Source organism: Salarias fasciatus, chromosome 19 (assembly GCF_902148845.1).
Source record: "Salarias fasciatus chromosome 19, fSalaFa1.1, whole genome shotgun sequence".
NCBI classification, from domain to species: Eukaryota; Metazoa; Chordata; class Actinopteri; order Blenniiformes; family Blenniidae; genus Salarias; species Salarias fasciatus.
Genome location: NC_043763.1, coordinates 560,952 through 632,075, shown reverse-complemented (window position 1 = coordinate 632,075; position 71,124 = coordinate 560,952). Strand labels below are relative to the sequence as shown.

Genomic DNA, 71,124 nt, shown 5'->3' with positions numbered 1-71,124 from the left:
GCTGTAGAGTCACTATAGAGGAGCTGTAGAGCCGCTATAGAGGAGCTGTAGATCAGAGTGAAGAGTGAAGAACACTCTCTCTGAATCAATCAGCAATAGAAGAAAGACTGACTGATCAACACTTCAGGCACGTTTGTTTCTTTCAACTTCTGCAACAAAAAAATAACGAAAAGGAAAAAATAAATAAAATCAAACTGCTCAGAGAAAATTGTTGGCAATCAAGAAATCCAATAAGTTCTTATTTTCAAAGAAGTTAACAGTGTTTATGCACACATTAAAAGTCATGTTGTCTTGGTTTTAGGCGTTCCGAAGGATAATAAAAGCGTCAGAACTCTGCTGTCATCAGCTGTTTTCAAGCAGAGAGCAGATCCTGTGTTTCCTGCCACGCTGTTGTTTCACCCAGTGGAACATAGAGAAATAAAAGTGGATTGAATGGATCCTGAAGGTCTACATCTGAACACATGCTGTGCACATGCAGGGACACTGGTCCCTATTCACTGATCACTGATTGATTGTGTTTTGTGTGTGTGTGTGTGTGTGTGTGTGTGTGTGTGTGCTGGTGTGTGTGCTGCTCCACAGTAAACATTACATAACTGACTGCTGTTGACAGACCACTAAATGACAATTCATTAATGACAATCAGAGCTGCTGTTTGCACAGGTGGCAGGAGTGACCATGGCACTGCAACACCGCTGAGGCAACACCGCTGTGAGGGAACACTGCTACTGAGGGAACACTGCTGCTGAGGGAACACCGCTGCTTAGGGAACACTGCTACTGAGGTAACACTGCTGCTGAGGGAACACCGCTGCTTAGGGAACACTGCTACTGAGGGAACACTGCTGCTGAGGGAACACTGCTGCTGAGGGAACACCGCTGCTGAGGGAACACCGCTGTGAGGGAACACTGCTACTGAGGGAACACTGCTGCTGAGGGAACACCGCTGCTTAGGGAACACCGCTACTGAGGGAACACTGCTGCTGAGGGAACACCGCTGCTTAGGGAACACCGCTACTGAGGGAACACTGCTACTGAGGTAACACTGCTGCTGAGGGAACACCGCTGCTTAGGGAACACTGCTACTGAGGGAACACTGCTGCTGAGGGAACACTGCTGCTGAGGGAACACCGCTGCTGAGGGAACACCGCTGCTGAGGGATCACTGCTACTGAGGGAACACTGCTGCTGAGGGAACACCGCTGCTTAGGGAACACTGCTACTGAGGGAACACTGCTGCTGAGGGAACACCGCTGCTGAGGGAACACCGCTGCTGAGGGAGCACTGCTGCTGAGGGAACACCGCTGCTGAGGGAACACCGCTACTGAGGGAACACTGCTACTGAGGGAACACTGCTGCTGAGGGAACACCGCTGTGAGGGAACACCGCTGCTGAGGGAACACCGCTGCTGAGGGAACACCGCTGTGAGGGAACACCGCTGTGAGGGAGCACCACTGCTGTGTCTTACCACACGGGGGCAGACCATGCATCGATGTCTAAAGCTGCGTTCACACCGCCAAGTGCTTTCCGCGATTTTGTGTCAAAGACAATTGAAAACAAATGGGAACGCGCATTCCAGCCGCGATGAGACGTGTTTTCGCTTCGCGTCGGGGCGTTGGATTTTGCATCCGACACTGAAGTTGGGAAATCTGAACTTTGACGCGTCGCGATTTTGTGGCAAACCAATCAGAGAGCGTCTCCATGGTGACGTAGGTCAGGGAGCAGGGACCGGAGAAAGCGACACTCATCCTGGCGCAGCTCCTGGAGCAAATAGTGAAACTCGCAAAACTCCGTCTGTGGATAATATCGTGTTCGTCCTGTCCGCCCACGGCGTCGTTGTCTGGCTTTATGAAGCAGATAAAGCCAAGCCACCCGCTCAACAGGGTTAGCCATGATGCTAAGCTAACACAGGAAATACGACCGGCCGGCCGGCTTCCCACCAGACGCGACGCGTTCGGTGTGAATTTGGCCCCGCGTTGTTCAGCGTCGTACCTCAGAATTGACACGCGCTCAGCTTCTCGCGTTGACGTGATTTTTGACGCAAAATTGCGTTAGGTGTGAACGCAGCATAATTAATCATGCAGAAGAAGCCCAAGGCTCCGTGTTCACTCAAAGCTGCATCTTTATTGCAAAAGAACCAAACACAACATGGCATCAGGAGTGGCTCACTTTGAAGTCAGCTTCTAGCTTCTATGGACGAGCAAGCACGAGTGTCTTCCGGCGCTTCAGCAGCGAGAGCAGCAGCAGCCGTGTCGGCAGGCCCCGTCATGGCGGCAGCAGCCCCTGAAGTAACCTTCTCCATCAAACCACCAGAGCCCTTCCACTTTGCAAGACCACACGAATGGGAAAGGTGGATCAGATGTTTTGAGTGTTGTAGAGAGGCCAACCCGAACGACTCCTCAGATGCAAATCAAGGAAACACACTGGTTTAATGGGAGATGACGCTCATGACATGCTAACTAACAAGTGTGCAGCATTAGCAATGCAAAGACACTAAAACATATTTTGTCCCAAGAAAAAATGTGATTTATGAACGGACAAAGTTCAGCAAGAGAGTGCAGCAGTCGTGTGAACCAGTGGACCTGTTCAGCACAGCTCTATTGGCATTAGTGATGGGAATTCTGGCTCTTTTTAGGGAACCGGCTCTCTCAGTTCGGCTCACTAAAAAGAGCCGGCTCTTTTGGCTCCCAAACAGCTCTTCAGATTTTTTTTGTTGCTTTAATCGATATATTACCAATAATAATGTAACGTTATGCACAAAATGAATTAATAATTTATAAAAAAAATATATTATACTACTATATTATGATAGCCTTTATTTTTTCACTCTGCAGTGAACTTTCAACTAATTTAACCTTTTAACTTTTTTATACTAAGCAACTTTAAAGTCAAGCAACACAGAATTCCTGAAAAACACATGACACAACAAAATGTAAATTACAAATATTTACTTTTCAGTGCAACAACAAATAAACTATGAAATACAAGAATAAACTTTTAGCTTTTTTATACTTAACAGATTTAAAGTGAAACACAGGATCCCTGAAAAACACACGAAATATAAATTTAAATGGTAAATGGTAAGTGGACTATACTTGTATAGCGCTTTTTACCCTGCATGACAGAGCCCAAAGCGCTTCACACTGCAACATCACATTAACCTGTTCACACCATACTCGGTGGTGGTAAGCTACTATTGTAGCCACAGCTGCTCTGGGGCAGACTGATTTACAGATCTACAAAAAAATAAATTCTCAAATACAAACAATTTTAGCTTTTTATACACTCAACAAATTTAAAGTCAAACAACAACACAGAATCCCTGAAAAAAAATTAAAAACAACAAAATAAAAATTACAAATATTAACTCTTCAATGCTATAAATAAACTATAAAATACAAGAACTTTTATCTATTTACAATTCAACTTTTGACCAATTTAGACTGAAACAACACAGAACCCCTGAAAAACACGCAAAAAAAAAAAAAAAATTAAAATAACAGAAGAAAACAAAAAGAAAAAAATCAGCATTCTCTACTGAAGATTGGCATTTAGAAACGCCAAGTGCCTCAGCTTTGAGCGACTGATTCGGCTTCTTCCATCGGTGATTATCTGACCTGTTTAGAGAAGATTCTCTCAGAGGGGACTATATGACATTTTGGTCTTGCAGACAATGCTCTCTGCTTTTGGAGCCATCAATATAATTAAAATGAGTCCAAATTTGGCTCCTTTTCCTGATATGACTAATTTCTTTTTTACTTTCTTTCTTTTTGTCCCCCATGTTGCTCTCTCTCTCCTCTCTTGACCTGTTCCTGTGCTCACTGTGCTGCTCTGTGTGTGTGTGTGTGTGCTCGGCTGCAGCCCCTCCCCCCTCTGCTCAGCACACAAGCAGGCAGACAGAGAGAAAAAGCATCTCGAAGGGAGCCGGCTCCTGATTGGTAAGGTAAGGTAAGGTAAGGTAAGGTACTTTATTGGTCATTATACAGTGAATGTACAACGAAATTTGTTTCTCTGCATTTAACCCATCCATCGATGCCACTGAGCCGGCTCCCGTCGTTCACTTCAAAGAGCCGGCTCATAGAGCCGTTACGTTCGCGAACGACACATCACTACTATGCATTGGCATTGGCAACTTTATTTATTGAACATTTTGCAACAAAACCTGACATACAACACAACAAAATACACACAGTAGCCCAATTTGGAATAACTCCGCTGCATGTCACCAACCATCCCACGACCCACCCCAACCATAAGGCCAACCCGACAAACATACACACACACATGGAGGTGGAGAGGAGAAAAAAAAAAAGGGGGGGGGGGGGGGACAAGATAAAAAGAATAAAAAAATAAAATATAAATAAAATAATATATGTGTGTGTGTGTAGTATATAAAATAAATAATATAAATTAATTAATCATGATTAATCACAAATAATCGCAATTTCCAACTATGTCTGAAATATGCCCTTTCTTCCTGTATTGCATTAACAAAAAAACGACAGGATGTGATTATATATATTTAAAACGTGATGTGTTTGATATGTAAGGCTTCAAATAAAATAAATATTCAAAAAACTAAAACATGCACACCATAACATAATGTCTGTGTGTGTCTGCAGTCCCTCTAAAGTTGACTTTTGGCAGGAGTTAGAATTTTCAGGTCTGTAACAAATGTAGTAGCACAAGAAAAGTAAAACTAAGAGATACCACTTTTTTTCTTGCACAACTGTCCTTCAGTCCAGCCTTTTCCAGCCACTGGTATGTTTTTCCAATGTCAGCCACTTCTTCAATGTGTCGGTGGTCCATGCCATGCAGGGCTTCGTCTGTCCATGATGGCTCCTCTGGCTCCTCCTTACTGGGCTTTTGATGTCTGAGGCATTCACCTAGCAGATCATCACTGGGAGCCATCTTCTTGGTATACTCATGGAGGCTCTTGGTTTCCTCCTGGATAGTGGCTCTGACACTCACTAGTCCTCGGCCTCCCTCCTTTCTCTTGGTGTACAGCCTCAGTATGCTGGACTTAGGGTGGAACCCTCCGTGCATTGTAAGGAGCTTTCTTGTCTTGATATCAGTGGCTTGCATTTCTTCCAGTGGCCAGGATATTATGCCAGCAGGGTATCTGATTACTGGTAGGGCGTAGGTGTTTATGGCCTGGATCTTATTTTTGCCATTCAGCTGGCTCTTCAGGACCTGTCTTACTCTCTGTAGGTATTTGGCTGTGGCTGACTTTCCAGCTGCCTCCTCATGGTTACCATTTACCTGTGGGATCCCCAGGTACTTGTAGCTGTCCTGCACATCTGTTATGTTCCCTTCAGGCAATTCAACTCCTTCAGTTGTGATCACCTTCCCTCTTCTAGATACCATTCTTCCACACTTATCCAGTCCGAATGACATCCCGATGTCATTGCTGTATATCCTGGTGAGGTGGATCAGGGAGTCGATGTCACGCTCATTCTTGGCATACAGTTTGATGTCGTCCATGTAGAGGAGGTGGCTGACAGTTGCTCCGCTCTTGAACCGGTATCCAAAGCCGCTCTTGGTAATGATCTGGCTGAGGGGGTTCAGGCCTATGCAGAATAGCAGGGGGGACAGGGCATCACCTTGGTATATGCTGCATTTGATGCTCACCTGTGCCACTGGCTTTGAGCTGGCCTCTAGACTGGTCTTCCACAGCCCCATTGAGTTCTGAACGAAGCTCCTTAGAGTCCTGTTGATGTTGTACAGTTTCCAGCACTCCAGTATCCACGTGTGGCATTGAGTCAGAGGCTTTCTTGTAATCAATCCAGGCAGAGCACAGGTTGGTGCTGCGGGCCTTGCAGTCTTGGGCGATTGCCTTGTCAACCAGTAGCTGGTGTTTGGCCCCCCTGCTGTTATTGCCAATCCCTTTCTGTGCTTTACTCGTGTACTGATCCATGTGCCTACTTATCTTGGCCGCTATGATGCCTGATAGGAGTTTCCATGTGGTGCTGAGGCAGGTTCTAGGCCGGTAGTTTGATGGTATTGTTCCCTTCTGGGTGTCCTTCATGATGAGGACTGTCCGACCTTGGGTTAGCCACTCTGGGGGGGTCCCTGATATTAGCAGCTGGTTCATTTGTGCTGCAAGGCGTTCATTGCAAGGTGTTCATGGAGTACAGTTAGCTTCTTAAGCCAGTAAGTGGCCCCGGGGGTCTCCAAACCTTGGTGTGCGGGTTCCCTTGGTCTGGCAGGGTTGGAGGTCAGGCACTGGAGCCTCAGTATTAATGACCTTTGACTTCTCCCGGTGTGGGCAGCCCCACTGGTGGTGTTTCCTAAGACGCTCAGTGCCAGGCCATGTCTCCACTTCTGTGCGAATTAAAATGGTAGAATGTCTGTTTGTATGTGTGTATGTGCACCTGGCTGTCTGTGTCTGTCTCTATGTGTGCGTGTGTGTGTGTGTGTGTGTGTGTGTGTGTGTGTGTGCATGATGATCGATGGTGCAGTTTTTTTTTTCTTTTTTTGCTTTTATGATTGTTTTTACTGTTCAGCTCTTTGCGTTGTTTTATTAATATGAAAAGTGCTCTACAAATAAAGTTTGACTGATAAAGTTTGATTGGAAGGTGTGGATCTTGTCGGGCCCTGGAGCTGTCCAGCTCTTCATTTTGGCCACTCTTGCCTGTACATCTGCTGTTGTAATTACTACTGGGTGTAGTTCTGGGAGGTTGCTGTGCTCTGCCTGCAGGCCTGCCAGCCATTGGGCACTGGTGTTGTGTGACACATCTTTCTCCCAGACACTCTTCCAGTATTGCTCAGTCTCAGCCCTGGGTGGGTCTGCTGTGGTCTTACTACCCTGCCACTGAGATTAGACCTTAGCTGGATTGTTGGAGAACACCCTGTTTATCCTCCTGGTCTCCACTTCTCTGGTGTATCTCTTTAGGCAGGTAGCTAGGGCTGTGAGTCTTTGCTTAACAGTCTCCAGTGGCTCAGTTATTGACAGCTTTCTGTATTTCTTGGGCAGTTCTTTCTTGAGATTCACCCCTCTGCTTAGTTCTGTGAGGAAGCTGACTTCTCTCCGTGTTGCCATGATTTTTGCCTCTAGCCTTCTTTTCCATGGAGGTTCTTGGTCACTCCGGCTACTCATGCTGTTCATCTTGTAGCCAAGCATCTCTAGGACGACTGTCACTGTTGCATATATCAGCTGATTGGTCGCAGTGATGGTGCTGGTAGGGATAGTTATCAGTGCTGTGTTCACATCTTCCAGTAGAGATTCTGATGGTACTTTATCATTACTTAGCCTTGGCAGCCAGGAGGGTGTTGAGTTCCTCCAGGACGTCATGATCTTCTCTCTCAGGTCAGCTGCTCTCGTGTTCAGCTCTGTTATTGGGGCTTGGTACCCAATCTCGTAGGACCTGTCGTCCTGGCTCCCCCTGAATGTAGCATCTTGTACCGTGGCTGAGGTGCTGGGTCTTGGTACCCATTCCTGTTGCACCTCATCAACCTCCAACTGTGACAGTAAGTTCCTCTTGCGGATATTCGAGCACTGACTTAGTAGCTGTTTCTTAGTCAGCTTGGATGTTGGGTTTCGAAGTAACCGTTGTTCCCACATTGTCTGCATGTATCCCCTTTCGCTGGGATTACTGCTGTAGTAGCATTCCATTAAAAGGAACCCCGACTATAATGATAAATTTGCTCTATGTGGTTCAGCTTGCTGTCAGTAACATATCTATGAATAATTTAAAAAAATATATATATTCAGTTAACTATATTTTAACAAAGTTTATTTCGCACGGAGGCCGCCATTGTTGTGCACGTTGCAAAGCATTCTGGGTAGTGACGTCACAAAGTTGTTTCACCTCTCAGCAGTGTTTTTAGGAGTGATCTGCTCACAGCTTTGTAAGCATGAGTGTTCAACCCTTTCAATTCGAACCAACACGAAACCAAATACAGAGCGAGGACGAAAATGAAAGTAACAGAGGAGATGACGATAAAAATGGTCGCTATCAAGAGGAAGAGAGAGTCGGTCACAGCCGCTGGTGCCTTTGTGGATGCTGCCTCCCAGTGGCGACCGAGAGAGAGAGCGTCTGCTGCAAAGAGCTCAATTTTCTTTCTGTCGCTGTTCATGGTACTTATTTACTTTACATCGTCACGATTAACATAATTAACACAAAAATGACAAACGGAGATGGTTGCTCTCTCTACTTTACCATAGATCTCCCCTGTATCACAGCGCATCCAAACTTTCAGGCTGTCTGCAGAAACCCGGACGTCTTGTGGGCCCCGGCCAGCAGGGCCGGGGTGGGGCTGAAATTCAGCCCGGGAGCGTCGTGTGGAGACGCGTTTTATCTGAGGAGCGGGCGGGGGGGGTAGGTCCGGTCATACTTCGGTTTGCGGAGCGGGAGCAAATATATAACATACCGGAGAGCGGCCACGCACACGGCCGGGAGAGCACACACAAATCTTCTGTTATCATTTAAAATCTGGCACGGCGGCCTGATAACAGACAGTGTTCTTACCATATTTAACAGTCCAGAACACTCCACATCACGGCCATGTCCGGATTCTCCTCCTCCTCCCTGTTTCAGCTGAGCGTCACTTGCTGGTGTTATTCGGACTCGTTTTGAGTCATCATCGCGTTCCCCTTCCTTCTTTTTAAAAAATGACAGTAAATGTAACTGTCTTTTAGACATGTTTGATTCGCCCTTTGCTTACTCTCTTCATGAATAATCTCAGATGCAACAACTTTCTGTCAGAGGCGGGTTTGATTCACTGCGTCAGCAGATCTGCGGCTCTTTTAAATGACTTATTTTTTTAACCTTTAATTGTATTAAACAATCTGAAATTAGTAACACTTGTTCTGTGAATTAATGTTAGAATATTATTATTTTATGCAGTTAACGTGATTTCTGAGCACAGGTATGGGGAGCTGAACTCTCCCACAGGCATCTTCCCACTCTTTTCTTAATGTTCTCTCCTTAGGAGAGCTGTGGATGCTCACCACACTTCCTTTGTTTCCCTTGTTTTCAAAATTACATCCAAAAGTGACGCAATGTGGCATTTTGTTCAGTTGTAGCTGACGAGAGAAGTACTTTGTGAGTAATTTGTGGCTTTGCTCGGTGAACAGACAACTACCTGACGTCATCACTCCCAGAATGCATTGCGCGGCCAAAACATGGCCGCCACCATGTAAGCAATAATCCTATAAACGAGTGGCATTTTATAACTTATGCATTATGTTTATACTTTTCTAACAGCGTATTTTAAGTGTAGACATCAGCGACAACATTTGTAGAGCTAATAGACATTTTAATCGGGGTTCGCTTTAACACTCTGTTCTCCGACCTGCTCCACGTGGTAGGACTCTTTCATTTATGGTTTTGCTCATTCTGAGGTGTGGACATGTATGTGTTAAGTGCCTTGTCCAAGAGCCCAACTGGAGTACCATACGCCATAACATATAATAAAACGGGAGCTAACCTCTGATCACCTTCCAAGTGTAGCCCTTGTTTACTCACAGAATTAATTGAGCGGGCTTTGGGTTCGTTTTCAGCGTACACACGTACTTTCAAATATTTCAGCTTTATTTTCTCTCAAATGAATTGGATCTAAACAGTAGGTTTAAAATTGGCACTAAATACTAATATTGACCCCACTAATCAATTAACAAGAAGTAACGTCAAACACAAGGTAAAGTGAACAATGAATAACAAATTTAATTAGAAAATTCGGAAAAATAATATAAAATAAATAAAACACTTAGTAGTTTAGTTCACAATAAGCACAGTAAACAGCTTCCCCAAACAGATGAATCCCCCCACTCCAGGCAGTTCAAATGCAAGGGCAAATACTGGCCTATAAACAAGTTCTAAGCCGGCACAAATAACCTACGATGCAGGCCTGTGACGATGCTCGTGGGCGTTGAGACCAAAAACCACGAAGAGGTCGCTTCACTCAGAGAGCTAAAACAAAATTAATTACAGTACCTTGTGAAAGCGTATCCAAAAGATTAGGCTGAGAAAGGGGCAAATCCAGGCTCACGAAACAGCACAGCACGATGATGATGACTCTCCAGGTCCTCCGTCAGGCACATCCGGGTTCAGGAAACAGCAGTCACAATGGCAATGGTCCTCACGGTCCTCCGTCTCGTTGTCTAGCCGGCAACGATCCTCCACAAACTCCCTGGTCCCACCAAGTCGGCGAAAACGGTAGCTCACGGTCTCTTCAGATTAGCTTAACTGTGTTAGTAAGCCTCCGTGCTAACTAGCATGTCCTAAAGCAGCCAAACACCGTCCTGCAGCTTCGTGCTGAAACTACACGGGGTTCTTCCACCTTAGTCCATCCGTCTCAAAAGCGGCCTTGTCCAGCCTTAGCAAAAGCCCACTTCATCCCACAATTGTCCAAAAAGTAAGCTAGCACATCCACCGTACTGCAGCTGTCCCTCGTGCAGGCTGAACGGGACTCTTCCTGTTTTGCCCTGTGGTGCCTTCACTGACCGTTTCAAAATCGGACAAAACACATTTCACAGATACTACAATATAAATGAAATATTATTTAACAACATAAATTTTTTAACCTTGTAAATATATTTATTAAACACTTTACCATGAACTTGACGTTTATGAAACAAATGAATTTGTGCTTTTTATTTAATTTGTACTTTACAGTGTTTCACTACATATTTATACGGGTTACACCCTCCCCCCACTAAATGTCTGGTGTCCCCAACAGACTACCAAGAAACTAAATTAACTTGGGAAGAAGTATGACCCTTAACACATAGTTTTAGTCTTTGCCAATGGTAATTACAACACCTCGATGAATGATAGTAATAGGCTGATCTTTAGCTTTACCCGGCTCATCGTAAGTTAACCGAACCACAGGCTTAACCTGTCTCTTAGATCTCAGCTTAGGAGTTTCGGCCAAGGGTTTACGAGGTGTTCGTGGTTTTGGGGTTGTGGCAGACCGTGAAGCTCTCGGATCCGGTTCTTGTTCTGGGGCAGAATCTTCATTTTCTTCTTGATCACGACCTGACACTTCTTGTGCAACCACCACGGGGTTTGTCTCAGTTTCACTTTCTTGAGATGATTCTCTATCTTCCATTTGTGTTTCCTCATTGTCACTGTTATTGTCTGAATTATCACTGTCACTGTCATTTTCCTGATTATCGTCAACACTCTCTTGTAATGCTTCTTGAGATCTGAGAGCATGACTTAACTCCTCTCTCACTCTTTCACGAGTAGAGTAGCGTCTTTGGGGCTCATAGTACTCGTACTCAGATGATGAGTCAGAATCTTGTGACAGTTCGGGTTCAGCAACAACTGTTGACTGCTTTGGTTTCTTAGTTTTTACTTTCTGCTTGAAAGGACAGTCTTTATCTTCTTCAGAGACAGGCAATTGCACATGCTGGCCAATAGGGAGAATGTGATCCCTGTGGATAGTTTTGAGACCACCACTTCCACTCTCTTTCCTCAGTTGATAAACTGGAAGATTTGGCATTTTCCCAACAACTTGGTAAGGTATGGGATTCCATCTTGTTTGAAGTTTGTGTTTTCCTTTTAGCCCCCAGTTCTTTAGTAAGACTCTGTCTCCAACTTCCAAAGACTGGAAACTAACTCTCTTGTCATAGGCAGTTTTGTTCTTTTGATGAACTTTGTCCGCTGTCTCAGATGCCAATTTGTATGCTTGGTGGAGATCTTCTTTGAGCTTTGACACATAGCGGGAGTGACTACCCACAGCTTTGTCTGGTGTTGTCTCAAAGCATAGGTCCACGGGCAGCCTGGCTTCACGACCAAACATCAGAAAATATGGTGAATAACCAGTTGCGTCACATTTCGTGCTGTTATAAGCATGGACTAAATATGGGACTTGCTGACTCCACTGACGTTTCTTTTCTGTGCTTAGAGTACCCAACATTGAAAGTAATGTTCGATTGAATCTCTCTGGTTGTGGGTCTCCTTGCGGATGATAAGGGGTAGTCCTCGACTTCCTTATCCCCATTATTTTCAACAAGTCTTTGATCAGTCGACTTTCGAAATCTCGTCCCTGGTCGGAATGAATACGAGCAGGAAGACCGTAATGGACGAAGAACTTTTCAACTAGTGTCTTGGCCACTGTTTGAGATGTCTGATTCTTGGTGGGAAACGCTTGAGCATAGCGGGTAAAATGATCAGTGACCACTAAAACATTGCTCATGCCTCTGGAATCAGTCTCCATTGAGAGAAAATCGATGCAAATGAGTTCCATGGGACCACTGCTGGAGATCTGGTGAAGCGGCGCTGCTCGTTGGGCAGGAGTCTTACGCGTTATGCATTCACCACAGCTTTTGATGTGCTGCTCAATGTCTTGTGACATTTTTGGCCAGTAGAACCTCTTACGGAGTAAATCCAGGGTTCTCTCTGTGCCGAGGTGTCCTGAGTCGTTGTGCACAGACCGTAACACAACACCATGATATAGCTTTGGCAGGACTAACTGAGTGACTTCATCACCTGATTGACGTTTGGTGATGCGATAGAGCAGATTGTCTCTCAGCAGGGTCAGTTTGTCTTTCTCTCTTTTTATCAAAGATAGCTCAGGATTTGCATCTGACCAATGGTTCTGTTGGACAGCTTTGATGGCGGGACCAATGACAGGGTCCTCTCTCTGTGCTTGAGCGAGATCAGCTTTTGAGACATGTTCTAAGGACTGTAACTCCATTGTTAGTGGAAATGCATAGATGTCTGGGATGCATTCCGGTGAAGCTCCAGTTTGATCAACACATCTCATTTGACAATCTGGTGTTTCAGACACTTGAATTCTTTTGCAGATTGACTTAACAGCCACTTCAGGGACTGTTTCCCATTCAGTGTCTTCAAAGTTTCTGGAGAGGATGTCTGCATCAATGTTATGTTTGCCAGGTCTGTAATGAACATCGAAGTCATACAGGGACAACGACGCTAACCATCTGTGCCCCACTGCGTTGAGCTTTGCAGTTGACAGCACGTATGTCAAAGGGTTGTTGTCAGTACGTACTGTAAAACGAGCACCATACAGATAGTCATGGAAGCGATCTACCACAGCCCATTTTAAAGACAGAAACTCAAGCTGGTGTATTGGGTACCTTTTCTCAGATGGGCTTAGCTTCCTGCTAGCAAAGGCAACTGGCTTTAAGTCCTCATTATGTGACTGGTAGAGAACTGCCCCAAGCCCTTTAAAACTAGCGTCCACATGAAGTTCGTAGGGTTTGGTAGGATCTGCGAAGGCTAGTACTGGTGCATGGGTTAAACAGTGGATGATCTGATGGAAGGCTTTAGTGCATGCATCATCCCATCTCTCTCCAAAGGGCTCTGAATCTTTCAGATATGTCTTGTCAGGATCTGCGCTTTTCTTTCGACTCTTTTGTGTTGGAGCATAGCCTTTTGTTAGTTCAGTAAGGGGTCTCACGATTGCAGCGTAGTTGGCAATAAATCTCCGATAGTACCCGCAGAAGCCTAAAAACGATCTCAGAGACTTTAGGTCATGGGGCTGAGGCCAAGTGGTAACTGCCTCAGTCTTCTGGGGATCGGGAGAGACACCCTGCGCAGACACAATATGTCCCAGGTATTTAACCTGCGGCTGACAAAATTGACATTTGTCCAGAGAGATTTTTAGTCCTGCTTCTCCAAGACGATCCAGGACTTTTAGGAGTCTCTCTTCATGCTCCTCCAGCGACTTTCCGAAGACAATCAGGTCGTCCAAGTAGACCAGGACTTGGAGGAGATTCATATCTCCGACTGTCTTCTCCATTAATCGCTGGAAAGTCGCGGGCGCTCCTGTTATTCCCTGCGGCATTCTTTCGAATTGGAAGAAGCCGAGCGGGCAGATGAATGCCGTCTTCTCTTTGTCTTCTTCTGCCATGGGAATCTGATAATATCCACTACGCAAGTCGAGCACAGTGAACCATTTGCTTCCAGACAGAGAATCGAGTGCTTCATCAATGCAGGGAGTTGTGTACTGATCGGGCACAGTTCTGCTGTTCAGAAGCCTGTAGTCTATGCACATCCGTATTGTTCCGTTTTTCTTTCGAACTATAACAATCGGTGAGGCATAGGGACTTCGGGACTCTTTAATGATGCCGGCACAGAGCAACTCCTGCAGATGTTTCCTGACATCTTCGATATCTGCCGGTGCCAGACGACGCGATCTTTGTCGAAAAGGTCTTGAGTCATGGAGACGAATAGTGTGTTCAACATCTTTGGCAAGGCCAACGTCCCACTCATTGACTGAGAAGACATGGGAGCGTCGAGCCAGTTTTTGCCTGAGTCGTTCTTTCCATTCTCTGGGCACAGGTGAGTCGCCAAAGTTAATCTGGTTGCTGTCAAACTCTGAGGTTGCTGGTTTTTGGAGTGGCATAGAAATGACACTTTCAGTGCGATACATGTGACCAACGACCGTCCCCACTGGAATGACAGTCTCTCTGGCGGATTGATTCTGTACCAGAATTCTGAAACTGTTTACTTGTACGGCGTTCGCAGGCACTACCATGGGTTGCAGTAGGACATCACCTGGCAGAGGAGTAACTGGAGAAGAATCAACCATTAAAATCTCTGTGCCAACAGTCTGTTTGAAATCAACTTCACAGGTTATTTGCATGTCTTTGCCTGGAGGTATGGACAATGGATTTGGACCTTGCCATATTACACAGCCAACTTCATCATCTTGAGAGCTCCAAGTGGTTGAGTCTTTGAGTATAGGTTGCTGGTCTCTGTGAACTTGGATGCCCAATGTTTTGGTTATGTCCCGCCCCACCTTTTTACATTCTTGCACCAAGTTGCGGACATGGCTTGTGTTAGTCCCGACAATGACAGGCATCTGTTCTTCTTTGGGACTTGGACAGATCAGGGCAAGAACTGGTACAGTGTGACAGGTACCAGTAACTTCAGCAGGATACTCAACATCGACCACAACATAGCCACGATAGGGGTAACTGACATTGGACTCACTCAAACCCCAAAGGTCGAGACCAGTGACTGGATGTACAGGAACAGAGGGCAGATGGGCTTTGTACCAGGACTCAAATATTATGGTGACTTGTGATCCACTGTCGAATAGGGCATCACAAGGTTGACCGTTCACTTTTAGTGGCACAATACTGGGTGGCCCTATAAGTCCTTCTGGAATTCCAACTGGGGTGGGTGAAGTCAGAAGACCTTGTTTGACATTGCAGTTGTTGTCAGTGGCGGAGCTTGTTGGGGTACTTGGACTTTCTTTCATTATCTTGACTGTTTGAATGAGCTTTCTAATAACTTTGCTCTGATTCTCTGGATTGCGACATTTTGCCACAAAATGTCCTTTCTCACCACAGCGATAACAGAATTGTTCATCCACTGACTGTCTGTCTCGATTGGGAGACTTTGTTTTTGGTGTGGCCCCCACTGCTGTTACAGTAGCTGGTTTTGCGGAATGTTCTGCAGTATTATCTCTTTGAGCTACTTTTTGATGAAGCCTCTTTACTTGTTTCTTTAGGGCGGCAAGTTCTTGTGTGTCACTGTGTTCACTAGACTGCATTGTGGACACTGGCGGTAAACTTTTCTCATTGGTACCAGCGGGCTTAGGCATGCATGATGCTAGTTTGAGCTTGAGCTCTTTAACTTCAGCCTTCAGATTTTGTATTTCTGCTTGATCCGCTCCTGACTGTTTTGTCTGTACTTGGTGGACTGACGTATTGAGTTTTCGTCTTGAAGCCTCATACTCCTCCTCTGTGCGGATTTCACTTAAGAGTTGGAGGAATGTTGGAGGTGAAGATTTTCTCTCTCTCAGGCGCAGCTGGATTAACATGAGGTCAGAAGCGACAGCCCCTCTCAAGAGTTGTTCTAGACGAGCTTTATCCTTCCCCGAAGCTGGAAAACCTCCTCTTTGAATGACTTTAGTGAGAGCTCTCTCCAGTCGCCTTAGAAAATCAGACAGTTTTTCGCTTGGCTGTTGTTGCATTAGCCGGAAGGCGAAATAAAGATCATCTCCAGATTCAGCACTGCCAAATGCACTTTCCAATGCCTCCAAGTACTCAGCGGGACTGGCCTCAGAATCTGAATCACGGACAGACTTAGCCATCTCCAGGGCGGGCCCCTTCAAACTTTCCATCAGCCGACGCCTTTTCTCTTTATCAGAACAGTCACTTTCCTCTACCATAAGCCATGCCTGTTCAAGCCAGTGCTCAAATGTTTCTTCATTGGGAGGGACAGGCAAGTTCCCTGAGAACAGTCTCAAACGCCGATAACCACCTTCAGTTTGTGGTTTATGCATTTTCTCCAATAAATCGCCAACTGCTAGCAAGATAGACTCAGTGGAGTTAGCAGGAGGATGAGAACTCTGAGGTGGGCGAGTTGTGGGAAGCAAGCCTTGTAAATCTTCCAAAGTTTTGCCCTCAGCATTCAAAAGCGTTCTCAACTTCATAGTAAAATCATCAGTAGTTATAGGTTCACTGAGTGTGATGATCTGCCAACTCTCCCCACTATTCAGATTGAGCACTTCTTTGGGTGCATTGTCTTTAGGCACATCTTCTTTGCATTCACAAAGCACCATAAGGCGGCTCAGAGAAGTGTGAAACAGGCGACCTCTGACACGAACTCGTCCCAGACATTTTATTGTCTGTAATGTCTCCTCTATGTCTGCTACTTCCACATCTTCGGGTACCAGAACCATAAGAGCTTTAGCTTCCTCCAAGCCTTCGCCCCGACACCACCTCTTCAGCTCTGCAGCAAGCTCGATGCGGTCTGCCATCATGTTTTGGAGTCAAATTGATCAAAACTGAAAAGTTGGTTACTTTAAATCAACTTTAAGATTTAGTATAGCGCCACCTAGTGGACCCAATTCATCCCAGCGGTGCCTCCATTTTATGTAGCCCTTGTTTACTCACAGAATTAATTGAGCGGGCTTTGGGTTCGTTTTCAGCGTACACACGTACTTTCAAATATTTCAGCTTTATTTTCTCTCAAATGAATTGGATCTAAACAGTAGGTTTAAAATTGGCACTAAATACTAATATTGACCCCACTAATCAATTAACAAGAAGTAACGTCAAACACAAGGTAAAGTGAACAATGAATAACAAATTTAATTAGAAAATTCGGAAAAATAATATAAAATAAATAAAACACTTAGTAGTTTAGTTCACAATAAGCACAGTAAACAGCTTCCCCAAACAGATGAATCCCCCCACTCCAGGCAGTTCAAATGCAAGGGCAAATACTGGCCTATAAACAAGTTCTAAGCCGGCACAAATAACCTACGATGCAGGCCTGTGACGATGCTCGTGGGCGTTGAGACCAAAAACCACGAAGAGGTCGCTTCACTCAGAGAGCTAAAACAAAATTAATTACAGTACCTTGTGAAAGCGTATCCAAAAGATTAGGCTGAGAAAGGGGCAAATCCAGGCTCACGAAACAGCACAGCACGATGATGATGACTCTCCAGGTCCTCCGTCAGGCACATCCGGGTTCAGGAAACAGCAGTCACAATGGCAATGGTCCTCACGGTCCTCCGTCTCGTTGTCTAGCCGGCAACGATCCTCCACAAACTCCCTGGTCCCACCAAGTCGGCGAAAACGGTAGCTCACGGTCTCTTCAGATTAGCTTAACTGTGTTAGTAAGCCTCCGTGCTAACTAGCATGTCCTAAAGCAGCCAAACACCGTCCTGCAGCTTCGTGCTGAAACTACACGGGGTTCTTCCACCTTAGTCCATCCGTCTCAAAAGCGGCCTTGTCCAGCCTTAGCAAAAGCCCACTTCATCCCACAATTGTCCAAAAAGTAAGCTAGCACATCCACCGTACTGCAGCTGTCCCTCGTGCAGGCTGAACGGGACTCTTCCTGTTTTGCCCTGTGGTGCCTTCACTGACCGTTTCAAAATCGGACAAAACACATTTCACAGATACTACAATATAAATGAAATATTATTTAACAACATAAATTTTTTAACCTTGTAAATATATTTATTAAACACTTTACCATGAACTTGACGTTTATGAAACAAATGAATTTGTGCTTTTTATTTAATTTGTACTTTACAGTGTTTCACTACATATTTATACGGGTTACACAAGGCATAAGGAATATTATAGGAACATTTATTATTATAATTTTTTTTAATAATTCATTTTTTTGTGCTAATTGGCTTATTATTTTCACATAACCAAATGTTATGGCTCCAGATTGAGTCCATATAAGTGTACATGTAAATAAATGTTTGAAATTGTTCATGTTGCAATTGTGTTTCTTTTTAAGTCCTCAGTACAGGTGTGAAAGGGCGACATGAGGTCTGCCTTGACAGTATGGAAACCTGCAAAATCCAGAAAGTAGCAGGCTTGTTTTAAACTGAAAGATGCAATGCCTTCTAATGGAGATTTAAAAAAATACTGAGTTGGGTGAGTTTGGTTTTAAAAACCATGATTTGGAGTCAGCTCTCACCTGCTGCCATTGAGTGGGACGCTACACCTTTCTAATTAGCTAAAGTGTCATTTGCTTCTGAAGAATAGTTTGAGAAACAGTTTTTTTTTTTCAAAACAATGATTATCAGAAGTAAACAGAAAAACACAGGAGAGCCGCGAAAACACATAACTCTGAACAACAGCAGCGTTCCAGAGGAGCTATTCAAGAGAGACGTTCTCAGGTGTTTCCGGTCAGTGACAAACCGTGAAACCACTCAGAGTAGTCTGAAGCTTCCCACAGAGGAGGTGGTAAATGTTCCTGTCCCATCGCTCAGCCTCACACAGCCGACATGGAGCCAGACCTGATCCAGCAGGAACTCCTCCACAAACCTGTCCTGAGGAGGGTGAGCGACGGGCTTTCACCTGGAGCTCACCTGCCGTCTGGCCATGCTGACACACACACACACACACACACACACTCTCTCTCTCTCTCTCTCTCTCTCTCTCTCTCTCTCTCTCTCTCTATCAATAAAAACGGTGGTTAATGTCACTTACAAAGTCGGCTGCGGTCTGGTTCCAGCTCCTGGGGGTCCAGGTGGGAACCTGACTGGTGTGAATCCTCCTTCCTCAGCCCACTGAGGAGGACAAATCCACCGGGGAGACACACAACCAGGATCTGTTCACACACACCAGCGTGTGAAAAACTCTGCCCGTGAACAAAAATGTCCAACAGCACCGAGCTTTGGACAGCAGGTCCAAAAAGGGAGTAGAGGCGCCACAGCGTGTGTGTGTGTGTGTGTGTGTGTGTGTGTGTGTGTGTGTGTGTGTGTGTGTGTGTGTGTGTGTGTGTGTGTGTGTGTGGAGTAATGTGGGCCGGCTGGTTTTTCAGGTCTGTCCAGCCGGTGAGGCGTGTCGTCCTGTTTCTGGAACATGCCGGAGTTTCCACACCGCTCTTTGTCCAGCAGGCGTACCTGCACACACCTGAACCAGGTCTCAAAAGTAACTATTGTGAGGAGGCATGTAGGCCAAAGTGTCACGCCTGGGGTTGAGAACAGCCCCCCCTGCAGGGAAAGTGGAGAACTTCTGCCTGTATCAGCACAGGGGTGAGCAAGGAGAGGTGTCTTTGTTGGAGGCTGGAGGCTGGAGGCTGGAGGCTGGGTGGAGGCTGGTGGAGGCTGGAGGCTGGGTGGAGGCTGGAGGCTGGAGGCTGGTGGAGGCTGGAGGCTGGAGGCTGGAGGCTGGGTGGAGGCTGGTGGAGGCTGGAGGCTGGGTGGAGGCTGGTGGAGGCTGGAGGCTGGAGGCTGGTGGAGGCTGGAGGCTGGAGGCTGGGTGGAGGCTGGTGGAGGCTGGAGGCTGGAGGCTGGGTGGAGGCTGGAGGCTGGCTGGAGGCTGGAGGCTGGAGGCTGGGTGGAGGCTGGTGGAGGCTGGGTGGAGGCTAGATGGAGGCTGGAGGCTGGGTGGAGGCTGGTGGAGGCTGGAGGCTGGGTGGAGGCTGGTGGAGGCTGGAGGCTGGAGGCTGGAGGCTGGGTGGAGGCTGGTGGAGGCTGGAGGCTGGAGGCTGGGTGGAGGCTGGGTGGAGGGTGGAGGCTGGGTGGAGGCTGGAGGCTGGCTGGAGGCTGGAGGCTGGAGGCTGGGTGGAGGCTGGTGGAGGCTGGAGGCTGGAGGCTGGGTGGAGGCTGGTGGAGGCTGGAGGCTGGAGGCTGGGTGGAGGCTGGAGGCTGGGTGGAGGCTGGTGGAGGCTGGAGGCTGGTGGAGGCTGGAGGCTGGGTGGAGGCTGGTGGAGGCTGGAGGCTGGCTGGAGGCTGGAGGCTGGAGGCTGGGTGGAGGCTAGGTGGAGGCTGGAGGCTGGGTGGAGGCTGGTGGAGGCTGGAGGCTGGGTGGAGGCTGGTGGAGGCTGGAGGCTGGCTGGAGGCTGGAGGCTGGAGGCTGGGTGGAGGCTGGTGGAGGCTGGAGGCTGGGTGGAGGCTGGTGGAGGCTGGAGGCTGGAGGCTGGAGGCTGGGTGGAGGCTGGTGGAGGCTGGAGGCTGGAGGCTGGGTGGAGGCTGGGTGGAGGCTGGAGGCTGGGTGGAGGCTGGAGGCTGGCTGGAGGCTGGAGGCTGGAGGCTGGGTGGAGGCTGGTGGAGGCTGGAGGCTGGAGGCTGGGTGGAGGCTGGTGGAGGCTGGAGGCTGGAGGCTGGGTGGAGGCTGGAGGCTGGGTGGAGGCTGGAGGCTGGAGGCTGGGTGGAGGCTGGTGGAGGCTGGAGGCTGGAGGCTGGGTGGAGGCTGGTGGAGGCTGGAGGCTGGGTGGAGGCTGGAGGCTGGGTGGAGGCTGGTGGAGGCTGGAGGCTGGGTGGAAGCTGGTGGAGGCTGGAGGCTGGAGGCTGGGTGGAGGCTGGAGGCTGGGTGGAAGCTGGTGGAGGCTGGAGGCTGGAGGCTGGGTGGAGGCTGGAGGCTGGGTGGAAGCTGGTGGAGGCTGGAGGCTGGGTGGAGGCTGGTGGAGGCTGGAGGCTGGGTGGAGGCTGGGTGGAGGCTGGAGGCTGGGTGGAGGCTGGAGGCTGGCTGGAGGCTGGAGGCTGGAGGCTGGAGGCTGGGTGGAGGCTGGTGGAGGCTGGAGGCTGGAGGCTGGGTGGAGGCTGGAGGCTGGGTGGAGGCTGGAGGCTGGAGGCTGGGTGGAGGCTGGTGGAGGCTGGAGGCTGGAGGCTGGGTGGAGGCTGGTGGAGGCTGGAGGCTGGGTGGAGGCTAGGTGGAGGCTGGGTGGAGGCTGGGTGGAAGCTGGAGGCTGGGTGGAGGCTAGGTGGAGGCTGGAGGCTGGAGGCTGGGTGGAGGCTGGAGGCTGGGTGGAGGCTGGAGGCTGGGTGGAGGCTGGTGGAGGCTGGAGGCTGGAGGCTGGGTGGAGGCTGGAGGCTGGGTGGAAGCTGGTGGAGGCTGGAGGCTGGAGGCTGGGTGGAGGCTGGAGGCTGGGTGGAAGCTGGTGGAGGCTGGAGGCTGGGTGGAGGCTGGTGGAGGCTGGAGGCTGGGTGGAGGCTGGAGGCTGGCTGGAGGCTGGAGGCTGGAGGCTGGAGGCTGGGTGGAGGCTGGGTGGAGGCTGGAGGCTGGGTGGAGGCTGGAGGCTGGCTGGAGGCTGGAGGCTGGAGGCTGGAGGCTGGGTGGAGGCTGGTGGAGGCTGGAGGCTGGAGGCTGGGTGGAGGCTGGAGGCTGGGTGGAGGCTGGAGGCTGGAGGCTGGGTGGAGGCTGGTGGAGGCTGGAGGCTGGAGGCTGGGTGGAGGCTGGTGGAGGCTGGAGGCTGGGTGGAGGCTAGGTGGAGGCTGGAGGCTGGAGGCTGGGTGGAGGCTGGAGGCTGGGTGGAGGCTGGTGGAGGCTGGAGGCTGGGTGGAGGCTAGGTGGAGGCTGGGTGGAGGCTGGGTGGAAGCTGGAGGCTGGGTGGAGGCTGGGTGGAAGCTGGAGGCTGGGTGGAGCCGAGGTGGAAGCTGGAGGCTGGGTGGAGGCTGGGTGGAAGCTGGAGGCTGGGTGGAGGCGAGGTGGAGGCTGGGTGGAGGCTGGGTGGAGGCTGGAGGCTGGGTGGAGGCGAGGTGGAGGCTGGGTGGAGGCTGGGTGGAGGCTGGAGGCTGGGTGGAGGCTGGGTGGAGGCTGGAGGCTGGGTGGAGGCGAGGTGGAGGCTGGGTGGAGGCGAGGTGGAGGCTGGGTGGAGGCTGGGTGGAGGCTGGAGGCTGGGTGGAGGCTGGATGGAGGCTGGGTGGAGGCTGGAGGCTGGGTGGAGGCTGGTGGAGGCTGGAGGCTGGAGGCTGGAGGCTGGTGGAAGCTGGAGGCTGGGTGGAGGCTGGGTGGAGGCTGGTGGAGGCTGGAGGCTGGAGGCTGGGTGGAGGCTGGAGGCTAGGTGGAGGCTGGGTGGAGGCTGGGTGGAGGCTGGAGGCTGGGTGGAGGCTGGATGGAGGCTGGAGGCTGGGTGGAGGCTGGGTGGAGGCTGGGTGGAGGCTGGAGGCTGGGTGGAGGCTGGGTGGAGGCTGGAGGCTGGGTGGAGGCTGGGTGGAGGCTGGAGGCTGGGTGGAGGCTGGGTGGAGGCTGGAGGCTGGGTGGATGCGAGGTGGAGGCTGGGTGGAGGCTGGGTGGAGGCGAGGTGGAGGCTGGGTGGAGGCTGGGTGGAGGCTGGAGGCTGGGTGGAGGCTGGATGGAGGCTGGAGGCTGGGTGGAGGCGAGGTGGAGGCTGGGTGGAAGCTGGAGGCTGGGTGGAGGCTGGGTGGAGGCTGGGTGGAAGCTGGAGGCTGGGTGGAGGCTGGGTGGAGGCTGGTGGAGGCTGGAGGCTGGAGGCTGGGTGGAGGCTGGAGGCTAGGTGGAGGCGAGGTGGAGGCTGGGTGGAGGCTGGGTGGAGGCTGGAGGCTGGGTGGAGGCTGGATGGAGGCTGGAGGCTGGGTGGAGGCGAGGTGGAGGCTGGGTGGAAGCTGGAGGCTGGGTGGAGGCTGGGTGGAGGCTGGGTGGAAGCTGGAGGCTGGGTGGAGGCGAGGTGGAGGCTGGGTGGAGGCTGGAGGCTGGTGGAGGCTGGTGGAGGCTGGGTGGAGGCTGGAGGCTAGGTGGAGGCTGGTGGAGGCTGGGTGGAGGCTGGAGGCTGGTGGAGGCTGGTGGAGGCTGGGTGGAGGCTGGAGGCTAGGTGGAGGCTGGTGGAGGCTGGGTGGAAGCTGGAGGCTGGTGGAGGCTGGAGGGTGGAGGCTGGTGGAGGCTGGAGGGTGGAGGCTGGTGGAGGCTGGAGGGTGGAGGCTGGTGGAGGCTGGTGGAGGCGAGGTGGAGGCTGGTGGAGGCTGGTGGAGGCTGGTGGAGTGTGCTCGCTGCATGCAGTCTTCTGGAGATGCTGTTATCTCAACAGTCAGGGGTCTATGGGGCAGTGGGCTGGCCTGGACGCTGGGCTTCTGCGTGCTGATTGGATGATCTGTCTGAAGCTTGACTGACAGTGAAATGAGCAAATCAGTGATCTTGAAGTAAAAAAAATGCACCAAAGTGCTTCTGAAGTTTTTCACTCTGTTGTTCTGAGTTGATCCGGAGGCTTCACTGATCCTCAGAGACTTTGTGTTTGTGAAAAACGACTGGCGTTGTGTTTGGAGACTGGTTTAGGTCACTCTGCGGTTTCTGTCACCAACCAGCAGCTGGAGCTTCTCCCCGTCTCTCACTCTCACTCTCAGGCGTCACACAGCTCCAGCCTCCAGCAGCTCCAGCTGCTCGCCAGCTGCACACAGCGGCAGACAGGGTGAATGTTGTGGACCGGATTTTGGCGAAGTCATTTGATAGTCTTCCTTATGAAGAGAAAATTGGTGTTAAACTGCATAACAGATCAACTCCAAAGACTGAGCTGGTGCCAAAAGGAGGGGAAAAGTAACAGGTCTCTTCAGCCGTCCTGGTCTGACCAGGTGAGCTCCCGACTGAAGTGCTGTCACCAGTAAAATATCCTGCTGGCCACGCCTCTGATGAAACCATCTCAGGGATGTGTTGTCTGGTCACAGTGGGCTCTGGGTCTGGGTCAAAGTCTAACTTTGACAGGGCAACAAAGGCATGGAAGCTAATAGAATTTACATACAAAAACAGACACATATTACAATGTATGCTGAAAGTGAGCTTCCCCTCTTTGGAAGACCAGCAGCTGCCACTGGTGTCAACGTTGTTTTGACGTTGAAGTAACGTTTTTCTTCCACTGACATTATTTCAACGAAATTTCAACGTTTAAGGTCGGTCAAATGCCAGCTGGGTAGCTTAAGCCAGGTTTACACTTGCACGATTCTGTGGCACGCATTGCCACGAATCGAGTCGCAAACGGTCGCAAACTACTCGTAAAGTGGCGTGAAGTGTGCGTAAACCCGTCGGGACTGCGTGCCATGTCGGGACGAGAATTTTGAAATGTTCAAAATTTTGGTCACGACAAAATATCGCGAACGGGCCGAGAACTATGCGCCAACTGTCCGTGAACTCCTTGTGAACACTTCGGGACGATGCGGGAGGATGTGTGCCAGTCGTGGCCACCGGCGAGGACCCGGAAAAGGGCCCCATGCGGGGGATTTTCGACCCACTGTTGCTGTTGCTGTGGCGCCTTTAATTTGTCATTGAAACTGACTGATGTCAGCCGTCCGTCGGGGCCCCCTTCAGCTCGGGGCCCCAGGCAGCGCCTTTTCTGCCTTTTCAGAGCAGCTGCAGGTTCAGGATCTTCTCTTCTCTGCAGTGATGGAGTCTCTGGCAGTCAGCATGGTGTCTGTTCCACAGCAAATCCAAAAATGACCCGGGGTTGGGGAAGCCCCCTTTTTACTCGTATATGACGCGCGTGCAACCACGTCGTGCCGGTGCGGGAAGCTCGTAAACTATGCGCAAACTATGCGTGAATTTGCTGTGAATGCGTCGTGTCAGTTCGCGAAACTGACGGGCGCATTCGTGAACTGTCCGTGAACTGTGCGCCAACTGTCCGTGAACTGGTCATGAACTGTGCGTGAACTAGTGGTGAACAGTGCGGGAGTCTGCCGGTTCGTGACTCCAGATTGGCACGCCTTGCCACGACAACATCGTGGCAAAAAGTCATGCAAGTGTAAACCTGGCTTTAAGGACTAGCTGATGTAAGGAATGGTGTTGAGAACCTGGATCCTCTTACGTAACAGAAATGCTAATCATTGAAGAACAGCTATTAATTTAATTGTTAAATTCTTATTACTTTTCCTGGTTTTGTTGTGTGCACTAAATGGATTTTCAACCGATGATCTGAAATTTGATCTCAACATTTAAAACTCCTCTGAGCTGCTGACAACAGGACAGAACAGGAATGGTCTTTAATTACTGAAGCTAATGCTAATCACTGACTGTACTGCTTGAATGACTCTTCTCGTATCGCGACCTGATCATTAGAGTGACGCAAATAAAACAATTTAAAGCACAAACGTGTCTTAATAACTGCAGTTAGAGTGGTAACTCACCCGGAGCCATCGTCTCCTCAGCTCTGAACGTCTCATCTTCGGCTTGATTTTGCTGCAGGGCCTCCAGACTCTTCCCTACTTTTATTTCACTTTATTTCTCACTGTTTGTAACATTTTATGACTCTCTTCTTGCAACGGAAAGCAACAAAACTGCAGAAAGAAACATGACGGTCGTGTCCTTCGGTTAGCTTGCTTACGTCCACTGAGCAGCGGAATGCTTACCGTCTGATTGCCCCGCCCACTGAGAACGGTTCCACTGAGACAAACAAGGCCGGTGGAGACGCAACCAAACCGAGTCGGGTCGAGTCGAGTGCAGCACAGCCGATGGAGCAGACTGGAGTAGGGGAGGTGGAAACACACCAAAACAGGCAAACACTGGGTCGGCCCTCGTTGAGACGCCAGAGGCCGGCCGGCCACATGGCCTGGCTCCTCCAGTCCTGGTTCATGGGGTCCACAGCACTGCGCCAGTGTGGGCCACCAGGGGGATCCCAGCAGAGACATACAGCTGCATCCGAGCCAAACGAACCCAGTTCCATGGTGATCTCTTATCAGTGGCGGATTAACAAAAAGCAGATGCCAATATGCATCACAAAGGTGAATATCTGCGCCGATGATTGGTGGATCCCCAGTCTGCTGCCAGGGTTTGAGTCCTCATCAGTTATTGACAGGGAGGATCAGAGGGAACCCTGTTTAAATCCAAATAAAGCCTAATTCTGCTGTAGAATGACCATGGAGGCACCAGAAAGCTTTGGAATTAAGTTTAAATCCGAATACACAGTTTAAAAAAGTTTGCGAATACAATTTTTTCTTCTCTGGAAGTGGAATTATATGTAAATTTATTCTGGTGGTTCTATGCATGCTCCACTGTGATGACGCAATATTCCAAGATGGCGGCCGCAGCCCGCGGTTGCACTCATACAGAGATTTATTTAACGGCAGTTTTAGAAGATTTGGATTTAATGAAACAAGTGGATGGACTTCGGAATAAACCAGTTCCAAGTCAAAGCACCGTGTAACCACAGTCATGGAGGCTGAAATAGTGATACACTTTGAATTTCTATTTCATTTATTTATTGAATTTTATGAGTCAATTCCATCTGCAGTTTCGATAAATGTTAGTAAGTTTTATACTCTATAAGTTTATGTGGGTGGATAATCTCTCTCTCTTGCTTGTAAAGCATATAGTTGAAAATGAATCAGGCAGACTGGGGGTGTTTATACAGGTGAAGTCGTCTCTCTCTCAGAGTGCCGTCTACGGCAGGTCCTCCCAGCTGGGCTGTGCGGCGAACACGCTTCGTTTTCACTGGAAGATAAGACGCTTGTCCCTCTGCTGTCCCAGTCTGCCAGTGTTTCTCTGAGTGATGAGGCTCAGTGGCCCCGCGGGGGCCGGGTGGGGGCGGGGTGGGGGCCGGGTGGGGGCCGGCTGGGGGCCGGCTGGGGGCGGGGTGGGGGCCGGGTGGGGGCCGGGCTGGGGGCCGGCTGGGGGCGGGGTGGGGGCTGGGCGGAGCCCTGGACCATAAAGACAGCCAGTGTTTGCTGCTGTGAGAAAGTGCAGCTCGGCTTCACCTGAGCGGACGGCTTTGTTCCGTCCCGGCCTCGGGCTGGAAGAGCTGCTCAGGTGTTCAGACCGTTACATAAGTTATCCAGTTTCACACTTTTTAAAAACAGCACCGCTGCATTGTGGGAAGTTGTCTGTGACCTTCATCTTCTTCAGCATAAGTGATCTCAGCTGAGCTGTTTGAAAAGCCAGGCCCGCTGGAGGGAGCTAAGGAAATGCTGGATCTGTGACGACTCTCAGGTGATACTAAACACTCTGACCAGAGTCTGGCAGGTTCCGGACTGAGTCTGGACTCTGCAGGTTCTGGACTCTGCAGGTTCTGGACTCTGCAGGTTCCGGACTGAGTCTGGACTCTGCAGATTCTGGACTCTGCAGGTTCTGGACTCTGCAGGTTCCGGACTGAGTCTGGACTCTGCAGATTCTGGACTCTGCAGGTTCTGGACTCTGCAGGTTCCGGACTGAGTCTGGACTCTGCAGGTTCTGGAGGTTCCGGACTGAGTCTGGACTCTGCAGTCTGCTTCACCAGATTTGATAAGCGGAGACGGACGGTGCAGCTCGTCATCCTAAACTCACACTCTGAAGCAGCAGGATCAAGTCTAGAATGTGTACATATTGGTCTGTTTGTTGGGACTAGAACCACATGTTGAACAAACTCTGGCCTGGTTTTCACCTGGCATTAAAATGGATCCTAGTTTATCCGAAAGTAAGTGTCGAGTGATACGTCTTCACTTGGACCACTTCCCGAGGTGGTCTGGCACGATGTGCATAAAAACATGGATCTGTGAGAAAAGAACTGAACCAGTTCAGAACAGTACCAGAGAGGCCCACCAGGGGGCTCAGTCTAATTATTAAAATGTGCTGGTCCACTGTAGCCTCTTAAACCAGCCCCGCCCACTCCTTATCCAGTTTGGATTCTGGAGCTGGGCTCAGTCTGGTCGGAGCCCATAGAGGGGATTTCACTCGGTCTGAAACGGTCGAGCCAGTCAGCGTTGCCGCTTTTTGTTTTCAAAGTTTTTTGGTGAATTCCGGTGGCTAAACTGAAAGTGACTGCACGTAGCGGAGATCACGGACTTTAACTTTAACCATCGTCTGAAAGCTGCAATAAGTAAAGTTATTGACAAAATACCAAGAATTACAACAATCAAGCAAGAGCCAGAGTCTGGCCTGGAGAGGTTCTGACAGGAAAAGACGTTTTCGCCTGTCTTTGCGTGTAGAGAAGCTAGAGCTAATGAGCTAATGCTAACCCTTAGAGAAGCTAACGCATTATGATGATGTAATGTTTTGATGCGCTGATTGGCTGAAGTACGCTGTCAGTCAAAGGAGTAACCGACGCCCCCTGCAGGGAGTTTCTATGGGCTCCTATCCAGACTGAGCCCAGCTCCAAAATCCAAACTGGATGAGGAGTGGGGGGGCTGGTTTATGAGGAAAGGTCCACTGTGTCAAAAGCGGCTCTCAGGTCCAGTAGAACCAACACTGTGAGTTTTTTAATATCTAGACTCCACCTGATATCGTCTAAACTCTTTAAAGGGCATCTTGGCTCTGCGGTTCACTCCAGAACCAGACTGACGTCTTTCTAAAATGGCGTTTGTCATTAAAAAGCCACGGACTTGCTTAAACCACCGAGGAGTGACTCTGTGCTGAAGAGGGGGCGAGGAGGGGGCGGATCGGCGGCGTTGATGTCTGCTCTGCCAGCAGCCTCATCGCCGGGCGGTGGTCCTGGTTCTCTCCGGGGGGTCGTGGCTCCCGGAGTGCCTATGTACCGCCTCCTCCATCAGCTTCCGGCGAGCTGCAGAGGTCGAAGCTGCTGCTCCAAGACTGAGGAGGAATGGTCCGGGTCCAGGACCGCGGCGAAGTGATCCGTCCCCGGGACGGCAGCGGAGCGATGAGGTCCTGATCCAGCAAGCTGGGGGAGCAAGCAGTGGAGAGGGAGCCAGCAAGTCCGTGGAGGCGGAGCCTGAGGGTGAGGCTTGTGTTGGCCCGGCACCACCACCATGAGGGCTGGTGCTCTGGTGTGGAGCAGGAGGGAGTCTAGGGTGCTGCGGCGGCTGCGGCAGCGGTGGCGGCGGCGGCGGTGGCGGCGGCGGCGGCCACAGATGACCCGCTGACCAGAGGTTGTTGGTGCGCCACCACCATGGTCTCAGCCAGCGTGGTGTCTTCCTCCCTGACCTCCTCCCTCAGGTCAGCCACAGTTTTATCTGCTTTAGAGATCGGGAGGTGCCGTCATGTAGGGGCTGGCAGCAGTACCCATGAGCACACCTCTGGTCTCTGGAGCCCGGGTTCACTACTGCTGCAGCTGTGCTCACGAGAAAACATCTGGACCCCTGATGCTTCAGGACTCCTGAAACATCTGGACCTCTGATACTTCAGGACTCCTGAAACATCTGGACCTCTGATGCTTCAGGACTCCTGAAACATCTGGACCCCTGATGCTTCAGGACTCCTGAAACATCTGGACCCCTGATGCTTCAGGACTCCTGAAACATCTGGAGCACTGATGCTTCAGGACTCCTGAAACATCTGGAACTCTGATGCTTCAGGACTCCTGAAACATCTGGACCTCTGATGCTTCACGGCTTGGTGAAACATCTGGACCTCTGATGCTTCAGGACTCCTGAAACATCTGGACCTCTGATGCTTCAGGACTCCTGAAACATCTGGACCTCTGATGCTTCAGGACTCCTGAAACATCTGGACCTCTGATGCTTCAGGACTCCTGAAACATCTGGACCTCTGATGCTTCAGGACTCCTGAAACATCTGGAGTTGTGATGCTTCAGGACTCCTGAAACATCTGGACCTCTGATGCTTCAGGACTCCTGAAACATCTGGACCTCTGATGCTTCAGGACTCCTGAAACATCTGGAACTCTGATGCTTCAGGACTCCTGAAACATCTGGACCCCTGATGCTTCAGGACTCCTGAAACATCTGGACCCCTGATGCTTCAGGACTCCTGAAACATCTGGAGTTGTGATGCTTCAGGGCTTTGTGAAACATCTGGACCTCTGATGCTTCAGGGCTTTGTGAACCATCTGGAGTTGTGATGCTTCAGTTTCGGGTGAACGTCTCTGAACAAAAGATTTTCAGTGGAATGTTGGAGCCGATCCTGGCTCGCCGGTCTTGAGCCAGTCAGGTGAGAGGCGTCCTTCAGATGAAAGGTTCTGAACTACATTCCTGCTCTGGCCAGAAGCTGTTCTTTCCCCTGGGTGGAGTGAATGGGTGGAGGTTTGTTGGAGATGTTCTGGTCGGGTGTTTCCAAACACCTGTCAGGTTAGTTTTGGTTTTATGTTTTTATAAATGCTGTTGAAAATGGTTGCTTCCATCCGGTTTGTGAGCAGAGGAGCTGCAGAGCTGTAGAGATCTACTGCATGTAGAAACAAATGGGAATAAAGACACGTCAACTGGCTTTTAAGAATAAGTCTTTATATTTTTTCTATGTGAAACAAATGACTGTTATACTACACAAAGAGAAGCAGATACTGTAGAGAGACAGAGACCATCTCTGGAAAAAAAGTACAGAACATGAAAATACAGATACTGATTTTATAGAACTGTAAATTATTGCTTGTTTTTGCTACTTTGTTTTCTGGATTCCTACAATACGAGACACACTAGTCAGATCTGAACAGAAACAGTACAACAGTGACAAACTGTATTATTGAGCGTTACAGCTGAAGTTCCCCAGAAAGAAAGAAAAAAAAACATTCAAACAGAGTCCAACGCACTGACAGTTGGTTTTGATCGAGCATCTTTAAGATTTGATACACATTTTCATTACAACATTGCCGAGAGAAGCCGTCACAGACTGCACACTGACTGGCCTCAGCAACAGAAAAACACTTGGCATATATACAGAATATACATCTTTCAGCTCCCACCAAGAAGGGCACCTTTTTCAGACACCGAGAGCAAAAAGAAAAACACATAATGGCATCAGCAGCTCCACCAATCAGCTGTCAGCTCAGGTAACAGCCTCACCTGTGGAGCAGCGTCCCGTCTCCAGGAGAGAAGTTCAACACAAACACAGGAAGCCACGATGTTCTTTCAACCCTTGAGTCAAGAAGGCCTGAAAGGTGAGGAGTAGTTCCCTCTCTGCAGGATGCTGGTGAAAAGGCTAACAGGTGTCAGGAAAATCACACACCACAAAGAAAGACTGAAATGTGCTTCTCACTTGGTCTTTTCAAGACTTTTTTCTGTGAAGGAAAGAGAACACAAAGTGCTGACATGCACAGAATGGAGCCTCGCTCGGATATTCTTCGATAGCAAAACAGTATTTTCTGATTGCATGCTGCCTAACATGAAGCTCAAAGCCCCGTAAAAAACTCTGAAATGTTTAAATAAATGAGCATAATGAGCTGATAGGTTCAAGACTTCCTCAGAGACCCAACAGCAAAAGTTCATACGTTCATAGAAAATGAGCAAAATATGCAGTACAAGCTTCTGAGGCTGTGCTGGGAAAATAAGCTCCTTTTCGCTGGCTTTATACATGAGTGTCAGATAGAAAAATCATTTCATGGGATGGAAATGTGAGGTGAGAAAGTGCTTTGGTTGGTTTACCACTGATATCTCATGAGGCTAATGGATTTTCCCTTTTCTCCGCAAACTGCGTCATCTACAAATACGACTTCCACAAATGAAGCTCAGCTATGTACAGCGAGAAGCAGCGTTTGCTCCGGCTGCAGGGCCTGGCCACGCCTCCAGGCCTCAGTGCAAAGCAAGCAGGTTCAGAGGCTCACAGCGAGTGGCCTGGTCACGTGACAACACAGCACGACTGCAGCGCCTTGGAGACGCCTCGCCGTCGCCGCTCCTCCTCTTCGTGTGGGAATATGCACTTACGTTAAAACGCCACAAAAGATCTCTGTTGTCACAAACAACGATAAAAAAAACTGGTCTACACCAGAGAGTGAGCATGCAGAAAGCGTCGGGGAATCCAACATACAGTAAGAATACACATCCAGGAAGTTGAGCAGAGACACCTGTCCAGACCGGGCCGGGGCAGACCGCCGCTAGCCGCCGCTAGCCGCCGCTAGCCGCCGTTAGCTTCTGGGCGCCGTGCCGTGAACAGGCGTCTGTCCCAGTATATACATGCAGACGGCAAACTGAGGGGGATGTCAAAAGAAGTGGAAGCGTCTCTCTTTTCATGAGTCTGGTGTCCTCAAACACACAGCGCGTCACAGAGAGCTAACAAGCTAACAAGCTAACTGACGAGCAATGAGCGTACTGATGAGTGACAGGTGCCTGCGGAGGGAGGGGCATTATTTCACCCCTGTCAGAGGGGAGTGGGGGCACATGCACTCCCCACGCTGTCCACAGAATGTGATGTGTGTGTGTGTGTGTGTGTGTGTGTGTGTGTGTGTGTGTGTGTGTGTGAGAGGTTCTCATCCATCCCCTTTAAGCCGCCTCATTCATGACCACACTCCCTCAAACACGTCCATGTGTGTTCTGCTTGTAGTTGAACTGAAATGAGGGGCATCATGCTCTCTGTGGGTGCAGAGCTGAGGGGGGGGCAGGTGTGGAGCGGGTATCAACGCCGTGGGGGGGTGGGGGAGGCCTCTCTAGTTGAAGACCTTGGGGGGTCCGTCGGGACGTCTGGTCTGGACGATCTGCTGCTTGGGCCTGGCCGCCTCGTCCTCCTCCGTCTCGCTCTCGCACACGTGGACCACCACGCTGGGGGTGGACTCGGTCCCGGCGTGGAGCTCGTACTTCTCTCCTGAGGACACAGGAAGAAAACACTCCCGATGAAAACTCACTTCCTGTAAAGGAAGGTTCATTCATTTCACTGCAGGAGGAGAGGACGGCAGGCGGGCTCTGGGTCAGTGGTTCGTGCTCCTGCTTCACACTGAGGAACAACGGGTTCAAACCCCAGCCAGGCCTGTCCTGCTGGAGGTTCTACATGTTCTCCTGGTTTCTGCATGAGTGTACAGCAGAGGAATGACCACTAGGTGTCAGTCATTTCAGTATTTGCCAGGTGCCGATGGAGGAATGTCCTCCCTCTGAAGGATTCCTTCTCTGAGCGGGAACTGGACACTGACACACCTGGGAGTTTGATCTGAGCAGAGAAATGTCAACAGCCATCCAAATCACTGTCAGCATTTTGACCTTTTCTGCATTTTTCAGCATCAAACCTTTAAATCTGATGAGGGTTTTAGAAAGAATGGGGCAGTCAGGTGGATGAGAGCTGAGCGGAGACTGACCGGGTCCCAGCTTGGCCACGGCACACAGCAGGTCGTAGTTGATGACGGGCGTGGCGTCCTCGCTCTGGCTCCAGCCCACGGGCGGCGAGGCGGGCGGCGAGATCAGGAACTGCTTGACCGGCTGTGGAGGGGCCAGATAGGACTTGTCGATGTCCTCGTCACCGTTCTGGATCTGGAGGAGGTGAGAGGAGAATCCAGACCAGCTGAGCTCAGACTGGCCAATCAAATCAAATCAAATCAAATCAAATCAAATCAAATCAAATCAAATCAAATCAAATGCTCATGAAGACCTTTTCAAACACAACTGTCAAAGTGAAAATACAAAGAGACAAAAACAAGTAAAGTGACACATAAACTGACATTAACACCACACACTGCGGCCTCCAGTCTTTGCGCCCCTGATGGAGATGAATTGGAATTGGGCAAAGATATTCTAGACATTTTTGATCAGTGTCCTCTGCCAGAATTCCGTACAGAGTTTGAAGTGTGTTTGTCAAAGTCAGGAGATTGAGGATGGGGGTAAGGGGGGGGGGGGGGGGGGGGGGGTGTAAGGGGGGGGGGGGCGTTCAGGCAGCCCAGAATGGACTGGTGTGGCAGGAAAAGAAGGCATTTTTGAGGGCTTGTTATGGGGAGACTGAGCGACAGATCAAAAAAAGCTGGCTGATTATTGAAGGTCAGTGTGTGTAGATGCAGCCTGCTGAGTTTGGGCTCATTTGGTCCAAACTCCGAGGAGTTCAGTTCATTTGAATAATTGGAAGCCAAACGACATTTCCACTTAGACAATGAATGGGTTTTAGAGAAGCCTCTAGAGTGAAAACCATGGAAGCTACAGGAAAGAGCTGATTGACTTTTCTGATCAGGAGGCCACAAAGGAATTTTCTGTCAAATATGAAAAAGATTGGTAAACGTATTTTTTTTAAATTGCATTGTAACCTTTGCACACTCCCATAGGTGGCGCTGTAGCATCTATCACAGTCATTCATACATCAATATAATCAGCATCATGTTGTGTATAATTGATCAACATTTCGAGACAGTCAGACAAAGTATGGCTCAGTGAGTTCCACCGTCTTCTGCAGGAGCTGCGGCTGGACGGCCGGTTCCAGCGCTGCTTCAGGCTGACGCTGTTTCTGCCAGAAGCGGTGAACAAATGAAATCGCGCACGCCGCTCACCTTGGCATTACGCCAACTGCTTTGCGTGGTCGGAGCCCTGCATGCCTTCCGTCAGCACGTCCGTGACGATTTCTACGCTGATCGGCTGTCCTGGCGTGAATTCACTTGAAAAGTTCAATTATTTCAAGTTGAGCGACAAGCGACAAGCGCTGAAGCGGCGGGAGGCGGGTGGCGGCGTGTGGCAGTGCAAGTCGATGGGTGCGCGATTTTTTCGCTGGAAACGCTCGTCGCCAGCCGCATCATTGGTTGCTGCCCGCCGCTCAAGATTGAGCGACAATCGTGTCATTACACTGACTGTGTGTAACCTCATTGCGTGAAAAAGTCGCGTCGCGTCGCGTCGCATCCGGTGGAAACACGGCGTAATAGTTACATTTGACCACAAATATGATTCTTGGCATTGATTAATGACTGGAGTTTGATTTTCAAGACAGAACACAATCTTTGAAAATGTTTCTGAAACAGATCAGAAGCCACAATAAGAATGGGGGTGTCAAGCCGACAGTGAGAAGACAGTGAGCCACTTCCTTAAGCAAACCCCAATGCACATCTCCCCTGTGGAGGCACCACCCCCCTGGTGGAGGAGAGGCCCCTGCAGGTACACAACCTGCAGGCTGGCCAGACAGGCTGCCGAACGTCTGCAACGCCACTGGGAGGCCTGCAACCACCACACGGGCCTGTCCATGAAGCCTGGCTGAAGCTATACCCAGGAGGGGGGTGGACCCCCCCGGCGGGGACCGCGGCCACCGCTCTGAGCTGACCTCGCAGGGCCACAATAGCAGGGTCCATACAAAACCTGGGGAAGGGCGGCTCGGTAGGACAAGACTGGGCCAATGCGATAAGCCAAGGAATGGGGCGCACGCCACCTGCACAGCCCATGCAACATCACCACGTCAGCAAGTAGTGGAGCCACATCCGGGAGAGGGAGCGGCCGCATGGCGGCCCCCAGTCCCTTCCGTCCTACAAGTGTTCACCTGCTCAAAATGAGGCAGGGGCGTACATGGCCGAACCATCACCAACAGTGTCGTTCAGTGGGTCAGACAAGGACCGTGCAATAAGCTGAAGAAGGAGGCATACGCCGCCTACACAGCCTACGCACGACTGCAGGGCCAACAAGGCCTAGCTGAGCCAGGATCAGGAGAAGGAACGGTGGCACAGCAGTGCCCCCTCCCTTCCGCCTTCTTGCCAGAGGCGCTCTGCTCCAGAGTAGGCACCAATAAGCCGGAAGAACACACAACAACGCTTCCACTTGCAGTGCCCAAGCCGCGTGGCGACCGCCACCGCGGGGTCCAATAGCAGGGGAGGCAGCACATGCGGCCCATAACCCAAAGCCAGCCAACGCCAGTCCTGCCGCTATCAACGAGGATCTTGCCGACAAGCCAAGTGAGGCGCACACGAATAGTGCTCCGTCCAGGAGGGAAACGGCTGCCCAGCAGCCCCCTCCACCATCAGTCCTCAAAAGCACCACCTGCCAGAGTGGGGGTGCAGCGCACCGAGCTAGCAGCTCAGAGAGCCAAACCCAGGCGGAGTGCTCAGCAGCCTCTTGCACCGTCCGCCTCCTCCGCAGTGCCACCCGCCGGGAACGGTGGGTGCGCACAACAAGTCGATACAATGGCAGTAAGACAAGCTGGGGGAGGGGCGTACGCCACCCGCACAGCAGACGCCGTACTACCAAGCCCATGAACACCATCTGAGGCTGTGCTTGGGAGAGGGGACTTCCGCCCAGCAGTACCCTCGTTGCTTCGCCACCGGAGCAGTACCAGGCCAGAAGAACAGCGGCATACAAGAAGAAGATCGAGGAGGCGTGTATTACCCGCACAATCAATCTCAATCACTGGCCAGCAAGCCGGCAGAGTCACATCCCGGAGAAGGACGGCTGCCCCCTCTTCCATCAGCCGCCACCGGTCCCACTGTCAGGGGCGGGGGGAGGGGGGTGCGCACAGGACCCAGAAAGCAATAAGACAATAGCGATGCAGCAAGCTGAGTGAAGGCAGCACACGTCGCCTGCACAGCAAATGCTAACCACCGGCCAGGGTCCCAGCTAAGTCCACGTCGAGGAGAGGGAACGGCTGCCCAGCAGCTCCCTCCTCCAACAGACTCTATAGTAGCACCACCCAACAGAAGCGGGGGTGTGCACCGCACACCAGCAAACTCTGCCAACAATAGTGACGCGGCAAACCACGGGAAAGGGGGCGTATGCTGCCCGCACAGCAACGCAGAACACCAGGCCGTCCAGGAAGGGAAGCTCAATGGCTGCTTCCACCGTCTGCCACAGCACCCGACAGCCAGGGTGGGTGCTCGCAATAGGCCAGAACAATGGTAGTGGCACCCGGCACCCGGCCCCCGGCCCCAGAAAACAGTGATACGCATGTGGCCTGCACCCAAACACAGGCGAGAGCAAGCTACAAGCAGGAGGAGGAGAGCGCCGGCTCCCTCATCCGCCTGTGAGTGGCTGCACCACCCGCTGGAACGAGGCTGTGCCTAATAACCAGATTCATGTAGCGGCTGGGGCACGCGGGGGCTGTGCCTTCTGCCCACACACACATCACAGGCTAGCCACTCAGCCGAGCCAGCGGCCGTACGCCTCCACCCGCCATGCTCCTCGCCCGCCGCCGCTGGGGCCGCTGGCTGCGCACTCGCCCGCCCACTTGTAGGCGCAATAGGAAGCCCGAGCCAGTGGCCATGGCCATGGCCAGCCTCGCACGGCGGGGAGGTCAGTGTGGCTTCACAACAGTCAGTCAGATCGCTGCTTCACTTTCTGAAGCTAGGCAAGAGACGCAAGGAGCTTCCCTGAGCCCCAATATTACCGACCACGCCACAACGGCCGCAGTTGCCATGTTAACACCCCCGGGGGAAGCAGTCGCTAACCCCCAACACTCACCATGAAGGATAGTAGATTCAGCAACCTTACCATCTGCTGGAGGTATGAATGGATCTCTCACCGCAGGCGACGCACAGCGCCACCGAGTCAGGTGAACAGGACCGCAACACGTCACAGCCGTTGAAGGGCATCAGCAGATCCGACCTACACGGTCACAAGGCTCCCAGCGATGGTGCATCATGACGCCGTACAGGCTCATCCCGTCAGGTGTATACGAACTGAACGCGAGAAGAAAAAAGGTGCCGAACCTGGGCAGCGACCCGAACTTAAACAGTTCCTGGGTCCCAGGGGTCACGAGTGATGTTGTTGGTATACATACTTGAACGTCGCATGCGTGAAGGGAACATTCCAGTGCTTTAAGTACCGCCTCTGGCGGTCAGTAGCGATGAAATAGAACCCCTGCTGCACAAGGTCTGCACAAGCATGGAAGGTTTGTTTGTACCTGGTTCTGGTTCTAGTAGGGACATTGTGTTGTCTGCATATGCAGATGACGTGATAGTTTTAATAAGGAACCAGGGTGACACGTTTTCACATAAATTACCATGGAGATTTATTCTGTAGAGTCAGCCTACTCCAGACCAGGACCTGGTCCAGGATTCAGTCTGCTCCAGACCAGGACCTGGTCCAGGATTCAGTCTGCTCCAGACCAAGACCAGGTCCAGGATTCAGTCTGCTCCAGACCAGGACCAGGTCCAGGATTCAGACTGCTCCAGACCAGGACCAGGTCCAGGATTCAGTCTGCTCCAGACCAGGACCTGGTCCAGGATTCAGTCTGCTCCAGACCAGGACCTGGTCCAGGATTCAGTCTGCTCCAGACCAGGACCAGGTCCAGGATTCAGTCTGCTCCAGACCAGGACCTGGTCCAGGATTCAGTCTGCTCCAGACCAGGACCTGGTCCAGGATTCAGTCTGCTCCAGACCAGGACTTGGTCCAGGATTCAGTCTGCTCTGGACCAGGACCAGGTCCAGGATTCAGTCTGCTCCAGACCAAGTCTGCTCCAGATCGGGACCAGGTCCAGGTTTTCCTCTCTTGCTCACTACACATTGTTGTCACACTCAACCAGACCCCCTGTCAGGATTTAAACATTGGGATCAATAATTCAGTCATTTTAGATTCATTATGATCTCAGATTGTTTGGAATCGTTAGGTAAGAGTTATCTATAGATGTCGATATCCATAGGTATCCATCTTATTGTGCTTACACACACACACACACACACACACACACACACACACACACACACACACACACACACACAATGAATTCTTCACCTGAGCAAAGTAGAGCTTGAGCTTCTTCCCGTTGAACTCGGACTCGTGCAGCTCTATGCGAGCACGAGCAGCTGCCTCCGGGGTGCTGAAGTTGATCCGAACTCTCCGAAAGCTTTTGAACATCTGGAAAGTCGTCTGTTCATCATAGATTCGAAACAGCGCCTCGAACCTCTCCTGTGGGGGGGTGGGGGTGGGGGTGGGGGGGGTACAGTGTGTTTGAGCAGGTTAGAGAACACTCCATCACAGTCATCCCTTCACAAACTCAGTGCAACACACACAAAGACACTCACTGTAGCTGCATCACTCATGTGGTTGCAGCTACATGATAAAAACAATCACGTTCATTACTTTCCACCAAACACATCTATGTGTAGCCACTAAAGTGGCGAAGTGTCCCAAATGTTGTCTCATCAGTCCTGCATCAGTCAGTCAGTGTAAATTACACGGTGTTTGAATGAGGTGTTTAGGCAGAGAGCCCTGCCTGAATTGACAGGGTGTGCCCGTGTGGGAGAGCTGAGGCAAGGGGAAAGAGATTCTATGCTGCACGGAATGTAGTTGACTAGATGGTGTACAGATCTCACAGTACTAAAGTGCTACTGGATGAATGATTGGCTTGGTGTAGGTCATCTATTCTTATTCCCAAATCCAGTGGGATCTTATTTTCTCATTCTGCATGATTTTGATCAAGGTGGTAAAAGGATAACCCCTTGGCTTTGAGTAAGTGAATACAGGTGATGATCAAACTATCATACCTTGATTACCAGTAACCAAGATGGCAAATTCAGAACCAGAGCCGTACAAATTCTGGACCAACTGGAGTGACTGTTGTCTTTGCCAGGAGAAGAATGGCAAAGACAACTGAGGCTGTGGCTCGGTTGGTGAAGCGGTCGTCTCATAATGGGGTCGTTGTTGGTTCAATTCCAAATCTCCACATGCTGAAGTGTGAGCTGGACACTGAGCTCCAAACTGCTACCAGTGAATGGATTGAGCGTCTTGCATTGCAGATGCCTTCATTGCATTTTTCAGTGGTGTGTGTGTCTGTGGATGTAAATTGTAGTGTAAAGCACTTTGGGCTGCGCTATGCAGTGCAAAAGCACTACTGAAGTTGTCTTCACCACGTGTACAACAACCACAAGATCAGGATAGCTACACACAATTAATGAGATGCCTATTGTTCTGGTTCCAGCCAGATTTGATGTTGCTGGCATATTTGAAGAAACTTTGTAGAGGAACAAGGCCGTCGCATAATGTTCAACAACAAAAAGCTGGAGACAGCCAGAAAAAGAAGAGCAGTAAGAGCTCAGCCAGACCGAGCTGCGTAGAACAAGCCTTGAAGACCCAATGTGCTTTATGTGACCGAGAAGCCTCATCCTCTGAACTCAGACAAGTCATGTCTAGGAACCTCAACAACAGACTTATTAATGGACCAAAACTTTAAAGAGAGAGGATGTCTCGTAGAGCCCCCAAGAGAGGGGAACAGGACGGGGTGCCTGAAGAGGACGCTCATCCACAGGCACTCTCACGGCTCGTCTCATCTCTAGTGGAGACCACCAGCTCTGGTCAGGGTCCTGCAGTCTGCTGACTTTCAGATATAGTTCAGAATCAGAATAGTCTTTATTGTCATCGCTACAAGTTACAACAAAATTACTGGGTTTTGAAGACGCCCAGGCAGCCAATTACAGCGCTCCGTCTTGAAAAAGAAACAGAGTTAAAGAAACTCAGACAGAAATTGGGGGAGGGGTGGTGGTAAAAAAAAAGATACATCAGTTCAGATCTCGGTTCCAAAAGGGAGTCGTGATTAGAAGTGAGAGACCAAAAAAAGCCAACCTGAGCACAAACACAGCGAGACACGTGAGACAAGCTGCTGTCAGACTAACGGATCAGCATCGCAGCTTCATCATCAGCAACACGTCTTCACCACTAGGGGGCAGCAGAGAGGTGTGGTGGAGACGCTGAGAGTGGGGGAGGGAGTGTGTGTGGCTCATCAGTCCAGGCAGTGTGTGTGGTTTGGCCCGCCTCCCCTCTGCGCTCCAGCTCAGATGGTCGCTGCTGGACGGCCTTGAACGAAGCGGTCCAGAGGTGAAGTTGGGTTGCAGCTGGGAGAGAGAGAGGGAAGGTAGAGAAGCAATCATTCTGGTCCTTGAGTCTTCAGGAGATGTTTAGTCCTCCAGGGTTCCAGACACAATCAGAAGGTCTCTTGTTTTGGTGGAAGGAGCCGTTGGACCTTCCTCTGCTGGTTCTCCTCTTTCCAGACAGAAGCTGGTTTAACCCTCTCGCTGCTGGTGACGTCCAGCTCGCGTCTCAGTCGTCCATAACCCAAACTGTCCGCCTTTCGAAAGAGTTCGCACAAACAGTCAGTCTCAGCTTTTGCCCGTTGATTTGAAAAGACCGTCCTCCCTTGGACGTCTTTTGTGGCGGCGGTCTTCTTAGTCCTCCAGAGGATCAGGTCGCAGCACCGGCCAATCAGCAGCAGGCCGATCAGCATCAATCCGAAAATGTAATCATCCACAATGACCTGGACGGACAGGGGTCCAGGCATGTGACCCCCTCCCCTTCCCCCGGGCGTCCATCACATACCCAGCATGCCGAGCCCCGTCCGGACAGGCAGGATCCTGCTCCTCTGCTCTTTGTTGAAAAACTGGTATCAAATGCGTAGAGAGACCAGCTGATCAGCTCCATGGTTGATATTTGGTTTGTTCGAAAAACCAAGTCCAGTGATTCCTCCAGTAAGACAGACGAGACAGAGAGCAGCAGCGACCAGAGGGAGGGAGGAGCCAACAGGGACGGTAGAAACAGCGTCCGCCTCCTCCCAGAGCCAGCACAAGAAAAACCTGTATGGCCAGAGCCTGGGAAAGCTATGTGCTGCTGTTAACGCCACAAGGCTGAAGGAAAGAACTGAACCCTCACATTCAATAGTATACTGGACTGATGGTGCTTCCAGTATGTGAACTTGTTACCTTTATTATGATTCCAGGATTAATATATGACAGAAGGAAGCAAGTCTCTGGTTCCAAATTCAGATTCTTTGGAGTCAAAAATGCATTTCATGACATGAAAATGATTTGACAGCAAGATCGTTCAAACAGGACAAGTCTTTGGTGGCCATCTTGTAAGAAGGCCACCATCTTGAAATTTTTAGGTGGGCTCCTAGTTTCATCAAAAGAGCAATCCCTATGGAGTATGTGTACCAATTTTGGACATGAGCAGTTGTTCCAGTTATCTGCTCCTTGATCACATGTGGCTCCACAGCAGCATCTTCCACAGAATCTTCTGGTGAGGCTGTTCGATGCTGCTCTCCACCCAGTCCTGGGCTCCAAATCAGCTTCTCAATCGAAGCCCAGCAGGAGGGGAAAGGCCTCCACCGCTGGTCTCTGGGTAATCAGGAGAGTTATTGTGTGTCTTCTCGCAAACCACCTCAGCTTTGAACTGCCTTTATCTTCCAGGGAATGGTTGGAGCTGTGTTTCTTTGTGTATGCCGTTTATTTTACTGCAATATCGAAATAAACAGAATAAACATTTACTAAAAATGAAGCTGAGAGTGATTTCCCCGGTGGGTGGAGACTCCACGAGTCTGAGGACAGTGACCTCTGCAAATGTGGCTCAGCTACAAAATAAAGGCCGTGGACACCTGGAGACATGTAAGGTGTAAATGATTCAACCAGCCGTTAAGCACTGTGATGGACTTTAAAGAAACATGCAGTTTAGTGCTTTCTCTCCCAATCCCCCCTTCTCCCTGTCATCCTGCTCTCTCCATGTCAGGCTTCTGATCCAACACCAACTTTTAAACTTCAGACTGATTTCACTTGTGTGTCTTACCATGTTTAGTAACGCCTCCAGGACTCATGCAAGATGCAAGAGAAGAGGCCAAGTCAGGAATAACTCCACTCCTTTTATGCTTCATGTGGAGAAACGCAGAAAACCAGAAAAGGATGGAAGTGTTTCTGCAGCACAACTACCACCTCCTGTGTGTGTGTGTGTGTGTGTGTGTGTGTGTGTGTGTGTGTGTGTGTGCATGTGACAGTATTCTGTTTGGTGTGCGTCTGTGCTTGCGTTGCTGAGTGCCACGGTACCATTGAGCAGTGTTTTCCTGACTCCACAGAATTCAGGCCATATTCAGTCAAACTCCACATGTGTATGCAGAGCCCTCAGTTTTTCCCAGAGGCCTCTTTGGCTGCAGAAATCCTTGGTTTCTGCACAAACCTTGCAATATATTTGGGGGTTGCATGATTTCATAATCTCTGCGTTTTCATTACAAAACCTCTGCCCATATACAGAAAGTTGGTAACACTTGAAGCACCCGGTATAACACAGTCTTAGTACTTATAAACACTCATAAATGATCACAATGCTTTATAACTCACTGTACAGGGTTAGGGTTAGGTTCTGGCATTGTGATCATCTATGAATGTTTATAACTATAGCTACACGTGTTATAATGGCATTATAATGCTTTATAAATGTACTTATAATGTGTAGGCTTCAAATAAAGTGTTACCAGAAAGTTGAAAGATGTTGCATTTACTTCACAAGGGGGAAGCCATTGGGGTGGGCTCCGCCCACATTATCTTATCATCTATAACGGAGTTAAAGTCTGGCTCCGCCTACATTATCTTATCATCTATAACGGAGTTGAAGTCTGGCTCCGCCTACATTATCTTATCATCTATAACGGAGTTGAAGTCTGGCTCCGCCTACATTATCTTATCATCTATAACGGAGTTGAAGTCTGGCTCCGCCCACATTATATTATCATTTTGGAAATCAATCAATTTCAATTTTTTTTGGAAAGAAGCTCCACAAGTGGAAAAACAAAAACTGAGTGCCATTCATAAATAACCTGCTAATATTTTCACATTCATGAAAGCGCATTTTTAAAAAGAAAAGTTTTTTTTTTTTTTTACTGTTCTGGTGCAGATCGTGTCTTATTTGAATTCTATCCTGTTGTCTAAAAATTACAGGGCCTTGAAATCTTTACAGATCAATACCTGTTAAAACATTTTCTTATTCTGATCTCCGTAACTGGTCTTACAAAATATCGAACTCATGATTAATCCACAAATAAATCTTATTTACCAACATAAGTGGTCAGAAAATACAATCCCTGTAAAACAGGAAGCACAGGCTTGATTTGGTTGATTTATTGAAGTTGCAGAGTGTTGGGGGGCGGGGGGTTCAGACGTTCATACACGTGCTATAATGGCTTTGTAATGCTTTATAAATGTACTTATAATGTCTAATACCGGGTGCTTCAAGTAAAGTGTTACCAAGACTTCCACAGACGGCGCCAGCAGTTCCTTCAGCCTGAAGCAGGATCTCCTCACTCCAGGTATAACATGGAGCGCACTGGAGCAAAACCAAGCCAAGCACCAGTCAGTCCCAGCGTCTCACTGCTGACGGCTAGCTAGCACCGAGCTAGCACCGAGTGGCTGGCTAGCACCGAGCTAGCACCGAGCTAGCACCAAGTGGCTGGCTAGCACCGAGCTAGCACCGAGCTAGCACCGAGTGGCTGGCTAGCACCGAGCTAGCACCGAGCTAGCACCGAGCTAGCACCGAGCTAGCACCGAGTGGCTGGCTAGCACCGAGCTAGCACCGAGCTAGCACCGAGTGGCTGGCTAGCACCGAGCTAGCACCGAGCTAGCACCGAGCTAGCACCGAGTGGCTGGCTAGCACCGAGCTAGCACCGAGCTAGCACCGAGTGGCTGGCTAGCACCGAGCTAGCACCGAGCTAGCACCGAGTGGCTGGCTAGCACCGAGCTAGCACCGAGCTAGCATCGAGTGGCTGGCTAGCACCGAGCTAGCACCGAGCTAGCACCGAGCTAGCACCGAGTGGCTGGCTAGCACCGAGCTAGCACCGAGCTAGCACCGAGCTAGCACCGAGCTAGCACCGAGTGGCTGGCTAGCACTGAGCTAGCACCGAGCTAGCACCGAGCTAGCACCGAGCGGCTAGCTAGCACCGAGCTAGCACCGAGCGGCTGGCTGCTCTGCAAGTTGATCTTGGTCCTGAACTGTAAAGCTTCAGCCTCCAGCATCACACAAAACATCACCTGGTTCGTCCAACATCTTCACCTGGTCTGAGCTGATGGACCACTCAGATCATGGACACTCTGTCTGAACTGGCTTAAAGTTGCACATTTTAACTGCAGTTCCATCCCTCAGTCCTCCACCCATCTCTCTCAGTCCTCCTCCATCTCTCTCCCTCACACACACACACACACTCACGCGCACGCACACACACACACACACACACGCTCAGTCTCGTATTTTTATCCTTGTGGGGACCGTCCATTGACTCCCATTCATGTCTAGCCCCTAACCCTGACCCTTACCCTAACCCTAACCCACACCACAACAAAGCCTAACCCTAAAGAAATGTTTTTGCACTTTTACTTTTTTCAGTAACAACAACATGGTCAAGAAAACACTGTTTCTCCTACTTAGGACCGGAAAAAGGTCCCCACAAGGCACGTCGTTCCACGTTTTGCTATCCTTGTGGGGACATTTGGCCCCGACAAGGATAGAAATACAAGAACACACACACACACACACACACACACACACACACACACACGCGCGCACACACACACACATGCATTCATACAAACACGACTTGTATAGACACCTAGATAGAATAGTGTGTTTGGTTTTGCTTTATCGTTAATAAATATAATCTTCGGAAACATTTATGTCGTTGATGTTTCACAGTTATGACAGGAATGTCGATCTCTTCGGTCCAAGAACTCCAGAATCCTTCAGGTTTTAATCATTAATCCAAATTCAAAATAATAGTTTAACCAAGTTTATGAGACTGATTACAGCGAATTGGCCCTTTTCCTACTAAACGTAGCTGGTGCCCCGAGGTTATCTGGAGAAAATCAGATCCCAAATTCTTTAATTAATAGTTGTGTGTGATAGTCAGTAATTATTACTGATAGCCAAATTCATTAAGTTGAAATCATAACATTATTGGGAAATCCGAACAAGAGTGTTGTTTTAGTGACGCTCTGGTAGAAAACAAAAGATGTTTCTTCATTATTCTTGAACTTTCGGTCTTGCTGTCTGCTTGATACAGGAAGTCATTAGAAATGACTCTTTACTTTAAGGTAGTAGCCTCATGAGCACAGGCTGTTGGAATCTCTTTTTTGTCTTATTCATCAAACAGCAGTTTCTGCAAGTTCCCACAAGTTTTTGACATTCCAAAATTTCATGACTAAAATTGCATAAATATCTTGTATATTCCATCACATTTTAATAGAATATGCCACAAAATCAGGGATTGTTGCCTGAAGCAATCACAGAACTACTGATCTCAGCTGATTAAAAAAGAAATGTAATTAATCACAACTCTGACCACAATTCAATCACAGTTAATCACATCATTTCTGAACTTATCATCAACACACAAAATCACCGATTTAATGCACAAAACTAGCTTCATCTGAATCTCTTAACTTCAGTAGAGCAGTTTCTCTTAAGTAAAATACTAATGTGGGAATTGAACCATCCAATATGTTAAAGTTGAGTTGCTCAAGGGAAGGCAGAAAGCCGCCACCTCTGAGCCTGGTTCTTCAGGGTCCTCCTCTGAGCCTGGTTCTTCAGGGTCCTCCTCCTCTGAGCCTGGTTCTGCAGGGTCCTCCTCCTCTGAGCCTGGTTCTTCAGGGTCCTCCTCCTCTGAGCCTGGTTCTGCAGGGTTCTCCTCTGAGCCTGGTTCTGCAGGGTTCTCCTCCTCTGAGCCTGGTTCTGCAGGGTTCTCCTCTGAGCCTGGTTCTGCAGGTTCTCCTCTGAGCCTGGTTCTGCAGGGTTCTCCTCCTCTGAGCCTGGTTCTGCAGGGTTCTCCTCTGAGCCTGGTTCTGCAGGGTTCTCCTCTGAGCCTGGTTCTGCAGGGTTCTCCTCCTCTGAGCCTGGTTCTGCAGGGTTCTCCTCCTCTGAGCCTGGTTCTGCAGGGTTCTCCTCCTCTGAGCCTGGTTCTGCAGGGTTCTCCTCCTCTGAGCCTGGTTCTGCAGGGTTCTCCTCCTCTGAGCCTGGTTCTGCAGGGTTCTCCTCCTCTGAGCCTGGTTCTGCAGGGTTCTCCTCCTCTGAGCCTGGTTCTGCAGGGTTCTCCTCTGAGCCTGGTTCTGCAGGTTTCTTCCTGTTAAAATGGAGTTTTTCCTTTCCACAGTCGCCTGTTCTTGCTCATGTGGATCTGTTGGGTCTGCTCTGTAAAAGTGTCTGGAAACAACCATGTTGTAATTGGAACATCATAAATAAAGCTGAATTGAATTGAATTGAACTGAATTGAATTGAATTGAACTGAATTGAAGGCCAGTCCCATCTTCTCTTTCGGTGTAGAACAGCCCAGAACATCGACGCTACAGGAGGATGTTTGTAACATCTTCAAGCTGAAGAATCTAATCCCCATAATTCACCTGCACCAGGGAGGAAAACAAACAAACAAACAAAAAAACAACCCAATGTCTATGTGACAGTAAAATTACTCTTCTCTTCTATTTCTATTTTCTTTCTCTGAGTCAATTTCTAACCCCACCCTAATGTGATTAATCTCAATTTTTGACATGGAGAGAAGACGAGAGAAGAAGTGGTTTTGGCTGACAACATGCTGCTCTTGTCACTGAACAATGAATGGTCAACGCTGAGAGCCAGCAGGACAGAAGGACGTCAACTGGACAAGAAATTCATCTTTCTTGTGATCTTAAAGTTTTGATGCTAAACACTTTTCAGAGTCACCCATCTCCTTCTCATCTCTTTTTAACAGAAAAGGGTAAAAAAATGAATTAAGGGAAAGTTGTGGATCTCTGTGACTCAAAGGTTTCTTTAAGGCTGAGCCACAGGGGCTATGCCTCAGAATCTCCTACTGCAAGGACAGCATATAGAAGTGACTGATGTAGGATGGCAGCAGGCAGGTAATGTGAAGTGGAGACTGACCACAGGGTCTAATTTTAGCCACAAAATCCGGCATCGCTGTGAACGAGAGGAAGCCTGAAAGCAACAGGTGAGGGAGGAGAGAGAACAGCATGTTCCCTTTTGGTACTACTGAGAAAGTCAACAACTGCTGCTACTGAAGGTGACACATGATTTACAAACACAACATCTACTAAAACCACCACCGTGAAGCCACATGTGACGATACATCCCCTGTATAGTGGCTCTACAGCTCCTCTATAGTGACTCTATAGTGACTCTATAGTGACTCTACAGCTCCTCTTTAGTGACTCGACAGCTCCTCTATAGCGACTCGACAGCTCCTCTATAGTGACTCTATAGTGGCTCTACAGCTCCTCTATAGTGGCTCTACAGCTCCTCTATAGCGACTCTACAGCTCCTCTATACTGACTCTACAGCTGCTCTATAGTGGCTCTACAGCTCCTCTATAGCGACTCTACAGCTCCTCTATAGTGACTCTATAGTGACTCTACAGCTCCTCTATAGTGACTCTATAGTGACTCTACAGCTGCTCTATAGTGGCTCTACAGCTCCTCTATAGTGACTCTATAGTGACTCTACAGCTCCTCTATAGTGGCTCTACAGCTCCTCTATAGCGACTCTACAGCTCCTCTATACTGACTCTACAGCTGCTCTATAGTGGCTCTACAGCTCCTCTATAGCGACTCTACAGCTCCTCTATAGTGACTCTATAGTGACTCTACAGCTCCTCTATAGTGACTCTATAGTGACTCTACAGCTGCTCTATAGTGGCTCTACAGCTCCTCTATAGCGACTCTACAGCTCCTCTATAGTGACTCTACAGCTCCTCTATAGTGGCTCTACAGCTCCTCTATAGCGACTCTACAGCTCCTCTATAGTAACTCTATAGTGGCTCTACAGCTCCTCTATAGCGACTCTACAGCTCCTCTATAGTTACTCTATAGTGACTCTACAGCTCCTCTATAGTGACTCTATAGTGGCTCTACAGCTCCTCTATAGCGACTCGACAGCTCCTCTATAGTGACTCGACAGCTCCTCTATAGTGACTCTATAGTGGCTCTACAGCTCCTCTATAGCGACTCTACAGCTCCTCTATAGTGACTCTATAGTGACTCTACAGCTCCTCTATAGTGACTCTATAGTGGCTCTACAGCTCCTCTATAGTGGCTCCACACCTCCTCTATAGTGACTCTATAGTGGCTCTACAGCTCCTCTATAGTGGCTCTACAGCTCCTCTATAGCGACTCGACAGCTCCTCTATAGTGACTCTATAGTAGCTCTACAGCTCCTCTATAGTGGCTCGACAGCTCCTCTATAGTGACTCGACAGCTCCTCTATAGTGACTCTATAGTGGCTCTACAGCTCCTCTATAGTGGCTCTACAGCTCCTCTATAGCGACTCTACAGTTCCTCTATAGTGACTCTATAGTGGCTCTACAGCTCCTCTATAGTGGCTCTACAGCTCCTCTATAGTGGCTCTACAGCTCCTCTATAGCGACTCTACAGCTCCTCTATACTGACTCTACAGCTGCTCTATAGTGGCTCTACAGCTCCTCTATAGCGACTCTACAGCTCCTCTATAGTGACTCTATAGTGACTCTACAGCTCCTCTATAGTGACTCTATAGTGACTCTACAGCTGCTCTATAGTGGCTCTACAGCTCCTCTATAGCGACTCTACAGCTCCTCTATAGTGACTCTACAGCTCCTCTATAGTGGCTCTACAGCTCCTCTATAGCGACTCTACAGCTCCTCTATAGTAACTCTATAGTGGCTCTACAGCTCCTCTATAGCGACTCTACAGCTCCTCTATAGTGACTCTATAGTGACTCTACAGCTCCTCTATAGTGACTCTATAGTGGCTCTACAGCTCCTCTATAGCGACTCGACAGCTCCTCTATAGTGACTCGACAGCTCCTCTATAGTGACTCTATAGTGGCTCTACAGCTCCTCTATAGCGACTCTACAGCTCCTCTATAGTGACTCTATAGTGACTCTACAGCTCCTCTATAGTGACTCTATAGTGGCTCTACAGCTCCTCTATAGTGGCTCTACACCTCCTCTATAGTGACTCTATAGTGGCTCTACAGCTCCTCTATAGTGGCTCTACAGCTCTTCTATAGTGGCTCGACAGCTCCTCTATAGTGACTCTACAGCTCCTCTATAGTGACTCTATAGTGGCTCTACAGCTCCTCTATAGTGGCTCTACACCTCCTCTATAGTGACTCTATAGTGGCTCTACAGCTCCTCTATAGTGGCTCTACAGCTCCTCTATAGTGGCTCGACAGCTCCTCTATAGTGACTCGACAGCTCCTCTATAGTGACTCTATAGTGGCTCTACAGCTCCTCTATAGTGGCTCTACAGCTCCTCTATAGCGACTCTACAGTTCCTCTATAGTGACTCTATAGTGGCTCTACAGCTCCTCTATAGCGACTCTACAGCTCCTCTATAGTGACTCTACAGCTCCTCTATAGTGACTCTATAGTGACTCTACAGCTCCTCTATAGCGACTCTACAGCTCCTCTATAGCGACTCTACAGCTCCTCTATAGTGACTCTACAGCTGCTCTATAGTGGCTCTACAGCTCCTCTATAGCGACTCTACAGCTCCTCTATAGTGGCTCTACAGCTCCTCTATAGTGGCTCTACAGCTCCTCTATAGCGACTCTACAGCTCCTCTATAGTGGCTCTACAGCTCCTCTATAGTGGCTCTACAGCTCCTCTATAGCGACTCTACAGCTCCTCTATAGTGACTCTATAGTGACTCTACAGCTCCTCTATAGCGACTCTACAGCTCCTCTATAGTGGCTCTACAGCTCCTCTATAGTGGCTCTACAGCTCCTCTATAGCGACTCTACAGCTCCTCTATAGTGACTCTACAGCTGCTCTGTAGTGGCTCTACAGCTCCTCTATAGCGACTCTACAGCTCCTCTATAGTGACTCTATAGTGACTCTACAGCTCCTCTATAGTGACTCTATAGTGACTCTACAGCTCCTCTATAGTGGCTCTACAGCTCCTCTATAGCGACTCTACAGCTCCTCTATAGTGACTCTACAGCTGCTCTATAGTGGCTCTACAGCTCCTCTATAGCGACTCTACAGCTCCTCTATAGTGACTCTATAGTGGCTCTACAGCTCCTCTATAGCGACTCTACAGCTCCTCCATAGTGACTCTATAGTGACTCTACAGCTCCTCTATAGTGACTCTATAGTGGCTCTACAGCTCCTCTATAGCGACTCGACAGCTCCTCTATAGTGACTCGACAGCTCCTCTATAGTGACTCTATAGTGGCTCTACAGCTCCTCTATAGCGACTCGACAGCTCCTCTATAGTGACTCTATAGTGGCTCTACAGCTCCTCTATAGTGGCTCTACACCTCCTCTATAGTGACTCTATAGTGGCTCTACAGCTCCTCTATAGTGGCTCTACAGCTCCTCTATAGCGACTCGACAGCTCCTCTATAGTGACTCTATAGTAGCTCTACAGCTCCTCTATAGTGGCTCGACAGCTCCTCTATAGTGACTCTATAGTGACTCTACAGCTCCTCTATAGTGACTCTATAGTGGCTCTACAGCTCCTCTATAGCGACTCGACAGCTCCTCTATAGTGACTCTATAGTGGCTCTACAGCTCCTCTATAGTGGCTCTACACCTCCTCTATAGTGACTCTATAGTGGCTCTACAGCTCCTCTATAGTGGCTCTACAGCTCCTCTATAGCGACTCGACAGCTCCTCTATAGTGACTCTATAGTAGCTCTACAGCTCCTCTATAGTGGCTCGACAGCTCCTCTATAGTGACTCGACAGCTCCTCTATAGTGACTCTATAGTGGCTCTACAGCTCCTCTATAGTGGCTCTACAGCTCCTCTATAGCGACTCTACAGCTCCTCTGTAGTGACTCTATAGTGGCTCTACAGCTCCTCTATAGTGGCTCTACAGCTCCTCTATAGCGACTCTACAGCTCCTCTATAGTGACTCTACAGCTCCTCTATAGTGACTCTATAGTGACTCTACAGCTCCTCTATAGCGACTCTACAGCTCCTCTATAGTGACTCTACAGCTCCTCTATAGTGACTCTACAGCTCCTCTATAGTGACTCTATAGTGACTCTACAGCTCCTCTATAGTGGCTCTACAGCTCCTCTATAGCGACTCTACAGCTCCTCTATAGTGACTCTACAGCTGCTCTATAGTGGCTCTACAGCTCCTCTATAGCGACTCTACAGCTCCTCTATAGTGGCTCTACAGCTCCTCTATAGTGGCTCTACAGCTCCTCTATAGCGACTCTACAGCTCCTCTATAGTGGCTCTACAGCTCCTCTATAGTGGCTCTACAGCTCCTCTATAGCGACTCTACAGCTCCTCTATAGTGACTCTATAGTGACTCTACAGCTCCTCTATAGCGACTCTACAGCTCCTCTATAGTGACTCTATAGTGACTCTACAGCTCCTCCATAGCGACTCTACAGCTCCTCTATAGTGACTCTACAGCTCCTCTATAGTGGCTCTACAGCTCCTCTATAGCGACTCTACAGCTCCTCTATAGTGACTCTACAGCTGCTCTATAGTGGCTCTACAGCTCCTCTATAGCGGCTCTATAGCTCCTCTATAGCGGCTCTACAGCTCCTCTATAGTGACTCTACAGCTCCTCTATAGTAGCTCTACAGCTCCTCTATAGCGGCTCTATAGCTCCTCTATAGCGACTCTACAGCTCCTCTATAGTGGCTCTGCAGCTCCTCTATAGTGGCTCTACAGCTCCTCTATAGCGACTCTACAGCTCCTCTATAGTGACTCTATAGTGACTCTACAGCTCCTCTATAGCGACTCTACAGCTCCTCTATAGTGACTCTATAGTGACTCTACAGCTCCTCTATAGCGACTCTACAGCTCCTCTATAGTGACTCTATAGTGACTCTACAGCTCCTCTATAGCGACTCTACAGCTCCTCTATAGCGACTCTACAGCTCCTCTATAGTGGCTCTACAGCTCCTCTATAGTGGCTCTACAGCTCCTCTATAGCGACTCTACAGCTCCTCTATAGTGACTCTATAGTGACTCTACAGCTCCTCTATAGCGACTCTACAGCTCCTCTATAGTGACTCTATCGTGACTCTACAGCTCCTCTATAGCGACTCTACAGCTCCTCTATAGTGACTCTACAGCTCCTCTATAGTGGCTCTACAGCTCCTCTATAGCGACTCTACAGCTCCTCTATAGTGACTCTACAGCTGCTCTATAGTGGCTCTACAGCTCCTCTATAGCGGCTCTATAGCTCCTCTATAGTGGCTCTACAGCTCCTCTATGGTGGCTCTACAGCTCCTCTATAGCGACTCTACAGCTCCTCTATAGCGACTCTACAGCTCCTCTATAGTGACTCTACAGCTCCTCTATAGTGACTCTACAGCTCCTCTATAGCGACTCTACAGCTCCTCTATAGTGAAACCTCTGTCGCAGTGCGGCCCCCTTTGCCGAGAGGGGCTCAGACATGCTTTCTAAGTTAACACACCTCACAGAGCGACACCTTGCCAGTCTGATCTGACAGGAAAACAGTCAAATTACGCTCAGAGTCCATTTCTCCAGTCCGTCTCCAGAGTCCTGCAGAAGCTCCCGAAGCTCTTTGCTTTAATGAGGCCTCAGATTCCTGTGTTGTTTCCTCATAGTGTGGAAGCGGAGTGTGGAGCTTCTCCAGTGACTTTCTGTTCACTCAGAGTTACAGCGCCACCTGGAGGCCTGGCATATGAACCTCATTGTTTTGAGTTGTTCTCATGATGTCCTGTGGATGCAGACATACTGTTTGAGCCCAAAATGATTTTTATTCCAGGTAAATTTAGGCTTCAAATGACTTCTATTGAGTTAATAAGATGATGTTCTGGAAGCACCATCGTTGAAAAAAAACTGAGCAAAAAGTGGCATGTCCAGAATTATTCACACACCTCCCATTAATCCTCAGAAGAGCCTTCATTAGCTATTACAGCAGAGGAAGCTTCACAAACCACTCCCTTTATTTTCTGAAGCCACCAGATGGCGCTCTTGGTTCTGAGGACTGACAATGAACTGTGCTCTCAAGCATTTCTTGAACAGATTGCGCCACCTAGTGGCTTCAGCAAATAAAGACAGTGGTTCATGAAGCTTCATGAAGCCTCATCTGCACATCACCATACAGCAATCAAACTCTTCCTGGGATTACAGAGCAGCTTTTTCATGTCTCCACTGCTATTTTTGAGTAATCTTTGGTTTTCAGCATGTCCTCCATTGAGTCCGCATAGCATGTCCCTCTCGACAGAGACACCTGTCTCCACGGGACACGATCACTTGGATTGTAGGGTGCCGCCTCACTAGAGGGTTTACTGTGTATCTTTCCTGGCTGAAGGTGAATCTTATATAGTCTAAGTGAGAAAACTGTCTCTTTTGGATATGAAGTTTCCCAACCTCGGAAGAGAAAGAGAAGAGAAAATGTTTTAATTCTGTTACAAACTTCAGAAAAGTTGGGATCTGCTCCCACAGTTGCATATTATGAAATGTGTTTGGAATAGCAGGACAGTCAAAAGGAGGCGTGAAGTCCTCGCTCTCAAATATCTGTGTGGCCTGACTGAACCTGGTGTGGTCATGCCTGTTCTCCAAGTCACCTTTACATAACAGCCCGGAGTCACAGTGTGTGTGTGTGTGTGTGTGTGTGTGTGTGGGGCCGGTGTGGCAGGATGCAGGGTGGTGTAGCAGCACTGAGGGTTCCCTCATTTATTAAACAAACTTACAGCAGAAAACTGGACGTACGGCGATTTTCACGCTAAGATAGGCATTTGTCAATATGGATGTCAGCGTATGGTACGATCAAATCCCCCCACAGGTCTGACATCGTGCAGTTTGAGTGGCATTTGGTTTTGCAGTGCAGTAGTGAAACCTGATGAAGTGTGAAAATAATTATTGAGCAAGTAGCCACATATTCAGTACAGATTAAAAAGTAAAAGAATCAAAAAGTAAAATAATGCCCTTACAGAATATCTAATGAATTCCCCCTTGTGAGATTAATAAAGGATTCCCATCATTCAACAACAGAGAGGTCAGGGTCCAGCAGTCGAAGCTCTTATCTGACTGTTTATGTGGTTTTATGTCATGTTATGAGGGTGAATTTATAAAAACATGCATGAAGGCTGGGTTTGATAATCTCACTTTGTTTTGCCTAAATTGCATAACATCACATTTACACTTCCTTTACTTTAAAAATGTCTTGTTTCATGAGTGATAAGATGATAAATCCTCAAATAAACTCTTTTTCTCATTGAAAGGTTCTTCATGCGGTGTGTGTTTCTGGACTGAATGACTTGAATATTTATGATGAAAACACACCTTGTGTGTGGATTAGAGCTGAAACAATGTTCGCAGTGTGTTTCTGGAGCGTTCCTGTCCTGCTGACCGTTCAGTGAGCTGTGATCTGCTCAAAGCCGCTGGGGATTTCAATCAGAGTCTAATCCTCAGGCTCGTTCAGTTCAATGTTCAGTAACACCATTTGGCGTTTTGTATCAGAATGAGGGGATTAACCCAGTCTAATTGGGATGTAAAGAAAAGCTATTCTGCATTTTTCCCTTTGGCGAATCACTCCGGTTGCTCTGCGACACGTGCACGGTTTGAGCACTCCATAATCCAGACTGCTTCAGTAGGATTTGGGTGAAAACCAACAAAGTAGGCCACGGAGCCGCGGGGTGAGTCAGGGAATGTGCCGCACTAAAAATAGACCTTGCTGGAATAACGAAGAAGACCTCTCCAGTGGAGCATCTTTTATGTTTCCATCCTGGGGTCAGTGTGATGGGGTCAAACCAGGAATAAGGCAGCAGAGATAGAACATGATGTCCTACATCGACTCCTCCAGTGCTGCCCCTCAGCCTGCGATCCACATGCTACCTGCTCACTGTGTGTAAGTGTGTTTCCCAGCGGCTCTATGGTTCCATGCTCCATGCTCCATGGCTCCATGGCAGGGGTGTCCAGCCTTTTTTGACCCAAGATCTACTTTTCAAATTGCCAATCCCTCAGGATCCAGTGTTGCTTTCGTTAACGATGACGACAACGAAAATATTTCATCAACTAAATATTTCCGTGACTAAAACGAGACGTGACGAGCTAAAAATATGTCTTTAAAGACAGAAATATGACGGGACGGATCTGTTGTTTTCATCAACGAGACGAGACGAGACAAAAATGTCAGTATTTTGACTTTCAAAATAAATTAAAACAAATGCGATTCTTCCAGCTTGTTCACGTAGATCGGCAGCTTTACTCTGAAAATATCAGCAATTCACGAGCTGCTTCCTGTTTGACCACGCCTGCGCAGCAACTTCCGAACAGGGACTTGGCGGGAGGAAAAGACACCGTGAATTATGGACGTACTTAAATCAGAATCCAGCAGAAATTAACCCAGAATGCCTGGTAGTGGGAGACGGAGGATCTAATCAACTGCAATAGGAGCCCATCGCTGATTAGTGAAGTTTTTTTCCCCCAAGTACCTAATAGATCTTTACTTTTTCTTTTTCTTTTCTTTTTATTAAAAATAATTCAGGTGTTGTCTTATTTTGAAGAAATATATTTTCACTTTTGTTTAAAATTTGTAGGCTATAGAGAAATTTCAGGTAAGGAATACTTTTTATCAAACTCAAGTTCTGTTTGTCATTTCAGCTTTGAAGACTTCCAAGTGTTTCAAACCATCAAATGTAGCCAAGGAATTAATTTAGTTTATTTCAGATGTTTTAATGGTCGTATTTTCCGAATAACCATCTTAATATTGGTTTTATCGCTCCTCCAAAAGAATTACAGGCAGTTACTCTGACCAGTTCAAATCAGGAACATAGAAACATAACAGACCCGTTTTAATAGAAGATCTCAGCCTTTATATCAGTATGGACATTATAAAAATAACTTCAAAGTATCAGCAAAACTCCTATTAGTCCTCTCATCTGTCTGGCAGAGCTCATATCAGCACTGCACTGAGGTTGTAGAGTATCAGACTAGTCCAGTTTATTATTTAATATTCAAAGGCATCAATGTGTTCTGTTGGTTTTGTGCCATTGAAGTATATTTTATTATGTTTGTTTGGTTTACAGTTTCCTTTGTCTGTCTTTTTCCTCATGTATTGTTTAAGCCTTTTTTTTTTAAATGAGTAAAACTGGACAAAAACCCGTTTGGTTTTCGTCGACTGAAACGAGTCTAAAACTATGAAGTGTAGAAATGACTAAAATGTAACAAAAACGAATAAGCATTTCGTCCAAAAGACTAAGACTAAAACTAAATCAAAATAGGCTGCCAAAAACAACACTGTCAGGATCTACCTGGTCCAGCGGTGGGGGGTGCTGGCGTTGGTGGCCACCGTCGCAGCCGCACCACAGCAGCACCGCCACCGCTGTTTCTCATGGATGAACCTCTGTGTGCGTGCACACATTACTCTCTTCTTTCTTTTTTTACCGCACAAACTTTTTTTTTTCCCCCCTGCACCTCGCGGTCTACCTGCTGACACTCCGTCGATCACAATCGACTGGTTGGGCACCTCTGCTCCATGGCTCCATGGCTCCATGGCTCCATGGCTCTATGGCTCCATGGCTCCATGGCTCCATGGCTCCATGGCTCTACGGCTCCATGGCTCCATGGCTCTACGGCTCCATGGCTCTATGGCTCCATGGCTCCATGGCTCCATGGCTCCATGGCTCTACGGCTCCATGGCTCCATGGCTCCATGGCTCCATGGCTCCATGGCTCCATGGCTCCATGGCTCCATGGCTCCATGGCTCCATGGCTCCATGGCTCCATGGCTCTATGGCTCTATGGCTCCATGGCTCCATGGCTCCATGGCTCCATGGCTCCATGGCTCTACGGCTCCATGGCTCCACGGCTCCACGGCTCCACGGCTCCACGGCTCCACGGCTCCACGGCTCCACGGCTCTATGGCTCCATGGCTCCATGGCTCCATGGCTCCATGGCTCCATGGCTCCATGGCTCTACGGCTCCATGGCTCTACGGCTCCAGGGCTCCATGGCTCCATGGCTCCATGGCTCCATGGCTCCATGGCTCCATGGCTCTATGGCTCTATGGCTCCATGGCTCCATGGCTCCATGGCTCCATGGCTCCATGGCTCTACGGCTCCATGGCTCCACGGCTCCACGGCTCCACGGCTCCACGGCTCCACGGCTCCACGGCTCCACGGCTCTATGGCTCCATGGCTCCATGGCTCCACGGCTCCACGGCTCCACGGCTCCACGGCTCCACGGCTCCACGGCTCTATGGCTCCATGGCTCCATGGCTCCATGGCTCCATGGCTCCATGGCTCCATGGCTCTACGGCTCCATGGCTCTACGGCTCCAGGGCTCCATGGCTCCATGGCTCTACGGCTCCACGGCTCCACGGCTCCACGGCTCCACGGCTCCACGGCTCCACGGCTCCACGGCTCTATGGCTCCATGGCTCCATGGCTCCATGGCTCCATGGCTCCATGGCTCCATGGCTCTACGGCTCTATGGCTCCATGGCTCTACGGCTCCATGGCTCCATGGCTCCATGGCTCCATGGCTCTATGGCTCCATGGCTCCATGGTGGCAAGCTGGAAATCAGCTTTTTCACCAGAACACATTCATCCTGTCGGCAGCAACCTGCTCACTAAACTTTAAGTCGAGCAGGAGCAGGGATGCCTAAACAGCACTGACACAGCGCTTCAACACAGACACACACACACACACACACACACACACACACACACACACACAGTGAAGGACAAACTCAAATTTTGTAGAATTGTTGTGATCTCAGGTTCACAGGCTGGAATCCCACAGTGGAAAGGCACCAGTGTGGTTCTCTAGACTGACCTTTGACCTCCTGGAGCTCCCCCTCCCCACATCAAATACTGTCACAGGAGGGATTCATTCGGTTCACATAACAAACGAGAAAGAAAGAAAAGCTCATGAGTGGTGTTCGTGCTGTGGATCCCAGATGAAGCTGTTCAGAAGTCAGCAGACCTCCGGACTAGAACCAGGCCGGTCCTGGTCCTGGTCCTGGTCCTGGCTCTTCATGGTGAGCAGACTGAGGCCTGCACCTCCCATCTCTTGGACTGGAATCTGATCAGTTCATAGTGGAGTCATTTTGGCCATGTGGAACCAGACACCCACACAGGAGAGCGGCCTTTGTTCCACGCCAGCCCAGCGGACGCAGCTCTAACCTTTATCTGACAGCTGAGCCTCAGCGCTGCTCTCCGGTTACAGCTGCAGAGAGCAGACACACCTGAGCCCGGCCATCAGACCCCGGTCCGCTCAGCCATGCCGAGACGCAGCTCCTGTTTCCAAGCAGCTCAGAACATAACACCATCAGCATGGACATGCAGTGTGTGTCCTGCTGCCTCATGCTGCGGCATAACGGCGGCCACAGAGCGTCTCTTCATGCTAAAGCTACCACTGCAAACTGGCTCAACAGCAGGTCGTCATCAGACCGAGGTGTTTCTCAGCCCGTCAAAACTGAGCCTCACTTCCCAGCACCATCACCATGTGAGACAAGGCTGACAGTTATTGATATGTTATTGTTTCAAAGAAATAAAATACGCTCCAAAATATCAAAAATAAAGATATGAAGGCAGACAAACAGTATATATTTATAAAACCTTTCAAAACTATTACATTTTTGGGCTATTTGCAAGATTGATGTTTAAAATCAGCACAAAGCCAACCGGTTATAGACTGGGATGAACTGAAAAGACTGTGGGAAAAACTGGAAACACCACGGAACACAGCAACACTTTAACTCTGAACAAGATTAGCTGTTGAGTCATTAAACCTCACCCCGTCCTTCTGAGGCAGTGACGCCTGACAACATGTGACACTCTGAGGGAGGGAAGGTGCCCGAGATGGATGGAAACTTCACCCAGTGTCCTCAAGCACAAGTGTGTTTGTGTGTTTGCTGACAAACCTGTTTATCTGACAGTCTGCTGACTCACTCACTCTGTTGTGGTGGGAGAGTGTGACTGTTACTACAGCCTCCTCTGAGTGAGCAGCAGAAGCTGCTGGTCGAGGATGCTGGATGATGGAGGGTGATTTTATCTGATGGTAGGTGATAGGAGGAGATGGTGGATTATGTTAGACGATCGTAGGTGATGCTAGATGTTGGCAGGTAATTCTTTCTGATGGCATGTGATGGTAGATGATGGAAGGTATGGTGGATGTGTGACATTTGAACAGATCCAGTACTGTGTGCCTGCTAACATGCTATGACCTTCACCAGGTGTCCTGTGAAATCACCTGCTGATGCTGGTGGATTTTCCAGATAATCATGGTGTAGTGAAGATGGTAGAGATACTGCGCTGTGAGCTGTCTCATCTGAACCCCCATCCTGCACTGCTCCTTTTGTTTACACTCTGGAGTTGGAGCCTGCAGGACACACTGGCTCTGGAACGAGCCGCCCGGTCTGCAGCTTCTCTTCTGGCCTCATTAATGATGAACCCTGGAAGGACTGAGCCAAGGCGTGGGAAAGCTCTTTCAACCATGGCAATCCAAACGCTAACTTCAAAATACACTGGCTACTCACAAAACATCTCCACCAATACTCAGCAGTTCTCTTCTTCTGGTCCATTCAAACAGCAATGCCAGGGCCTAATCGTTCCACGAAAGACCTTTAAATAGCAGCAACAACCTGCAAAATCCAGTCACATTGAAGAGAACATGAGCCTTCATCAGGCTCACATCTTGTTGAGTGATAATCAGAACAGGAGCAGACAGACGGTGCCTCACATGCTCTGCTTTAATCTGCTCTCTCCATTTCCCTGTGTGGGTCAGATGAGAGGATTAGTGGTCTTCTTTGTGCCATTCAGATGTTATTACTCGGGATCTCTGGATCGTTTCATAGTGGAAAGAGCCTTTTTCTTTAGCCATGTCTGTGATGGAGGCCTGCTGAGAGTGGTCACACAGAGACCTTTAAGAAGACTGACAACAGAATGGATAAAGTTTCGGACCGCAGCACCAACAAGGACTCCACTGTGAACCAAGGGACACATGTTGTCTCACTAACAGACGCCTGATAAACAGACAATCCCCAGGAAGCCTTCAGCATGGACAGTGTCATCTGACAGTGAAGGAATATTGCAGGATAAGCCTTCGTCCTGGCACTTCTGCAGCAAATAGTAACTGTGAAGGATCAGCTGATTGCTTCTGCTGTCTGACAACCAGGGTGGTTCTCTGTTCATCCATCCACCCCTTCATCCATCATCCATCCATCCAGCCACCCCTCCATCAGCTATCCATCCATCCATCATCATCCATCCCTCCATACATCCATCCATTCATTAATCATCCATCCATCCCTCCAGCCAACCCTCATCCATCCATCGAGGAAAAATGAGCAAAACACAAGCAAGTCTGGAATCGGCTCTGCTTCTGAAACACTGCGGACGTTAATGTGATAGAAGAACAAACGTGCCAAGAGAAAGAGAACTGTGATGGGGAAAGCTACGCCTCAAAGCACATATATTAATCTCATCAATTTAAGCATTTGCATTCATAAAAAAATCATGTCTTCCTTTCAGTTCTCAACAGCCTATCAGTCACAGTATAGGAATGTTCCCTGAGATCGCGTCCTCCTCATACAGACCTAACAGCTTTCAATGTGTTTGAGATGATCAGCACCAGGGTCTAGTACAGGGTAGTTAAAATGCTTCTCTATCCTCAGGTAGCTTTTTCTCAGGCGCTACATAAACTGTAGTGTCGCTGCAGTGAGCAGAGGGGAAAACGGGTTTGTGTGCCACTGCGTCTCCAACTGCTCTTCTCTTTTCCGGCATGTGTCTTGAATGGACAACTCAGTCTGCCAAACCCTTCCATTCCACTCCTGTGCCATCCACATTCCTCAAGCTGCCAGCTCGGACACACAGTGAGAAGCCAAAAGGCACATGGGCACTTCAGCACTGCTTCTTCCTGCCTGCTCTCCTGCTGTCTGGCGTTCACCAGCATGGCTGACGGAGTCGTGCTACAGAGCTGAGAACCAGGCCGAGCTGCAGCAGCTCCCATTGAGAAAAACCCTCGTCTGCCAGAGGGAGAGAGAGGGAGGGGGAGAGAGAGAGGGAGGGGGGAGGAGAGAGAGAGAGAGAGAGAGAGAGAGAGAGACAGAGAGAGATGGACAAAGAGACAGAGACAGAAAGAAAGAAAGATGGGCTGAGAGACAGAAAAAATGAGAGAGAGAGAGAGAGACAGAGAGCGGGAGAGACGGAGACACAGACGACAGAAAGAGAACAAGAGATCTCTGCATTCATGTCACCAAGACATGCATGAGCATGTCCTCCAGCAGCATGCAGGACAGCAGTGGCTGCAGGAGGAGGACTGACCTGCATCTTGTCTGACGTGAACACCTCAGAGTCCACTTCACAGGCAATGATGGTCACCATCTCCAGCTTCATGTTTATCGAAGGCATTCCCTCGCCTGGTGCAGTGAAATAACAATATCAAGCCAAAATGTATTTGTCCTCCTGTCTCGGGGCCACAGGCAGAGGTCTGTGTGGTTGTTGATCCAGAACGGAGGGTCGGGTCCGACGGTCTGCTTGGTCCAGGGAGCGAGAGAGGAGCTGCCGGTGGATCCACACCGCACTGAGGGCTGCTGGGAGTGATGCTGCAGCAGACGCATGAATAACCCCCTCCCTTCCCTGTCTCCCTGCCTCTCGGTCCCTCCCCCTCCCTCCCTCCAGCCCCCCCTCCCCCGGCTCCACATTGACGTCATCACCATCCTCACGTTCGTCGTGTTTTACGCCACTACAGTGTCTGACGAACCGTGCAGGGTGCACTGCAGAAGCTGTCCGGTTTATTCCGCTTTTTCTGGGGTTTTTTTTTTTCCCTGTGTGTGTGTGTGTGTGTGTGTGTGTGTGTGTGTGTGTGTGTGCTGACAGAGTTGCTGGAGTAAAATGTGTCACAGCCATTTTGAAAGAAAACAAGTCAAACTGTCCATGAGAACATGGAAAAAGAAGATGAGTCGTCCCATATCGACCTGCCTGAAATATTTTCTGTCAACTAAACCCACATTTTATTTGAGACTATTTGACAAATTATAAGAGAGGAAACGGTGAAGATATCACACGTTTCATTGTTTGTTGATGTAGCCATTGTCCTTGAAATGTTGTGCGTCTTCTCCAACTCTCAGATTTGAAATGCTGTTGACATTGACCATGCAGTACTCTGTAGGTTAGCAGTTAGCATTTATCATAGTCCCTGCAGTGTGTACCGACAACTTCTGGAAATTTTCTGAAACCTTCAGATCTTCAGTAAATGGAGTGAACCAAAGCTCATTGAGGGAAGGAGCTGTCAAACCAGCCTGAGTGTGGCTACAGAGCACCGAGCAGCCGCTAGCTAGCAGCAGCCACCACCGCTAGCAGCACCGAGCAGCCACTAGCTAGCAGCAGCCGCCACCGCTAGCAGCACCGAGCAGCCACCGCCCCTAGCAGCACCGAGCAGCCGCTAGCTAGCAGCAGCCGCCACCGCTAGCAGCACCGAGCAGCTGCTAGCTAGCAGCAGCCGCCACCGCTAGCAGCACCGAGCAGCCGCTAGCTATCAGCAGCTGCCACCGCTACCTAGCACCGAGCAGCCACCGCCCCTAGCAGCACCGAGCAGCCATTAGCTAGCAGCAGCCGCCACCGCTAGCAGCACCAAGCAGCCGCTAGCTATCAGCAGCTGCCACCGCTACCTAGCACCGAGCAGCCACCACCCCTAGCAGCACCGACCAGCCGTTAGCTAGCAGCAGCTGCCACTGCCACCTAGCACCGAGCAGCCACCACCCCTAGCAGCACCGATCAGCCGTTAGCTAGCAGCAGCCGCCACCGCTACCTAGCACCGAGCAGCCACCACCCCTAGCAGCACCGATCAGCCGTTAGCTAGCAGCAGCCGCCACCGCTACCTAGCACCGAGCAGCCACCACCCCTAGCAGCACCGATCAGCCGTTAGCTAGCAGCAGCCGCCACCGCTACCTAGCACCGAGCAGCCGCTAGCTATCAGCAGCCGCCGCTGCTAGCAGCACCGAGCAGCCGCTAGCTAGGAGCAGCCGCCACCGCTACCTAGCACCGAGCAGCCGCTAGTTAGCAGCAGCCGCTACCGCTACCCCTCAGGACTGGATCCCTTCAGGACTGTGTTCTCTCTCCCTGCTCTTCTCCCTGAACACCATCAGCTGCTCCTCCAGTCACCAGTCTGTCAAACTCCTGAAGTCTGCAGACGACTCCACCCTCATCGGGCTCATCAGTGATGGAGATGAGTCCGCCTACAGGAGGGACACAGACCACCTGGTGTCCTGGAGCAGGCTGGACAACCTGGAGCTCAGTGCTCTGAAGACAGCGGAGATGATCATGGACTTTAGTAGGAACACAGCCCCACCCACCCCCACCACCCTGAGGCTCCCCAGTGGACACTGTGGAGTCCTTCTGCTTCATCACCAGGACCTCCATCTGAACTTCAGCTCCCTCATCATAAAGCCCAGCAGGGGATGAACTTCCTGCGGCAGAAGATGAACTTCCTGCAGCAGAGGATGAACTTCCTGCAGCAGAGGATGAACTTCCTGCAGCAGAGGATGAACTTCCTGCAGCAGAGGATGAACTTCCTGCAGCAGAGGATGAACTTCCTGCGGCAGCTGAAGAAGTTCATCCTGCCAGTGAAGACGATGGAGCAGTTCTACTCCTGCATCATGGAGTCCATCCTGTCCTCCTCCATCACCGTCTGATTCACTGCAGCCACGGCAGAGACAGGACAGACTGCAGAGAGTCCAGAGACCAGGACAGACTGCAGAGAGTCCAGAGACAAGGACAGACTGCAGAGAGTCCAGAGACAAGGACAGACTGCAGAGAGTCCAGAGACAAGGACAGACTGTAGAGAGTCCAGAGACAAGGACAGACTGCAGAGAGTCCAGAGACCAGGACAGACTGCAGAGAGTCCAGAGACAAGGACAGACTGCAGAGAGTCCAGAGACAAGGACAGACTGCAGAGAGTCCAGAGACAAGGACAGACTGTAGAGAGTCCAGAGACAAGGACAGACTGCAGAGAGTCCAGAGACAAGGACAGACTGCAGAGAGTCCAGAGACAAGGACAGACTGCAGAGAGTCATGTGCTCTGCTGAAAAGATCATTGGCTGCAGTCTGTCTTCCCTACATGACCTGGACACCTCCTCCAAGACCCTGAGGCCAGCAGGCAAGATGGTGGCTGACCCCTCCCACCCTGGTCAGACCCCTCCCACCCTGGTCAGACCCCTCCCACCCTGGGCAGACTCCCCCCACCACTCTAGTCACCATCTCTTCCAATCTCTCCCCTCTGGAAGGAGGTTCCAGTCCACCAGGACCAGAACCTCTCGACACAAGAACAGTTTCTTTCCCTCTGCCACGGCTCTCATGAGCAAGGCCTCAGCCCCCCACTGCCCAGACACACACCGCCAGCGTCCGCCAGTGATGCCACACCATGTGCTAGGCCAGCAGACAGCTTTGCCTGGGCCCGGGACAAGATATTGTGGGATGGGCCCAGTCCCAACCTTTGGACCGGGGGGGGCATGATGTGAGCAGCGGCGAGAGCGGTGGGGGGGGGGGGGGGGGGGGGGGGGTGAAACCCTGGGCCCGGGACAACATACGCGTTTGTCCCCCCCCCTGCCGGCGGGCCTGCATGTGCAAACACACCATCTTTTCCTTTTCCTGGAGAAATGGCTTCTCCGTGGGACTGCTGCGGGTCCAACATGGATCCCGTGGCCGTGACTGGGTGCTGGTCGGAGACCTAATAATAAAACCCAATGCATTATTTTTATAAAAACTAGGTCTAAAATGAGAATAAATCTGATGTTGAAAAGTGGTAATAAGTAGAGAGAGAAAAGCAGTGGCCCTGAGACTGAGCCCTGTGGAGCCCCATAAGACAGAGGAGTGGAGGAGGATTCAAACACACATAGCTCTGTCTGTCAGGCAGGACCTGAACCACTGCAGTACAGGACCACTCATGCCGACCAGGTGCTGCAGTCGGGATATCAAGATGTTGTGATCCACGGTGTCTGCAGCAATCAGGTCCTGCAGAACCAGAACCGCATAGTCACCACAGTCATTTACCAGGAGGATGTCATTAAAAACCCTGAGTAGAGCTGACTCGGTGCTGTGCAGGGGTTTAACCCGGACTGCAAGACCTCCAGGATGTCAGGACTGTCCAGGTGGTTTTTCAGCTGCGGGTAGAGAACCTTCTCCAGGGTTCTAGAAATAAAGGGCAGCTTGGAGATGGGCCTAAAATGATCCAGGACAGCCTGATCCAGGCCAGGGTTCTTTAGAAGGGGTTGGACCACCGCATGTTTAAAATGGACAGGGACACCCGAGGACAGACTGCTGTTAATGACAGAGAGGACAAGCTGACCACTGCTGGGGACATGTCTTCACAGAGATGTGGAGGAACAGGAGAACCACATCCTGTAGGGACAATAAGGTCAATGCTCCAACTCATCAAATACACCAGAGCAGTGACCAGAGCCAGAGGGGTCAGAGGTCAGGGGTCAGATCAGGGCCCTGGTGGAAATGACCTTATCAAAGAAAAACTGAAGGAAGTTCTCGCAGGTTTCAGAGGCTGGTTCTAAGCAGACAGGCTGTGGGGCGTTGAGAACAGAGTCTGTGGTTCTGTACAGCACACGAGGGTCATGGCGGTTCTCCAGAATAATGTTTGACAAATATTCTGTCTTGGTGCCTTTAACGGTGTTCTGATACCTGCGCCAGCAGTCTTTTAAATCTGGAATGAAACAGCAGCTTGTCCTTCTTCCACCTGCGCTCAGCTCTGCGGTTCCCCTCCTGCTGCCGGCTTCTCTCACTGAACCAGGACCAGCTCTGCGGTTCCCCTCCTGCTGCCGGGTTCTCACTGAACCAGGACCAGCTCTGCGGTTCCCCTCCTGCTGCCGGCTTCTCTCACTGAACCAGGACCAGCTCTGTGGTTCCCCTCCTGCTGCCGGGTTCTCACTGAACCAGGACCAGCTCTGCGGTTCCCCTCCTGCTGCCGGCTTCTCTCACTGAACCAGGACCAGCTCTGTGGTCCTCCCTCCTGCTGCCGGCTTCTCTCACTGAACCAGGACCAGCTCTGCGGTTCCCCTCCTGCTGCCGGCTTCTCTCACTGAACCAGGACTCAGGTTTGGCTCTCGGCTGCCTGGTTTTTAATGGAGCCACTGAGTCCAGGACTGTTTGGCAGGAGGAGTGGAACCACGAGCTGAGCTCCTCTGGACCCGTTAGCTCAGGGGAACCGAGCTGGTTGAAGGCAGCAGAGTAAAGAACAGTGGTGGACAGGTTCAACAGTCCAACAGCGCCCAGCAGGAACACAGCTTTAACTGGTGCACAGCACAACCCAACTTCAGGTCCCACAGGAAGATGGTCAGAGAACACACTGTGACTCATCTCCAGATTGTAACAGAAAAACCACAGCAGAGAACAAGATGTCCTCCGTGTCCAAGACAGACGTAGAAAAAGTTTCATTCGGGCTCCTCTGAGGACGTCTTCTGGATCTGCAGAGACAAGACTCTCCTCACCTGCTCTGGACCACTTTCTGCTCAGTGGGACGAATTCCACCAACGTGTTCAGAATAAGAGCACTGTTAAAAACCTGCCTTCAGAATAAGAGCACTGTTAAAAACCTGCCTTCAGAATAAGAGCACTGTTAAAAACCTGCCTTCAGAATAAGAGCACTGTTAAAAACCTGCCTTCAGAATAAGAGCACTGTTAAAAACCTGCCTTCAGAATAAGAGCACTGTTAAAAATCTGCCTTCAGAATAAGAGCACTGTTAAAAATCTGCCTTCAACAGCACTGTTTGAAAAAACAAGTCCTCCACAACAGTAGTATTACTGTCAGATATTCATTTACCTGAATATTCAGGATGGGAATCATTTAACAAAATCATCCTAAGACATTTTTGTAAAATAAGGACATTTTATGCAATATCCAAAGTTACCTGGAAAAAAATCAAAGTCTTGAATGTGGTGGAAATGTGTGTGAAAGCAGGCTGCTGTTGTCACAGTGTCTGACGTCCAGCCATGAATTTTAATTTGAGGTAGTGATCCTCAGCCCTGACTCACTGTGGGCCTTTACAGCAGTCATTTCAGAAACTCACAGACGTTATCTCATTACATAACATGCTAACAAAGCCTTTTTCCATCACTCACATCATGTCTCGCTCTCTCCACCTTCCATTTCAGAAGAAGTGCTGCAGCTGCCCAGACGCTGAGTCTCCATAAGCCATTAATATGACGCTCTGGGCGGCGGAGCTATTTGTGTCAGTGTGTGTCAGGACGGGCCACACGGCACACACACATGTGACCACACCCCCAGCAGACAGCCTCGGCCAGGGTCAGGGTGGAAAACAGCCTGTGACTCGCGTCCTCAGTGGAAACACTGTCAGCTGCTTGACCCGGCGGCGGCCGGCCAGCAGTCCTCGCTGCTTCAGGTCACAGCTTCAGCTTCTTATTTCACCCCTACTGAAAGCCAGAGGGCAGAGCTGACAGCACGGAATGTTTCCTTCACTCGTGCGCAGTTCGAGTATGCGTACCAATATTGTCACCTGTGACCTCTGGGTGACCCTTGAAAGGCTCACCTCCTGTTTTCTTTTCGCATGTCGTTCGCCTTCCACTGAATACAGCTTTGAAGATTACATTACGCACATGCATGTGCGTGCATGGCGGCGCGTGCACACGCAGCCGCTCCTCTCTGTCCCGACCAAACTGTGCTTTTGTGTTTTTCTGGGCTTGAACCCAGTGTGTATCTGCTCGTCCTGGTCGCGTCTTCCCATCCCAAGGCCAACTTACTCCCGGAAATTTCTGCTCGAAAACCGGAGAACCGTTTTCACCAACACACACCAGAAATCCCAGCGGACATGGAAAAGCTCCACTCCTACGGTCAGCTCCGACCCCCGCCCCTGCGGCGAGCCCCCAGTGGAGGCGCCACAGCGGAACAGGAGGAAGCAGAACAGGGGAAGCGTGGAGGTATCTGAGCTGGGCCAGCCGCGAGCCCTCCTGGGCCGGCTATCCCCACCATCACCCGACTAACGTACGCTCGCTGGACAGTAAACTGGATTATATCCGCCTTCTTCGGACATCTTCAGAGACTGTGAGTGAGTGCTGTGTCTCTGTCTTTGTGGAAACAAGGCTTCATATGGACGCCACTGGCCGTTCTTGTCAGGGGGTGAACTGCCCTCTACCGTGGGGTGTGTGTCGCCACTCCACCAGAGCAGTGTCTACAGGAGCCAAAGCGCGGCACATGAGACTTACAATGGACATTCATTGGTTTAATTTATCTTATTAAAGGTGTAATACAACATTTTGATTTCCGGGTGGATCACCTAAATAATTGGTGGGTCTGTTTGTCAATCATTCTGACGAGCTGCTTTCGTCAGGCGGTTCTCCGTGCTGGCGCCCAATCAGCTTCTCCCTTTTGCGCATTCAGAGTGTTTATGTAGCCGGTGAGCTTCTGAGCTAGTACTGACCGATGGCGAGTCTGACATAATGAAACTGTAGCTGTTTCGGAAAACAAAAGCTTTATTTATGAGCGAGGCGGATCGCAGAAACTGTACAGAGCCGTGCACGCCGGAGAAGAGGAGATCGCGTTTCCTGGGAGAAGCAGGAGAGCCGGGCGATGGTCTGGAGCATGGCGTTGTTCAAAAAGTGAGTAACAGACGTGGGGCTTCGTCTTTTCGAGAAAATGTTGTATTCCACCTTTAAAGAACTATTTTTACATTCAGAGTCTACTTAGAGCTTTAAGATCAGAATGCTGTTATTTTGTTATTTGGATGACGGTAATGTTTGTTTACACTGCAGACTGCAGAGTACTGAGAGTGTATTAAGAATGTTTTTGTTATGATAGTTAAGTTGAGGAAAGTTTTATTTACTCCAGATAATGCAAATTGGAACTTATATGGTGACGTTTAGTGGACCCTCCCTCTGAGAGACACAGGGATGGGTTACAGGAGTGGACCGGCATATGGGGACGGACAGAGGCTTTGCAGTTTTCTCACTGCAGCTGTACATGAAAGTGAAGTTTTCCGTTGGTGACTCCTGAACGAAAATCATGTTGTGGAATTGGAATAAATTTTATTTCGATTTCTTCATTGCAACGGAGAGGTGTTATTGCCAGTGGAAGCAGCCATGACAGCGCGAGTAAAGTAAGCATTGCCCTGTGGACCGTGGCTCCCACAGTGTCTACATCTCGGGCCACCCTGAGGGGAGCATCACCGGAGGACACACAAGCCACGGCCTCCTGGGCCACGCGGCACTTCTCTGGGTTTTTAGCGTGATCGCTGCCACTCCCCATCCACTGGGCTTCTCAGTGAGGCTGGTCTCTGGGATTCCTCATGACGACGCTGGTATACATCATTCAGTGTCTTCAGCACCGCCTTCTGTCTTCGTCTATCTTCTCGCCTTCCGTCAGGAGGGATGAAATAGAACCAGAGTTACGAATGTAACTACGGTTCTATGAATCCCCGATGACCGGCAGAGCGCTCTGTCTCTCAGAATCCTCATGATCACACGAAAAGATTCTGTAGGAGCCAAGAGAGGAAGGAAGGAGAGAGGGAAGGGGGATGAAAGAGAGGAGATGAGGAGATGGAAGGAGAGTGAAGTTGGGGGGTGAGGAGGGAGGGAAGGAGAGAGAGAGAGAGAGAGAGAGAGAGAATATTCAGAAATACAATGAAAACATTTGAAAAGGAATGATCTTAATGTTGTGAAGAAAGAAAAGATAATCAGTCTGAGAGGAACATCAACTTCCCTCTGGATGCCGTTCAGAGTCCTTAGCATCATAGCAAGCAGCACAGCACGTATAGAGGATTACTACTGCAACAACACATCATCAGTAGGGTAAAACTAAACTGTTTCATGACGGTCTAACTCCAGCTCACGTTCCCTTTCAGTGGATGAGCAATGCTTGGTGAATTCTGCTTCACAATGACAGGAAGAGCCCACATCCAAGGAAGCATAGCGATAGCCCTGCTGAGAAAGTTAGCAGAATGTACGTCAAAATGAAAACGCTGCAGATCACATCCATAAACTGAGTGGAAACTACGAAGATAACGTGAACTGAAGTCATCATTCAATGCAGAGGAAAGTAAATGTAACTATGTTCAAGAGCAACTCCATCCATGACGCCAAATCTACTTCCTTCCAGCTTCTAACGCGTCCGCAGCAACCACCCGAGCAACAAGGCAATAGCAGCGTGGCTACTATGTTCTTCCAGCTGAAAGCACAGACGCCAAAACGAATGAACGATGGTTTGTGTTCATCAACTGACAGGAGAATATGGGAATAAAGTGGACATTTGTTGCTAGAAAAGTTGTCAAAAAAAAGGCAAGTCTTCAAACTATCTTTAAATGCAGCATTTTCCACCGAAACTAGAAGAGGTGTCGCCATGTCTTTAATGGGAGCAGCAGAGAGACGCAGTCTGGCCTGAAGACGTGTCCAGAGGACAGACTGAGGGTCAAACAAAGCTCTGGGACTCTATCTTGGCAATTTTGTGGCATGTCTACAAAATGTGCTGTGGACCAGTGTCGGTCCTACGCTGTCTGGGGAGACGGTCGCTGTGCTCCATCAGCTCTGCTCTTCCTCCAGACACAACGCAGAGCCTCATTCTGCTCATCCCTGATGGGAGGAAAAGAAGAATGATGAAGCACTTTTCCTCTTCTCTGGCCTCATTCTGCAGCTTTACTCTCCTCCTCCTCCTCCTCCTCCTCCTCCTCCTCCTCCTCCTCCTCCTCCTCCTCCTCCTCCTCCTCCTCTTCCTCCTCCTCCTCCTCCTCCTCCTCCTCCTCTTTTTCCTCCTCCTCCTCCTCCTCCTCCTCCTCCTCCTCCTCCTCCTCCCCCTCCTCCTCCTCCTCTTCCTCCTCCTCCTCCTTCTCCTCCTCCTCTTCCTCCTCCTCTTCCTCCTCCTCCTCCTCCTCCTCCTCCTCCTC

General features: G+C 49.8%; 2 protein-coding genes across 4 annotated transcripts in view; both read right to left on the bottom strand.

The window, feature by feature from the left end:
* The window catches only part of ncmap (non-compact myelin associated protein), a 31,491-nt gene extending 12,346 nt beyond the window's left edge, over positions 1–19,145 (bottom strand). For both annotated transcript variants that reach the window (XM_030117406.1, XM_030117405.1), the window contains exon 1: positions 18,882–19,145. The gene's annotated coding sequence lies outside the window, so the exon portion shown is untranslated. The remainder of the gene's footprint in view (positions 1–18,881) is intronic.
* Positions 19,146–30,374: 11,229 nt separating this feature from the next.
* rcan3 (regulator of calcineurin 3) lies at positions 30,375–61,869 on the bottom strand. Of its 2 annotated transcripts, none has more exons than XM_030117006.1 (4): positions 61,554–61,869; positions 38,314–38,487; positions 32,991–33,204; positions 30,375–32,506 (listed from the first exon to the last, which is right to left on the bottom strand). In XM_030117006.1, the coding sequence occupies exons 1-4, from the start codon at positions 61,638–61,640 to the stop codon at positions 32,352–32,354; spliced, it is 630 nt and encodes a 209-aa protein (XP_029972866.1). In that variant the 5' UTR covers positions 61,641–61,869; the 3' UTR covers positions 30,375–32,351. The 2 variants fall into 2 exon arrangements, with proteins under 2 accessions (XP_029972866.1, XP_029972867.1); XM_030117007.1 differs by having other exon boundaries at positions 32,991–33,162; positions 61,554–61,863.
* Between the last annotated feature and the right edge of the window lie 9,255 nt (positions 61,870–71,124).

Bases quoted from the DNA above. Each gene is read 5' to 3' on its own strand.
- rcan3 (XM_030117006.1), bottom strand. From the start codon at position 61,640: ATGCCTTCGATAAACATGAAGCTGGAGATGGTGACCATCATTGCCTGT. The intron at 38,488-61,553 runs GTCAGTCCTCCT...ACCCCCCCACAG, and splicing joins TCACGTCAGACAAGATGCAG to GAGAGGTTCGAGGCGCTGTT. The intron at 32,507-32,990 runs GTCAGTCTCCGC...CTGTGTCCTCAG, and splicing joins CGTGGCCAAGCTGGGACCCG to GAGAGAAGTACGAGCTCCAC.